The sequence below is a fragment of the Oryctolagus cuniculus genome, chromosome 18 (assembly GCF_051225735.1).
Source record: "Oryctolagus cuniculus isolate XC-2025 breed Fujian yellow rabbit chromosome 18, ASM5122573v1, whole genome shotgun sequence".
Lineage (NCBI taxonomy): Eukaryota > Metazoa > Chordata > Mammalia > Lagomorpha > Leporidae > Oryctolagus > Oryctolagus cuniculus.
Window position 1 is genome coordinate 13304560 of NC_142884.1, and position 71090 is coordinate 13375649.

Here is a 71090-nt window from a genome sequence, read left to right on the forward strand (position 1 = left end):
GAAATCCCCTAAAGAGAACAAGATGAGGATGTTCTCTATCAAACATTAAAATGGTAATTAGGGGTCAACGCTGTGGCACAGCGGGTAAAGCTACCACTTGCAGTGCCGGCTTCCCATATGGGTGCCGGTTCAAGTCCCTGCTGCTCCACTTCCGATCCAGCTCTCTATGGCCTGGGGAAGCAGCAGAAGATGACCCAAGTCCTTGGGCCCCTGCACCTGTGTGGGAGACCCGAAAGAAGCTCCTGGCTTCAGACTGGTGCAGCTCCAGCCATTGTGGCCAACTGGGGAGTGAACCAGCGGATGGAAGACCTCTCTACTTCTAACTCTCTCTCTCTCTCTCTCAATCTCCCTTCTCTCTCTCTGCCTCTCCTTCTCTGTGTGTAACTCTTTCAAATAAATCTATTTTTATTTTTCAAATAAATCTATTTTTTTTAAAAAAGTGCTTGCAGAAAATTCATAATAAAGAGAAAATTTTGTAGACAAACAAATGGGTAGGGGGGACACAATATATGTCAAAGAACAGATGTGAGAACTATAGAACACTTCTCAGGACTATGCAAAGCAGAAGACAACGGAGTGTAGAAAGGGAAAAAAAAGACAATTTTGTATCCAAAATTTCAAAATTGTATTCAAACATTTCAAAAATGAAGATGGAATGAAAAAAAAATTTTTTTGGACAGGCAGAGTGGACAGTGAGAGAGAGACAGAGAGAAAGGCCTTCCTTTTCCGTTGGTTCAGCCCCCAAATGGCCACTACGGCCGGCGCACTGTGCCAATCCAAAGCCAGGAGCCAGGTGCTTCTCCTGGTCTCCCATGGGGTGCAGGGCCCAAGCACTTGGGCCATCCTCCACTCACTCCCGGGCCACAGCAGAGAGCTGGACTGGAAGAGGGGCAACCGGGACAGAATCCAGCGCCCCAACCGGGACTAGAACCCGGTGTGCCGGCACCGCAGGGGGAGGATTGATTAAGTGAGCCGCGGTGCCAGCCATGAAAACTTCTTAAGACAAATGAAAGCTGAGAGAATTCATAGCAACAGACCAGTAGCATAATAGCAAAGGAAGCTCTTCAGGTGAAAGAATACACAGCACAGAAATTCACATCTCCATGGCAAATCAGTGATTTCCAGAGGCAGCTATAAATTGAGTTCTGAGAGAGAACGGGCTCTCTACAGCAAAAACAATAGCAATATAGTCTGGCTTTCTAACACGAGCAAAAGAAAAATGTTTGAAAGCAACTGCCTAAGAGTTTTGAGGAATAAATTTAGGGTGCATGATAGAAGTAGGATATGTTATGTAAAGATAGTGTGTGGAGGGCCAGTGCTGTGGCGCAGCGAGTTAAGCCGCCATCTGCAATGCCAGCATCCCATATGGGCGCTGGTTCAAATCCTGGATGCTCCACTTCCAATTCAGCTCTCTGCTAATGGGTTGGGAAAGCAGCAGAAGATGGTCTACATCCTTGGGCCCCCACACCCATATGGAAGAAGCCCCTGGCTCCTGGCTTCAGCCTGGCCCAGCCCTGACATTGTAGACATTTGGGGAATGAACCAGAGGATCTCTCTCTCTTTCAAGTAAATAAATCTTTTTTAAAAATAATTTGTGATTGAAGATGTATATTACAAATTCTATAGTAACTACTAAAACAATAAAGTAGAAATAGGCCAATTGTGTGCTGTGGCGCAGTGGGTTAACGCCCTGGCCTGAAGCGCTGGCATCCCATATGGGCACCGGTTCGAGTCCTGGCTGCTCCACTTCCAATCTAGCTCTCTGCTGTGGCCTAGGAAAGCGGTAGAAGATGGCCCAAGTCTTTGGGCCCCTGCACCCACATGGAAGACCCGGAAGAGGCTCCTGGCTCCTGGCTTCGGATTGGCACAGCTCTGGCCGTTGTGGCCAATTGGGAAGTGAATCATCCAATGGAAGACTTTCTCTCTCTCTCTGCCTCTCCTCTCTCTGTGTAACTCTGACTTTCAAATAAATAAATCTTTAAAAATAAAAATTTCAAGTTAATTAAAACTGTATAATGAGGAAAAGTAACAAAGAAAACTTAAAAATAGATTTATACCTGATCATATCAATAACTACATAAAATACAACATGACATAAACATACCACTTACCAGGTAGAAACTGTCAGGTTGGAGAAGCAAGCAAGAATGATGAAAATAAAGCTGACTGGGTGTCTTAATATGAGGCAAACATGAACAAAAAGAAAGCCGGATTGGTGATACTAAAAGCATGCAAAGTAGACATCAAAACAAGGAATATAAACAGGGAGAAGAGGGATAGTAAATAAATGATAAAGAGGAAATCTCTCTACCTCAAATTAAGTGTACATGCACAAAACAACAGAGCTTCTGGGTGGTAATAATGCCATCTTAAGTGTTAAAGTGACAATTTAATCATATAGATAGGATTAAGTAGTAAAGGGATCATATAAATAAGATCAAATGTCTGATAATAACAATCATAGAATTACAAAGGAGAGAATGTTCTAACATGGGAAGCAGTCCACGCAGCAGACTCAGAATGACAATCACTATAAATAGCACTCTGACCTCAAAATCAGCCCTTAAGGCATTCTGGTCTGGCTGAAAAGCTCATAAGAGCATTTCAGGCATGGAAAGCCAAGACACTCTGGAAAAAAAAAATACTACATGAAGGATCTTGGTGAGACCACAGTGGAAAGAAGTGGCCATCAAAGAAAGATGTACTTTTCTCTGAAAGGAGGCGAGATGCGTTATCAGGTAAAGCTAGCTGCTGCCTGCAGTGCTGACATTCCATATGGGCACTGGTTCCAGTCCTGGCTGCTCCACTTCCAATCCAGCTCTCTATGGCCTGGGAAAGCAGAAGGCTCAAATACTTGGGCTTCTGCACTCACATGGGAGACCCAGAAGCTCCTGGCTCCTTATTGGCACAATTCTGGCCATTTGGAGAATGAACCAGCAGATGGAAGACCTCTCTCTCTCTCTGCCTCTCTGTAACTGTTTCAAATAAAAAAGTCATCCTAAAAAAGATTCCTTTCTCTAGGGGATTACAAAATTACAGTTTAAAGAGGTGCTTTTAATTAGGTGACAAGTGCTACATTTTTGAAACTTGAAAGGGAGAGTTACAAAGAGGCAGGGAGGGGTCCGGCGCTGTGGCACAGTGGGTTAAAGCCCTGGCCTGAAGCACCAGTATCCCATATGGGTGCCAGTTCAAGTCCCGGCTGCTTCACTTCCAATCCAGCTCTCTGCTATGGCCTGAGAAAGCAGTAGAAGTCGTCCTTGGGCCCCTGCACCCACGTGGGAGACGTGGAAGAAGTTCCTGGCTCCTGGCTTCGGATCAGCATAGCTCTGGCTGTTGCGGCCATCTGGAGAGTCAACCAGTGGGTGGAAGATCCCTCTCTCTCTTCCTCTCCTCTCTTTGACTTTCAAATAAATAAAATAAATCTTAAAAAAAAAGAGGCAGACAGAGAGGAAGAGATAGTAAAGTCAGGTGCAAACCAGGAGCCTGGAATTTCATCCTGGTCTCCCATGTGGGTGCAGAGGCCCAAGGATTTGTTGGGACTCAAACCAGTGCTCAGACAGGGCTGAGTTGAACAGGCTGTACCATTTACTACAACTTGCAATTAATCCCACAAATCTAAATTTCCTCACACGAAACAAATGGATCAGATGAACTACGCATTATACATTGCTTTAGTCTGAGTACATCCTCCAGACCCCCTGGGTGGGGGTAATTAGGTGGTGGTTTTTTTTTTTAGAGATTTATGTATTTACTTGAAAGAGTTACAGAGAGAGAGAGAGAGAGAGAGAGAGAAAGAGAAGGAGAGGTGGAGGGTTGGGGGAGAGAGAGGCCTTCCATCTGCTGGTTCACTCCCCAGATGGCTGCAATGGCCGGAACTGAGCCAATCCAAAGCCAGGAGCCAGGAGCTTCTTCTAGGTCTCCCACATGGGTGCAGGGGCCCAAGGACTTGAACGACATCTTCTACTGCTTTCCCAGGCCACAGCAGAGAGCTAGATCAGAAGTGGACAGCCGGGACACAAACCAGCATCCATATGGGATGCCGGCCCTGCAGGCAACAGCTTTACCCACTAAGCCACAGTGCCGGCCCCAGTAGTGGGGGGTCTTAAAAAAGAAAAAAAAAAGATGGGGGGTTGCCAGTAAGAAGGATCCATGCCTTTCTCCAAGGACGGGGCAGGAGGGAATTCTTGCTCTCAAGGGACTGCATTAATTACAAGGGCACTATTCTAAAGAAGGGCCTGTGCTTCTTCCTCATGTACCAAACTTTTTTACTTTCTCCACCCCAAAGTGAAACAGCACAAGCACCTCACCAGTGCTGGCCACTGGTGTTGGACTTTTCAACCTCCACAGCCACAAACCAACACTCTTTCTAGGGGTGCAGTCAGTCCCAGGTGTTTTGTTACACTAACAGAAAAGACTCAGGAAGACGTACAGCTCCACACAGTCAGAACTTTCCATTAAAAATGTGATGCTATTTTCAAAAGTTGATTTACTTCTCAAATCTGGAAGGTGCAAGTGCTGAACTGAGATACACTTACCTGTATTATCATGCTTTTCACAGATGCGCTGGTTTCAGCAAAACTGAAATTTGCTTAGCTCAGGGTCTAGTAAACTACAAAGAGCCAGACGTTAAATGTTTTAGGCTTTGTGGGCCACATACAGTTTCCATAGCACATTTTTTCTTGTAACCATAAAAATGTAAAATCTCAGCTCTTGGGCTGTTCAAAAATGGGATACAGGTCAGATCTGGTCAGCAGCCTACAGTTTACTTATCCCTGGTTTAGTAACATAATATAAACAGAAATATAATAGCAACATCTACGTTGAAAATAAACACTGTACAATTCTCAATATGCTAGGCATAGGCTTTTTTCTCCTTATAATGGAACTAAGAAATGTTATCGTCAACATTGGAGATACAGGCATGTTGGCAGAGAGGTTAGGCATCTTTCCTGTGGTTATTCAACTAGCAAATGGCTGAAGTGAACAAGAAAGATTAGTTTCTCTTTGTAACCACTATTCTTAACTGATTTGCTAGTTTCTCCTAAAATGTCTTGGACCTTGTAGAAACACCACAGGGCATGGTCCATGATGGTGTGAGAATTTTGTCAAACTCCCTGAGAGGGTACAAGAGGAGAATGAGGCAAACGGAGGTGGCATTGTTGGCACCAGCAGAGCTCCCCGACTATACTTTCCAAGGAGCCAATCCTTCCTGTCGGCTAGACGTACTGGACTCCCGGCTTGTCACACGGACATGCTGATCTTCCCATTTTTCTATCAGGTGGTTTTCCTCATGAGCTACTGGGACACTGCATTTGGTTTAAGTGCCAGTGCCAGAGAATGAGGAAAATTGTTTGGAAGACCTTACAGTTCAAACATCATTGATGGCATTAGTTGTTTGATACATGAATATTGGGTCCTCCACAAATATGCTGTTTTGTAGTTGTGTACATATTCCCTGCTCTTAGGGAAACATACTTGTTTCATGCGAGGGACAAGGTATCTTTAATATACTCATGTGGTTTGTAAAAGTACTCATGTGTACCATGGGTATCAATATGCCATGTGAGCATGCACGTGGAAAAATGATTCAATCACATGACACCTGGAGTGTCTGCAGGTGTGAGATTCTATATAACTTTCCACTTTTATGAAGTGCTTTCAAAACGTTTAAATGGAAAAATATATGACGCAAAAGCCACATAATTTGGAAATAACTAGTAACATCTACCTGCATTTTTTTTAATTTAAAAATTTCTTTTGTGCTTTTTAAAGTCAATATATTCTTTTTTTTTATTATTTTTGACAGGCAGAGTGGACAGTGAGAGAGAGAGACAGAGACAAAGGTCTTCCTTTGCTGTTGGTTCACCCTCCAATGGCCACCATGGCCGGCACACCATGCTGATCCGATGGCAGGAGCCAGGTGCTTCTCCTGGTCTCCCATGGGGTGCAGGGCCCAAGCACTTGGGTCATCCTCCACTGCACTCCCGGGCCACAGCAGAGAGCTGGCCTGGAAAAGGGGCAACCGGGACAGAATCCGGCACCCCGACCAGGACTGGAACCCGGTGTGCCGGCACCGCAAGGTGGAGGATTAGCCTAGTGAGCCGCGGCGCTGACTTAAAGTCAATATATTCTTGACATCTTCCAATCTCAATTCCTACAAATTTACCTTCTCCCATGTGATGTTTCCATAGCATTCCAGTGTTAGCAAACCATCAAATACTTTGGCAATCTGGTTATTTCTACACTGGCCATTAAACAATGATGCAATGGACATACTTTATATTACATAAATATACTTACTTTTTATTTTTAAGATTTCATTCATTTATTTGAGAGGTAGAGTTACAGAGAGACAGAGAGGTCTTCCTTCCATTGTTTCACTCCCCAAATGGCCACAATGGCCAGAGCTGTGCCAATCCAAAGCCAGGAGCCAGGTGCTTTTTCCCGGTCTCCCATGTGGGTGCTGAGGACCAAGGACGTGAGCCATCTTATACTGCTTTCCCAGGCCATAGCAGAGACCTGGATCGGAAGAGGAGCAGCTGGGACTAGAAACGGCGCCCATATGGGAAGCCAGCACCACAGGTGGAGGATTAACCTACTGTGCTACTGTGCCGGCCTCCTATTTACTTCTGAAATTCAAAGATTCATCTCTATGGATCTATCCCTTAATTTTTAACCTTACATGCAATATAAAACAATATTATGAGTCCTTAGCTACATGAATTTTTAGTCAGCAATTTTATTCATTTTTCATAGCTTTCCAGATTTAGTAAAAATATTGATTGCTCTAAACATAAAAGGAATATTAGTGGAAAAATAATGCAACTCTCCCTAACCAAAATAAACACAAACTAAAAAAAAAAAAAAAACCCAATTAGTCAGTGTATGGAAAACATCCTTTCACATACTGTCTTTAGGAATTATTCACATTGAAATACAATTTCTATAATTGAATCTTACCAAGAGGGCCAATTTCTACTCCTCTCTCAAGTAAGAGTTCTATTCCTGTTTCTCTGGCTCCGTGTCACCACTTTAATGACTAGGGAAATTCTGAGTCTGCAGAATTTCCTTCCACTGTTAACAGGTGTACAGGGTTGATCGCCACATGGACTCCAGAAAGAAATGAAGATTTGCACTCTCACAAGTAGCGCATTTCTCACTGCTAAAGCTTTTGGCCAGAAAGTGTGGACTTTCTGGTGGTACGTAAGGCGTGAGCGGTGGCTGAAGGCCTTCCCACATGTATCACATCTGTGCAGTTTTTCTCCGGCGTGGAGCCTTTGATGGGCTTGAAGACGTGCACTCTGACTGAAGCCCCTACCGCACTCCTCACACGTAAAGAGTTTCTCCCTAGTGTGGACACTTAGATGGACTCGCAGACTGGAGGGGAGACTGAAGGCCTTCCCACACTCCTCACACTTGTGGGGTTTCTCTCCTGTGTGGACCCTTTGATGATGGCGAAGATTCAAGCTCCTACCAACCCACACTCCTCACATTTGTAGGGTTTTTCTCCAGTGTGGCCTCTCTGGTGGTGTATAGACTGCGAGCTGTACCGAAAGCCCTTCCCACACACGTCACATTTGTATGGCTTCTCCCCAGTGTGGACCCTCTGGTGAGACTGAAGCCCAGGGGACTGACTGAAGCCCTTGCCACACACACCACACGCGTACGGCTTCTCTCCAGTATGCACTCGCTGGTGTGCCCGGAAATCTGTGGCCTGACTGAAGCTCTTCGCACACTCCTCACATTTGTAGGGCTTCTCTCCCAGTGGACTCTCTGATGAGCGTGGAGGTTTGGTCTCCAACTGAAGCCCTTCCCACACTCCTCACATCAATACGGCTTTTCTCCAGTGTGGACTACCTGGTGCAGTTTCAGGTTGGAACTGTAACTGAAGTCCTTCCCACACACACCACATCTGTATGGTTTTTGCCCAGTGTGGACTCTCTGGTGGGTTTGAAGCTTTGAGGACTGACTAAAGCCCTTCCCACACGTTTCACATTTGAATCGCTTCTGCCCGGTGTGGACATTCTGATGGACTTGGAGATTGGAGGCCTGACTGAAGCCCTTCCCACACTCCTCACATTTGTAGGGCTTCTCTCCCGTGTGGACTCGGAAATGGATATGGAGATCTGTATTCCGGGTAAAGCCTTTCCCACACGCCTCACATCTGTAGGGTTTCTCTCCAGTGTGGACTCTCCGGTGGCATGTTAATGGCGAATTGTGACTGAAGCCCTTACCACACAAGTACATTTGTAGGGCTTCTCCCCAGTGTGGACTCTCTGATGAATGTGAAAGTGTGCAGCCTGAGTAAAGCCTCTTCCACACTCTTCACACTTATAGGGTTTCTCACCCCTGTGAACCCTCTGATGGACACGGAGGTTAACACTCCAGCCGAAGCCCTCACCGCACTCTTCCCATTTGTAGGGTTTTCCTCAGTGGGGACTCTCTGATGGCACTGAAAATTTGAACTCTGACTAAAGCATTTCCCACACTCCTCACACGTATACGGTTTCTCGCCAGTGTGAGTTCGGTCATGAATGACGAGCCCCGTGCTGCTACCGAATCCCTTGCCACAGCTGTCACAGCGGTAGCACCTCTCTCCTGTACCATGCGCCTGATGAGGGTGAGAAGAGTTCTCCCCGAGGCAACCAGCAGGTTCCCGACATTCATTTGGTCTCTCTCCTGAGTGAGTTCTCTGATGAATTTCCAGACGTGAACTCTGGCTGAAGCACTTCTCTCCGGGGTGAACACTCTGGCGAAGGGGATGCACTGAGCCGTAGCCGAACCCCTTTCCACACTCACGGCATGGGTGCGGTTTTTCTCCTACGGGCAGCTGCTGACTCGTGTCATCACTGATGCCAACTCTGCCACATTCCTTACCTTTGCAGGGTTTCCTCTGAGCGGCAGTGCTAATCTGCTCACTACACGAAGATTCCTCCATGAAGTCTCCACACACACGCAGGGCACTTGGCTTGTCACTCTGCTTACCTCTACTCTGATTCTGTGCTGCATTCCAACAACTATTCTGGCAAGAATCTTGAGTCCTCAAAACTGAACACCCTTGGTTTTCACTATTACTGGGGCTCTCTCCTTTACGACTCGTTGTATTATTCTCATTTCCAGAAACCTGCATGGAATCAACTTGTATTAACTGGAAACTCTTCCTCTGAAGACACCTGGTTAATTCACTTGCAACCTGCTTCCGGATCTGCCAACAGGATAACTCCTCATGTAAAAGGTATGTTACGGCCAATCTTCGAAGAGTCTCCAATTCGTTTTGATTCTTGCTACCTATCGAAAGTAAATATTCAGAGATGAGGACAGGTAAATACATATTCTTTCTTCAGAAATATCAGAATTTTACCCTAAGGCCAAAGGAGAATGCCTTATTAAGCCAGAAGGATGATCTTGTCCTTATAACATTATTTATCTTTCTCTCATGTTTCATGCAAGTGAAAGCAATGAATGGTGTCAACAGGCTTCTAATTCTAAAAGGTAAAAGTGACTCATTTAGAAAACCTACTGTTGGGGCCAGCACTGTGGTACAGTGGGTTAAAGCCCTGGCCTGCAGCGCTGACATCCCATATGGGCGCCCGTTCAAGTCCTGGCTGCTCCACTTCTGATCCAGCTCTCTGCTGTGGCCTGGGAAAGCAGTAGAAGATGGCCCAAGTCCTTGGGCCCCTGTACCTGCGTGGGAGGCCTGGAAGAAGCTTCTAGCTCCTGGCTTTGGATTGGCCCAGCTCCAGCCATTGTGGCCATTTGGGGAATGAACAGCAGATGGAAGACTTCTCCCTCCCTCCCTCCCTCCCTCCCTCCCTCTCTCTCTCTGCCTCTACTTCTCTGTGACTCTGCCTTTCCAATAAGTAAATAAATATATATATATATATAAAATTTCCACCCTTTCCTAGTCAGGACTATCCTCATGCCCACAGTATGTGAGTGTCTTTAGACTTCTGGAGCTGGTCAGTTTAAACTGCTAACTGCTGTATCCAGGTCACAGGATCATTCAGGTACGAGTGTCAGGGGAGTGAGAAAGTGGTATGTTGGCCGCATGGATGAAGCAGTTTCACCAGGAAGCAGCCAACCTGGTGTTGCTACGTGGGGACAGATGAACTGTAGTGCTGGCATGCAGGTGTTGACCACATTTAACAGTTCAGTTACACATTCTGGAAATTGGGAGTAGCTTTTATCTTCTGAGGTTAGGTTTGAATCTTTACCCATCAAAGTTATATAAGGAATCAGAATTATGTTCAACATTCACTGGAAAAGAATGTTCAAAAAAAATCCATGAACTACTCTAGTGTGTTGTAAACCTATGAGCTATTTCTAGAATTAAGAGGGACACGAAGGTCAGTTGTCTCCATTCTCTGCAAGCTGTTTTTAAGATTCATAAAAACAAGCCCTTTAACTTGGGCTGTCACCAATACACAATGTTTTAAAATATTATTTGTACACAGAGCAGGGTTATAAAATCCCAAAACATACTATGTTAAGTTAAAAAAGAAAATGTCACAGGATTGGGTAAAAAAAGGACTTGCTGGCCGGCACTGTGGCTCACTAGGCTAATCCTCTGCCTTGCGGCGCTGGCACACCGGGTTCTAGTCCCAGTCGGGGCGTCAGATTCTGTCCCGGTTGCCCCTCTTCCAGGCCAGCTCTCTGCTGTGGCCAGGGAGTGCAGTGGAGGATGGCCCAAGTGCTTGGGCCCTGCACCCCATGGGAGACCAGGAGAAGCACCTGGCTCCTGCCTTCAGATCAGCGCGGTGCGCCGGCCGCGGCGGCCATTGGAGGGTGAACCAACGGCAAAAGGAAGACCTTTTTCTCTGTCTCTCTCTCTCACTGTCCACTCTGCCTGTCAAAAAAAAAAAAAAAGTAAAATTAAAAAAAAAGGACTTGCTATATTATGCAAAAATAACAACACTAATGATCACAGGTCTCAGGGTTCTGTATGCAGGAAAATGAAACCCAGTGAAGTGAAGCGAGTGTAATGTTCCGGACACATCAAAAGTGATGCAGCTTGGTGACCTAGAAAGGCAGGCAGACATCAGAATAGATTGCATCCGTCAGATACAAAATGCAGGGCCCAGTCTGTCACATTAACAGACAATCGTCTCTGTTCTGTTTCTGCGGTGGGGGCCACGAATACCTAATTTTTACTTTAGTTTTTAAATGTGTAGAATGAGGTATATGCAATTAGAGAGAAAAGAGGGTAAAAAGTGAAGAAGTGAGAGGGCAGGGAAAAGCGAGGTGGGACAGTGCGGTGGCTGAGCAGTGAGACGCTGAGCCGTGCTATCACACCCTGCTGAGAGACGGCAGCACCTGGACGAGCGGGCAGTCGTGGACATGAGAAGCAGACCAGCTGCTACCTGAAACAGCCACATGGTCCTGCCCAGAGCGTCCCCTTCCTTGGGTCTCTGCTTCCTTCCTCCAAAGTCTTTCTTCTGCTTCCAACTGGGACACCATATCTTATTTGAAGGGAAGGTGCCCTATGAAAAGATTACATTTACATTTAAGGTGAACACACAACTAAAATACATCTTTGTCCAAGTCCTCAGAACCTATGTAATCCTCAGAACCTCTAAACTCATTTTTTTTTAAATTTTTTGACAGGCAGAGTGGACAGTGAGAGAGAGAGACAGAGAGAAAGGTCTTCCTTTTGCCGTTGGTTCACCCTCCAATGGCCGCCGCGGCCGGCGCGCTGCGGCCGGCGCACCGCGCTGATCTGAAGGCAGGAGCCAGGAGCCAGGTGCTTTTCCTGGTCTCCCATGGGGTGCAGGGCCCAAGCACCTGGGCCATCCTCCACTGCCTTCCTGGGCCACAGCAGAGAGCTGGCCTGGAAGAGGGGCAACCGGGACAGAATCCGGCGCCCCGACCGGGACTAGAACCCGGTGTGCCGGCGCCGCAAGGCGGAGGATTAGCCTAGTGAGCCGCGGCGCCGGCCTCTAAACTCATATTTTAAGAACTTTTTTGAACATGAACTAGTCAGACTAGGCCATGGCCTAGCTAATAGACAGATCAAATCAGCTGTAGCCACAGATAGATCAGACAGATGAGATTTAGCCAACATCTGTTTTTATCACACTTCTAACCCTGTCTCTCATACCACTCACTGAAGATGGTCAGTTTTTGCTGTAATGTCAGCAGTCTTTCATAACAAATTCTGATATTTTCTATCCTTATCTAAACTGAAATTGTTCAATTTCATGGAAATAATTGTCAATATAATGCACAAGGTTGATTTCACAACCCATCACGGGTCACAATTATAATATGAACAAAGTACTTATAAGAAAAAGTACAGAAGTTGCCCACTGATAGTCTATTTAAACAGGGTCTCTCAACTGTGGTCCTACAGGGAGTCTAGAGTGGGTGAACCTCTGCTATGGGAGCTGTCCTGTGCATGGCAGGAGGTTTAACGTCCCTGGCCGTTACCAACTATATTGCAATGGCACTCCTCCCCAAGTTATGACAATCAACTACCACATGTCCTTTAGGGACAAAATCACCCTTGGTTGAAAGCAAGTGATTTAAAAGGATAGCATTTTGCCTGAGCAGAAAGACCAGAAAAAACAATGCTTGTTTTCCCAGGGATTAGAAAACATTTTGTCAAGAGCAGGAGGCCATTCCCAAAGGTCCAAAGCCTTGAACCCCTGAGGACACAGAGGTGACTCCCAAGGGAGGTGACGTTCAGTGTCGGGGGCCGTCCTCACCCACTGCGACCAGGTTCCGGAAGTTCTCCAGCATCACAGCCCGGTACAGCTCCCTCTGGGTGAGGTCCAGCAGCCGCAGCTCCTCCCTGGTGAAGACCACGGCCACGTCCTTGAACGTCACCGCCTCCTACAACATAAAACACACCACCAGCCTCCAGAGGAGGGCAGTACCAAGAAGGATAATGAGGACGAAAAAACTTGGATTCCAGGCAGCCTTCTGTAACAGGTAGGTGGCTCAAGGCACCCACCATACCCACCTACTGTCACGTTCACAGCCAGTTAGGGCACCAGTTCTGGAGTCAGGCTGTTTGAGTTCAAATGCCAAAGCCCTGCCCTTGATTAAATAGAGCGCCTTGCACACATTCCTTAAGCGCTCGCTATCTCACCGGCTCTCCTCTGTGACAGCATCTGAATCGTAAGGTGGCTGACAGGATGAGGTGAGTGAAGAGGAGTGAAGCACTCAGAATGGTGTCTGGCACATCACAAGGCCTTAATCAACGTGAGCGATTTCCATCAAGATGATGATCGCTTTCACCCTATTTCACGACTGGTGGAACAGTATTCTTGGAATGACTTACCTTTACCCAACCCACGTAATATATCATTAATTACAGATTTTTATCCATAGTCAATATTGCAAAGATTCTTTTACAACTGTCTCAGGCAAAAAGCAGCAGGTACAAAGTCATAGGATATTCACTTTAAAAATTCTTGAATGATGGTAGACCTTCTTCTTATAAGGTTTAGCCAAATAACACTTCACAAAGGAGAGCCAAAGTTTTCTTTAGTCTCTAGACTCTCACTAAACAGAACTTAATTCCCTCTTGAGAAAAATCTTTTGGGGGCCAGCACTGTGGCATAGCAGATTAAACTGCTGCCTAAGACACCAGCATCCCATATGGACACCAGTTAGAGTCCTGGCAGCTCCACCTCTGATCCAGCTCCCTGCTATGGCCTGGGAAAAGCAGTAGAAAATGGCCCAAGTGCTTGGGCCTCTGCACCCAAGTGGGAGACCCAAGATGAAGCTTCTGGCTTCAGTCTGGCCCAGACCTGGCTTTTGAGGCCATTTGGGGAGCAAACCAGCAGATAAAGATCTCTCTTTCTCTCTCTGTAACTCTTTCAAATAAATAAATCTTAAAAAAAAGTCTTTTTGGGGCTGGTGCTGTGGCATAGTGGATACAGCCGCCACCTGCAGTGCTGCATCTAATATGGGCACCATTTCAAGTCCCAGCTGCTCCATTTCCAATCCTGCTCTCTGCTGTGGCCTGGGAGAGCAGTAGTAGATGGGCCAAGTGCTTGGGCCCTGCACCCACATGGGAGACCCGGAAGAAGCTCCTGGCTCCTGGCTTCAGATCGGCCTAGCTCTGGCCATCATGGCCATTTGGGCAGTGAACCAGCAAATGGAAGACTTCTCTCTCTATGCCTCTACCTCTCTGTAACTCTGTCTTTCAAATAAATAAATAAAAATCTTTTGGCAATCTAAATTAAATAAATAAATAGAAGCCCCAACATTTGCACACATCTAATTATTAGTTATGATCTTTTAAAAATAAATTTACTTTCATTTTTATGATATTCCTATTCCAATCGGACTTTCTGCATCTTCTCGTCTGAATAGAGATTTAAGCTCTTTGATCTTTGCCTCACGTTTAAGCACATCCCCCCAGTCAGCTATTGCCTTATCCCAAGACACTTCCTATTTTTGCTCTAGGGGCATGTAAAACACTCACAGCAGAGCTGTGCTGAGCACCGAGGTACCACAGCTGGTGAAGAAGAGACGGGCCCAGAGATGGGGACAGCAGAAGCGCTGGGGCTATCATTCTGAAAGGTCAAGGCAGACACAGCCATGGTACGCACGCAGACCTCTGAATGGGAACTTCCCTTGCCCTATCTTCCTTTTCCATTCCTGAAAGCAGAATGTCAGAAATCCCTAATCCAATAGAGGCTTCAGAGACCACAGGTTTGGCTACCTGTGAGGTGTTAATTATATGATGTATCCACTTCCATTTCTTCCTGTTTGAAGATAAATCACCTACATCCTCACACAGCACTCTGAAGAATAACGCAATGACAGATGGGGTGGTGAGGTGTTTATGGACCTTAAACTATATACATATTTTGTTAAAAAAATTAATACAGCAAAGAAACAGGTAACTAAAACAAATATACGTGCACGTTCAAAAAATACACAGCTCTCGTCCGTCTGATAAATCACACCATGTAATGCTTGAACGCCTGCTTACACAACCCCGAGGGTCCCTGCACCGTTTCTTAAAACAGTAAAATCTGAAAAGTCCGAGCAAGGAATCAGTTTTTTTTTTTAAAGGATATTGCAATTCAATAGAACAGGCTATAACCACTTAAAATGCAGGTGACACAGTTAAACAAGGAAAACATAATTCAAAGTTTCCCCTTCCTTTACTGCACACAAGCAGTTGCAGACGTCCAGGGAAGAGGCCATGGGAAAGGGAAGCGACGGCCATCGTCGTCACCGCTCCTTCTTCAAGACTGCTTTATAAACAGTACAGACCACAAAGCCAAACACACATGTACAGCTGCCCACGACACGCACTGAGAGACCTGTTGACTGTGACCAGCATCATGAAAGATGAGAAAAAAGGTGAACCTAATTTTTTAAAAACAGAACCACAGCTGCAGACACAGACAGATCTTACCTGAAATCTGGTCATTTCCTCCCGTTCCTCCTGGGGAACGTCGGCCTCCCGGGAGGGCATAACTGGGGAAGGACAGAAATCCACAGGACACGCACGTCAGAGCTGCCATTAGCCATGTGGGTCTTTCCAGAAATTACACAAGGTGCCCCTGCTTACAGAGGCAGCCACGCGCAGCCTGACAGCGGAGCGTGGACGGGATCCGGCTCCTACCTGTGCCGGCTCGGCGCTGTCAGGCAGTGAACAGCCTGCACGGCCAAGCGAGTCCTCCTGACACGCAGGTGTCCAGTCTTCAGAACGGGAAGAAAGGAGAGGCAGAGTAACACTGCGTGGATGAGGGGCCAGCACTGCGGCGTAGTGGCTAAGTCACCGCTGTGACAACAGCATCCCATATGGGCACCCTCTAATGTACTTGGCCCAAGTCCCTGGGCCCCTGCCCCACGTGGGAGATCTGGATGGAGCTCCAGGCTCCTGGCTTCGGCCTGGCCCAGCTCCAGCCATTGAGACCATTTGGGGAATGAAGCAGTGGGTAAGATATCTCCCTCTGTAACTTTCAAATCAATTAGTCTTTAAAAAAGACATATATGGAGGGGGCCGGCACTGTGGCGTAGCGGCTAAGGCTGCCACCTGCAGTGCCGGCATCCCATATGGGCACTAGTTCAAGTCTTGGCTGCTCCACTTCCGATCCAGCTCTCTGCAATGGCCTGGGAAGGCAGTGGAAGATGGCCCAAGTCCTTGGACCCCTGCACCCACATGGAGGACCCAGAGGAAGCTCCTGGCTCCTGGCTTTGGATCGGCACAGCTCCTGCTGTTGTGGCCAACTGGGGAGTGAACCAGCAGATGGAAGACCTCTCTCTCTGCCTCTCCTTCTCTGTGTAACTCTTTCAAATAAAATAAATAAATCATATGTGTGTGTGTGTGTGTGTGTATGCATGTGTGTATATACATATATACACACACACACATATGGAATGAAAAAAAACGAGGAACTGTAATGAAGAGCCTGGGTTCGATTCCTGAAAGTGACAGCACTTATATACCCTCAGGAATATCAAAAATCCCTGTGCCTCAATTCTATCAGTTATAAGCTAAGAGAAGGCCAGGGCCATTGCTGGCCCAACTCCTTGGGCCCCTGCACCCGCGTGGGAAACCTAGAAGAAGCTCCTGGCTCCAGATAGGCACAGCTTTGACTTTTGCAGCCAACTGGGGAATGAACCAGTGGACAGAAGACACCTCTCTCTCTCTCTCTGCCTCTCCTTCTCTCTGTGTGTAACTCCTCCAAATAAATAAATAAACCTTTAAAAAAAAAAAGAGAGAGAGAGAGAGAACTGCTGGGGGTGGCCCTGTGGCACCGGCATCCCATAATGGGTACCAGTTTGGATCCCAGCTGCTCCACTTCCAATCCAGATCCCTGCTAATGTACCTGAGAAGGCAGCGCAGGATGCCCCAAGCAAGCACTTGGGCCCTGCACCCACATGGGAGGCCCAGAACAAGCTCCTGGCTCCTGGCTCCAATCAGCCCAGCTCTGACTGCTGCAGCCATTTGGATGGAAGATCTCTGTTGCCCTTCCTCTCTCTCTCCTCTCTAACTCTGCTTTACAAATAAATAAATCTTTAAAGAGAGAGAGAACTATAAGGCTTTCCTACAACTGATAAAAGGCATGAGTTCACACATAGAAAATTCTCAACATAATAAACCAGAACAATAAATAGAATTAATATGAAGGGGCTTCAAGAGTGTTCATGGGAAATGTGCATTTTCTCTTAATTCTAGTTTTTCATGAACTTTTTGAAGCCTCCTGGGACTCTCCTCAACTGACAAATTGCAGTGACACTTGGGAATGCAAGAGGAAGTAAACACACCCAGAACTGAACAAGAACCACCTCAAACTCCCAGAAAGAAATACAGTTTACACCTCAAAGAAACGACATTAGATTGAGACAGTGTAACGTGGAGACCCGAACAATGGAGTATTACAGGAAAATGGAAGGAAGACGGCAGCTGTCAAGTCAAGCTTTCTGTGCTCAACGAAAAGATTTTTTTACATGACACGAGTTGTCTTTTAAAGCTTAAGATAAACACGTCTGTAGGCGCCCTGAAAACGGGCTGCGAGAAAACGCTGCAAAAACCCTGGGGAACAGAATAATCCTTGTTTAAAAAAAAAAAAAGTCCAAGATTTGTTTTTAATTAGTTATTTATTTATTTGAAAAGTAGAGAGAGGGGGAGGGAGAGAGAGAGGTCTTCCCTCCACTGGTTCACTCCCCAGAGGCCGCATGCGCCAATCCGAAGCCAGGTGCCTCCTCCGGGTCTCCCATGCAGGTGCAGGGGCCCAAGGACTTGGGCCACCTTCTACGCTTTCCCAGGCCACAGCAGAGAGCTGGATCGGAAGTGGAGCAGCCGGAAGTGGAGCAGCCGGGACTCGAACCGGCACCCACATGGGATGCCAGCACCGACTACCCGCTGCGCCTCGGCGCCCGCCCAATATTCAACTATGGAGCGACTGCGGCAAAGCCGCCCAAGCTTTTTCCGTCTCCTTTTCTCATCCTTAAAACCAGGCGTGCGGCAAGACTCGACTCCAACTCCACTCGGCCCGTGGAAGGACGCGTCGAATGGGAGCGCGAAGACGTCCTTGGCAGCAGCATCCTCCCCGGCCCACGCACGCGCGAGGGACCCCGCGAGGCGGCAGCGCGCACGGGGCCGCAGGCGGGCGCTGGGCAGAGGTCCGGCCCCGGCCTTGCGTCCAGCAGCGGACGGCGCCCCCGGGGCTACGCCGGAGCCACCCCCGACGCGCACTGTCCCGCTTCCAGCTGCAACCCCACGCGTCCCAACAGCTCTGCCGCGGCTTCCACGCGCGGGACGCGGCCGGCGGCCGGGGAGGCGGGGCAGGGAGAGGCCACCTTCCAAACGCCCGCCCGCCACCCACGGCCACCCCAGCCGGGTCGCGGGGGAGCTGACTCCCCTCCCGGACCGGAAGGATGGTGACGGCCTTCCTCCGCCGGGCGGAAGTGGCCGCGACGACACAGAACTCCATTTCCCAGAAGGCCGCAGGGCTGGGGGCGGCACCCACGCCGCGGCCTCCGCTCCGAGCGGCCGCCCATTGTTTCCGGACAGAGTCCTGGAATACATTTCCCCAAAACCCCTAAGAGGAGGAAGAGCCAGGTCCCGCCCTTGTAGAGGGAGAAAAAAGGAAGAGAAAAATCTCCCAAGTCTTGGAGCGCATGAACTACAATTCCCAGAATCCTTTTCGTGACTTCCTGTCATTGGCCGGAAGTCGTCTTCGGACACTCACGGAGATTAGCTTCTCATATGTCTAAGGAACAAACAAAAAGTCACAGCAAATGCGTGAGAATCTTAAAACATGGAGTGTTAAGGAACAGTGACCCTTTATTACTAGCAGTATCCACACCGCTACCGACACATGATAGTGACAGCTGTCGATTTGGTTTTTACGCTAACAGGATCAGCTGCTAGGGGAGACACATTTTAGATGCACAGGAATGGAAGTCTTGCCATCCACGACAATGCGGTCACGACGTTCAGTGAAGTGAACCGAGCACGGAACTCCGCGTGTCACGTGACCTGACTCATGTGGAGTCTGAGAAATAGAGAGTGGAGCAGCCGGGACTCGAACCGGCGCCCGTGCCCGGTGGCAATGCTAAGTCATCCTCCCAGGTTACCCCACAGTCAGCCCTTCTTTTTTTTTTTTTTTAATTTTATTTTTTGACAGGCAGAGTGGACAGTGAGAGAGAGACACAGAGAAAGGTCTTCCTTTGCCGTTGGTTCACTCTCCAATGGCCGCCGCGGCCGGCGCACTTCGGCCAGTCAGCCCTTCTAAAGGCCTGCGGTGAACATCTGAGGGCAGAACCTCGAGTGTCCCTCTCAGGATGGACGTCTGAGGAGGGTGCCTTTGGGCTGTCAGTGTCACCGCGAGGGGAGGAACGAGGAACTGTGTCCATTAGCTAAGGAAAAATCTGCGCTCAGGTAACTGATCCTCAGCCAATGCCGGAATCTGGGAGAGAACTGGCAGCCAGCGCGCGGTCAAGATGCCAGCATGATAGACTCCACTTCAAAGATGAGAAGGAGGCACGGTTAATTAACTGACAAACTCTGAGGCCCGCGCTGGGGCGCAGCGGGTGAAGCCGCCGCCTGCAGTGCCGGCATCCCATATGGGCCCCGGTTCGAGTCCCGGCTGCTCCACTTCCGATCCAGCTCTCTGCTGTGGCCTGGGATAGCAGTGGAGGATGGCCCAGGTCCTCGGGCCCCTGCACCCGCGTGGGAGACCTGGAGGAAGCCCCTGGCTGCTGGCCTCGGATCGGGGCAGCTCCAGCAGTGGCGATCCTCTGGGGACTGAACCGGCGGATGGATGAGCTCTCTGTAACTCTGCCTTTCAAATAAATAAATACACTATTTTAAAAATGAAAATAGAAAGCTACATGGCTAGGAAATGGCACGACTGACAAGTGGGTGGGGGAGCCCGAGACCCTCAAATCGGGTCACACAGTCTGCTCAGAACGGCCACCGGCACCGCGACTGCGCCCACCCTGTGCTCCGCAGCCGGCCGCCGCTTCCCCGCTCCGCTGCTCCCCGCCGCGGTGTCCAGAAGGCTTAGAGGACCCCGAGTAACACAGCCACCCGCTCAAACTCCCGACCAGGAGCCCCAGAACCGCTTCCCAGAATTCCCTGGCACAGCCGTCCTGAAGCGGAAGCGCCTCCGGGCTACGCAGACCCGGACTACATTTCCCAGAATTCCTAGAGTAGACACAGCCCCGCCCCCCGAGGGCGGGAGTACTCGGAAGTACCCGGAGCTTCAAAGTCTTTTTTTTTTTAAGCTTTATTTATTTATTTGATATGCTTATTTTATTTGTTTGATTTAAGATACATATTTAAAGAAATGTATTAAACTTTACCTAGAGGTTCAGCTATTGGCATGTAGCACACTCATATAATGAAATTTACAAATAGTAGTTGGGTTTCCCTCCAGGTTACATAAGTCTACACTCCCATGACATTTATCGCAACACCACACCGTTTCCAGGGGTAATCATCCTGTGTCTCTCTATTAAACATACAGTAGTATCTCACTGTCACAGATTCCTCTCACTTATGGTAAGATTCAGAATTTCCTCGAATGCTTGACAGCTCTTCTGTAAACTGTACTTCTGCCTTTCACCCGTCTTACTTTTCTCGTTCATTTGCACTGCATATTCTAATTATTAATACCTTAACGAGACACAACGCTATGTCCTATTCAGCACTGAACATTTTTGTAACAACTTTACTGAGATATAATTCACATACCGTATCAATCTAAAGTGCACAAAATGAATTTTAGAACCTTCACAGGGTTGTGCAGTCACCAGTACAATTTTAGGACATTTTCACCATCTCAAAAAGAAACTTGGTAACAATTAACAGTCACTTCCAATTTTCCCCTAACCTCCTAGCCTAAGCAATCCGTAATCTACTTATTGTAAAATTACCTATTCTGAACAACTTACGTGAGTGTAATTCTATAGTGTGTTGTCTTTTGAAGTGGATTTGTGCTGCAGAGCATAGTATTTCAAAGGTCCATCCCTGTTGGTGTAAGTATCAGTACTTCATTACTTTTTTATTGTTGAAAAATATGTCATTGTATGAAGATATCATGTCTTATTTCTCCATCAGTTGGTGGACATCTGGGTTTGCACTTTTTGGATGTTATGAACAATGTTGCTGTGGACATTTGTGCCCAAGTTTTTACGTAGACATATGTTTTATTTATCTTGGTTATAATCCAGGAGCGCAATGCTTGGTCATAGGGCAACCTGCTTCATTTGTTGAGCAACTGCCGGACGGTATGCCAAGGCATCTGCATCATTCGACATTTCTACCAATTTCTGAGAGATCCCATCTCTTCACCTCCTCACCCACCCTTCTGTTATCTTTGTTAGTGTAGCACATCTGGTAGACATAAGGTGGCTCTCTCATTACAGTTTTAAAAATATTTATTATAAATTAATTTATGATTTATTATAAATTATTGTATAAAATATAATTATATATTGTAAAATTAAATTAAATGACCCAAACAAAACACCACATACAGAAATTAAATCAAAAGCATTAAAAGATCCAAATTTAAGAGCTAAAACCATAAAACCCTTGGATGAAATCATAGGTGTAAGCCTTCATGACTTTGAAATGTGCAATGGTTTCTTACATGTGACTTAAAATGACAAGGAATAATAAAAACGAATGTACTGAACTTTGTGTCAAAATTTAAAACTTTTGTGCACCAATGGACACCATCAAGAACATGAAAAGATAAACAGAATGGGAGGATATATTTGTAAATAATATATCTGGGCTGGCGCCGCGGCTCACTAGGCTAATCCTCCCCCTTGTGGCGCCAGCACACCAGGTTCTAGTCCCGGTTGGGGTGCCGGATTCTGTCCCGGTTACCCCTCTTCCAGGCCAGCTCTCTGCTGTGGCCAGGGAGTACAGTGGAGGATGGCCCAAGTGCTTGGGCCCTGCACCCCATGGGAGACCAGGAGAAGCACCTGGCTCCTGGCTTCGGATCAGCGCGGTGCGCCAGCTGCAGCGGCCATTGGAGGGTGAACCCACGGAAAAGGAAGACCTTTCTTTCTGTCTCTCTCTCTCACTATACACTCTGCCTGTCAAAAAAAAAAAATATGTATATATATCTGATAAGGGACCTGTTCCTAGAATATAGAAAGAACTGACTCAGTTCAATAATAAAAGACAATTAAATAAGGGGCCAAAGGATCAGAAGAGAAATTTTTTGAAAGAGGATATATATGAATGGCTCAGAAACACATGGAAATATAGTCGACATCGTTAGTCATTAGGGAAATGCAAATCGAAACTATAATGTGGGGCCAGCACTGTGGCGTAGCAGGTAAAGCCACCGCCTGCAGTGCCAGCATCCCATATGGGCACCGGTTCGAGTCCCGGCTGCTCTACTTCCAATCCCGCTGTCTGCTGTGGCCTGGGAAAGCAGTAGAAGATGACCCAAGTCCTTGGGCCCCTGGCACCCTTGGGGGAGACCCAGATGCAGTTCCTGGCTCCTGGCTCAGACCTGGTTATAGCAGCCATTTGGGGAGTGACCCAATGGAAGAAGGAAGATCTGTCTCTCCCTCTCTCCCTATCAGTCTTTCAAATAAATAAATCTTTTTTAAAAAGTGGAAGCAAAATAAAAGTCCACTGACAGATTAATGGATAAAATAAATGTGCTATATATTTGCACTATAATATGCAGCCTTATAAAATGGAAATCCAAAGGGTGGGTGTTTGGCCTCATAGTTTTTGTTTGTTTGTTTGTTTTTTGTTTTTGTTGACAGGTAGAGTTATAGACAGTGAGAGACAGGGAGACAGGTCTTCCTTCCACTGGTTCACTCCCCAAATGACCGCAACAGCCGGCGCTGCGCCGATCCGAAGCCAGGAGCCAGGTACTTCTCCTGGTCTCCCACGGGGTGCAGGGCCCAAGCACTTGGGCCATCCTCCACTGCACTCCCGGACCACAGCAGAGAGCTGGACTGGAAGAGGGGCAACCGGGACAGAATCCGGCCCCCATATGGGATGCCAGTGCCACAGGCAGAGGATTAACCAAGTGAGCCATGGCGCCGGCCCCCCGGCCTTATAGTTAAGATGCCCGTATTCCATATCAGACTGCTTTGGCTCAGTGCCCGTTCTGGCTTCCAATTCCAGTTCCCTGCTGATGTGGACCCCAGGAGCTCGTGAGTGGAGTCCCTGCTGCCCACACAGGAGGCAAGTCCTCAGCTCTCAGCTTTGGCCCTGTTCAGTCCTGGCCACTGTGTGAACCAGCAAATGAGAGCATTCCCTGTGCCTTTTGAACAAATGTGTAAACCTTTTTGGAAAAAAAAAAAAAAGAAAGAAAAAGGAAACCTGATCCTGTGCTCTGCCATGGATGGAACTCAAGTTCACTATGCTAACTGAAGTATGTCAGCCCTAAGACAAATATTCCATAATTCCACTCGGATGAAGTATCTACAGTAGTCAAAATTGTAGAATGTAGCAAGGTGCTTCCCAAGGCAGGGGAGGGGGGAATAGCATCTGATGGGCATGGATTTTCAGTGTTGTGAAATGAAAAAATCCCAGAGATTTTACACAACATGGCTGTACTTAACACTACTGAACTGTATACTTTAAAACATTTAATGTGGGGCTGGCACTGTGCTTAGCAGGTAAAGCCACTGCCTGCAACGCTGGCATCCATATAGGCGCAGGTTCAAGTCCCAGCTGCTCCACTTCTGATCCTGCTCCCTGCTAATAAACCTGGGAAAGCAGTGGAGGATGGCCCAAGTGCTTGGGCCCCTGCACCCACATGGGAGACCCCTAGGAAGCTCCTGGCTCCTGGCTTCAGGTCAGCCCAGCCCCGGCTGCTGCAGCCATTTGGGGAGGGAACCAGCAGATGGAACATCTGTCTCTTCCCTCTGTCTCTGTAATTCTACCTTTCAAATAAATTAATCTTTAAAAAAATGTTTAATATGGCCGGCACCGCAGCTCAACAGGCTAATCCTCCGCCTGCGGCGCCGGCACACAGGGTTCTAGTCCCGGTTGGGGCGCTGGATTCTGTCCCGGTTGCTCCTCTTCCAGGCCAGCTCTCTGCTGTGGCCCGGGAGTGCAGTGGAGGATGGCCCAGGTGCTTGGGCCCTGCACCCCATGGGAGACCAGGAGAAGCACCTGGCTCCTGACTTCGGATCAACGCGGTGCTGAACCAACGGCAAAGGAAGACCTTTGTCTCTCTCTCTCACTGTCCACTCTGCCTGTCAAAAAAATAAATAAATAAATAAAAAATAGACTAAAGCAGGCGTCAGGGAGGTGGTTCTGTACAGATGCAGACAGTACATAAATATTTTAGGCTTTGCAGACCTCACAGTCTCTGTGGTCAGGTGCTCAATTCTGCCATCTTAACACAAAAGCACCCGCAGGCAATGCTGCAAGCAGCGGTCATGGCTACACTGCAATAAAACTGTGTTTGTAAAAACAACTGGTAGCCCGATTACATCCATGGGCCATCATCAATCCTTAGGTAAACCGTGAAAATATGGAAAAGCTGACGCTGCCCTGGGGGATGGTGGATAATAAGGATAGAGAACAAAGTGCTACGTGTCAGGGGCTAGCACAAGTGATTTGCTCCAACAACAGAACCACATGTGGAAGTGCAAGTGCGCAGGGAGCTCCTAGTCAAGTGTAAGATGATCCCGTGTCATTCTCTAAGACTCACTTATGGTCGGCACAGGGCGAATCACGAGCCCTGTGACCCTCAGGGTGGGGAGAGCGACTTTAATCTCTGCAGTCCCTCGGTGAGTGCCATCTGGTTTGGGTTTACTATTTCGGCACATATGAAGCAGTTACTGCCCACCGGTCCTTTCTTTTTCTTTTTTTAATATTTATTTATTTGACAGGTAGAGTTACAGACAGTGAGAGGGAGAGACAGAGAGGAAGGTCTTCCTTCCGTTGGTTCACCCCCCAAATGGCCGCTGCGGCCAGCGCTGTGCCAATCCGAAGCCAGGAGCCAGGCGCCTCCTCCTGGTCTCCCATGGGGTGCAGGGCCCAAGCACTTGGGCCAGCCTCCACTGCACTCCCGGGCCACAGCAGAGAGCTGGACTGGAAGAGAAGCAACCGGGACTAGAACCCAGCACCCATATGGGATTCCGGTGCTGAAGGTGGAGGATTAGCCAAGTGAGCCACGGCGCCGGCCCACCGGTCCTTTCTTAACAAAGCAGCCCTCATTCCACGGGTTAGTAAATCAATATGAGCACGCGGAGAATTGCCGAATATTTCTATTGCCAATACCGTACTGCAGAACTTGGGAAATAACCATGGGTTGGGTTCGAGGATGCATTCAGACCACTAGATACCAACCTGAGCAGAACCATGCACTAATTGTCCTCTGTAAACACTCCCGCTGGCCACAGTGAAATCTGAGATGCCAGGAGTTAACGCCAATTCGGTTCCAGAGTCCAGAAACCGCTCCAGGTGTCCACGTTTACCGAATGCACATCCACCAGAAAATCTGGCTGGAACTCACTTTGGGGAAGTCTAGGACGGTTTCCGACAGCGTAAATCAGTTTGGCCAGCATATCAGGGTGCTGCCTCCAGGGGACCCACCCTGCCCTGTGTTCAAGGCACTCTGAGCATGGGGACTGATATTATGGAATCAGCCGAGGGCTTTTCTACTTAAGTCAAACAGGCATTTACCATGCTCCTCCTCCATTGCCATCCCAGGACACCCTAAAGAGCACCCATATAAACCCCTCCTAGGGGCCCCTTTGGCTTTCCCACTCATTATGAGAAACACACTCAGTTTGTCCCCAGCGCTGACGAGCCCCCAGCTGACCCCTGATGCTCCAGGATACCAAAATCCCATCACCCTCACTGAATTCAGAGAGCCCAGTGTGATGCTATAATTTCCCTCTTTAATCCCTGGTCTGCAGAAAAGTCACTACACAGCCAAGACACCAATGCAGCCCTCACCAATCAATTTCTCAAATCCTTGGCCAAAAAAAGAGTACCCTCTGAAGCCGCCAAGACACACAGAGTGCTGGGCGAGCAGGTCTTACATGATAAATCCATTCCCGAATCCCAGCATTCCTATTGCTTTGTATAGTCTCCTAAAGCAGTTTTTGGTTGGGAGCAATTTTGCCCCTCCTCCCAGGGGACATCTGGCAAAGTCTGGGGACTTCTTTGCCTGTTGTTAATTGGTAGACTATGTTCTTACAGGTAAGGGGGAGTGGGGTGGGTCATTAGGTACAAACTATGACCATTAAAGGATAATAGACTAGCAAAATTGAAATTTTTACTATTTACATCTAGAGAAACCTGAGAAATATATACGGTCGCAGAGCTTAACTGGAAGTAACATAATGATGAATTAGCTGGATTTATTGCTGTGGGTACAATGGACAGTGATTCTAGACTCACTGTAGGCTCACACACTTTGGAATGCCTTCAACAACTCATTGAGTCACTGAAATACGGATGCAAAGTTGTTGCCTACCTTGAAGTTAAAATACCAAACTTTTTTTTTTTTGACAGGCAGAGTGGACAGTGAGAGAGAGAGACAGAGAGAAAGGTCTTCCTTTGCCGTTGGTTCACCCTCCAGTGGCAGCCGCGGCCGGCGCGCTGCAGCCGGCGCACCGCGCTGATCCGAAGGCAGGAGCCAGGTGCTTCTCCTGGTCTCCCATGGGGTGCAGGGCCCAAGTACTTGGGCCATCCTCCACTGCACTCCCCGGCCACAGCAGACAGCTGGCCTGGAAGAGGGGCAACCAGGATAGAATCCGGTGCCCTGACCAGGACTAGAACTCAGTGTGCCGGCGCCGCAAGGCAGAGGATTAGCCTAGCGAGCCGCAGCGCCGGCTAAAATACCAAACTTTTGGCGTAGTGGGTTAACCCATTGCCTGCAGCACCAGCATCCCCTATGGGCACCAGCTGCTCCACTTCTGATCCAGCTCCCTGCTAACGCGCCTGGGAAAGCAGCGGAGGACCACCCAACCGCTTGAGCCCCTGCACCCATGTGGAAGACCTGGAAGAAGCTCCTGGCTTCAGCTTGGGCCGGGGCCCAGCTCCAGCTGGGAGTGACCCAGCAGAGGTTCTCTTTCTGTAACTGTGCCTTTCAAATACATCTTAAAAGAAAACAAAACACATTTTCTAAGTATATTGAGAACGGCTCACGAACCTTGGCCCCGTGGCATGTCTGCACCACTCTCTCACTGAGGACGTCCGGTCCATGGTGGGCTGTTCAGCAGCACCCCCGACCCCCAGCCATTATTGAGCTCAGCTGTCACCATGCTGTTCCCACTCCAGTCACACCTTTCCCTCAGGGAATCTTTATGAAATCTTAAAGCTTGTTTTCCACCGTCCTCAGGCTTTGTCTTGCCCTGTTACTAGGTGAACACCTTTTCCATCATTCCCTTACCCCACATCTGAAGACGCGCTCAGCCGTTCATTGTGTAGGCCTCGCTACATTCCTGGACCGAGCACTGGAAAGGACAAGCCAGTCCCCCAGGATATCCGCTTACCCGGTGAGCAAGTCTGGCAAGAACTAGTAGGCATTAATTCTTACCATTGAAGTTACATGCAAATCTTCTAGGCCACATGATTTTATCCCAAATAAGCTTCAAATACATTGATTGCAAATAGAGTCACATTTATCAAAGGGTCTGTATCTCTAAACAAGCATACTTTTTGAAATAATTGATTTCCAGAGTTCTATTTCTTAAATTTTGGCCTTACATGCCACATGACATGATTCCTTAACTGTAAGAAACTAATGTGCTCTTGATACATTTTTTTATTTATCTTTAGTATTTTCGCTGTTAAAACCACTGTATTCTACTGTAAAATTGATGCTTACTGCGGTTTTTCAAATGCAGGTTAAATGTGGACACACGGCACCGATACTCCTTGTCGGGTTGTCACACATGGTCACAGGCACTATTACGCTCACAGACGCACATGACTTTAACTATAAAGGTACTTCAAAAACGTCATGGAAAATGGAACAAAGTTCCTAAAAAAGTTTATTTGGGTGCAAAAAATTTTTTGAAATCCATGCACATAAGGAAGGGGTCTTTGCAAAGCTCATAGAAAATGCATATTATCTAGAAACTGGATTTCAATTTTTTGCATCAAAATAAACTTTACTTTAAATTCCATCTCCCCATGAACATTTTAAAGTACCCTCATAAAAGAAACCATCACATTCTCTGTTCTGTCTGGACCATCTTTTTTTTTTTTTTTTTAAAGATTTATTTATTTATTTGAAAGAGTTACAGAGAGAGAGAAGGAGAGGCAGAGAGAGAAAAACAGAGAGGTCTTCCATCCGCTGGTTCACGCCCCAGATGGCTGCAACAGCCGGAGCTGTGCGGATCTGAAGCCAGGAGCCAGGAGCTTCTTCCGGGTCTCCCACGCGGGTGCTTTCCCAGGCCATAGCAGGGAACTGGATTGGAAGTGGATCAGCAGGGACTCGACCTGGCGCCCGTATGGGATGCCAACACTGCAGGCATCCACAGCACTACACCACAGCACAGGCCCCTTGACCATCATTTTGATGGATGTTGTTATAGGAGTATATAACTCTCTTCACACTTCTACAAAACTCAGTAACATGACTAATGTGTGACTCACCTTTCCTATTTAAATTTCCTAATGATAAATTCCTATTCTAGGATGTCCCAATCAGGAATGGGCACTTTGCATTCTGATACATACTGAACTTCTCTTGGAAATCTATTTTCATTCTCACTGCTAGGAAAAGATGTGAAAGTGAGTGATGCCCCAACAATTGATAGTTGATGAAATTCACCAAATTCTAGTAACTTGCTATTCGTTCTCTCACGGGAGAAAGGAAGGCTATGCACTAGGGAACTTGACAAAAGTAATCTACTGCATATAACCTCTACCTAAAACTATTGAAAGTAATACTAACGCTGTGGACAATAAGCTAAAGAGTAAGAAAACAATGATCAACATTGACTAAAAAATGCTCATAGGGCTGGCATTGTGGTGCCAGTTGGAGTCCCGATTGTTCCACTTCCAATCCAGCTCTCTGCCAAAGTCTCTGAAAAAGAAGAAGATGGCCCAAGTAACTGGTCCCCTGCCATCCATGTGGGAGGCCCAGATGGAGTTCCAGCCTCCTTCCTCCACCTGGCCCAGCCTCAGCTGTTGTGGCCACTTGGGGAGTGACCCAATGAACAGAAGCTCTGTCTTCCCTCTCTCTGTGGCTCTTTCAAATAATTAATAATCTTCGAAAATAAAACTTGTCACTAGTAATTCTGACACTTTACCTTGCCTTAACAGTGTTGAGAAAAATAATCAATTGTGTAGCACGTAAAATCCACAAAGTTCATTTTTCACTCCACACTGTCACAAAAGGTAACTAAATCTATACTGTATAAACCAACAAGTGCTAGAAAAAGTCCAAGGAGATAGGAACCAGTGTGATAGGAGGCTGGAGGGCCTTACCAAACTAGTATTGCAGCTTGCAGACTTGAGTGCCTTTCCACATTTCAATGCTGTCTCCGGGAATTCATTTTATGAAGGCTATGTTCAAGTTTCCTGTTCTGATTACAAATGTTCAATACCAATTTTCCCCTATTACACATTCTCCTCACTAACCTAACACCTATTGAGACCTAGTGAAGTATATGCAATGCTGCAGACTCAACAGTGAACAAGGCATCTGTTTCTATGGACTTAACATTCTAACAGACACTGATTTGGGCATCATGAACCTGTGGCAAAACATCTGCTAAAACCCCTCTCCCTCCCAAAACTTCTCTTCCTGGTAACTCTGGAGCAAGGCCAAGGTTCCCACGGAAGCTCATACTATGCCAGTAACGAGGGCTCTCCTCTGTGTACTCTTTGGGCCACTGGAATAGGAGGAGCTAGGGTTCAAACACTGGTTTTCATGAAACAATTTTCCTGTAAGATATGACGATTGGAAGAATTCACGTGACACTTGAGTCTCCAAAAAATCACTTTATAGAACTTTTTTCCTCTGTGGTTTCTCTGTCCTTCCCACCCCTATTGCTTTTGTAAGACTTATCACGAACGTGGATTCTGTGATGAATCGTAAGGTTGGACCTCCAGCTGAAGGTCTTCCCACACACGGCACAGCTGTACGGCTTCTCCCCCGTGTGCACTCTCTGATGTGACCGCAGCTGTGACGACCGACTGAAGACTTTGCCACACTCGCCGCACCTGTACGGCTTCTCCCCAGTGTGGACGCTCTGATGCAGCTGAAGGCTGGAGGCCTGACTGAAGGACTTGCCGCACTCCCCACACCTGTACGGCCTCTCTCCCGTGTGCACCCGCTGGTGCATGGCCAGATTCAGGCTCCACTTGAAGCCCTTGCCACACGCCTCGCACCTGTACGGCTTTTCTCCCGTGTGCACTTTCTGATGGGCTTGGAGGTGGGAACTCCGACCAAAGCCCTTCCCGCAGGCGTCGCATTTGAATGGTTTCTCGCCACTGTGCACCCTCTGATGGGCCAGAAGATTTGAGGCCTGCCAGAACACCTGCCCGCAGTCCTCACAGTGGTACAGTTTCTCCCCCGTGTGGATCCTGCAATGAATCTTCAGATCTGCCCTCCGACGGAAGCCCTTCCCACACTCGTCACACTTGTAGGGCTTCTCCCCAGTGTGGCCGAGCCGGTGAGTCTGAAGGCGTGAGTTCTGATTGAAGCCCTGCCCGCACTCCTCACACCTGTAAGGTTTCTCTACGCTGTGGGCCTTCTGGTGGATTTTAAGATACGAACTCTGCCGGAAGGCTTTCTGGCATATCTCACATTTATCAGGTTTCTCTCAGTGTGGACCACCAAGTGGACTTGGTCATGGATTTTCATCCTGAAGCTCTTGCCATGCGCGTCACACCTGTACGGCTTCTCCCCAGTGTGGACTCCTTGATGGGCCTGAAAACTTGAACTGTACATGAAGCCCTTGCCGCACACTTTGCACACGTACGGTTTCTCTCCCGTGTGGATTCTGCGGTGGGCCTGAAACTGCGAAGGCTGAATGAAGCTCTTGCCACATTCTGCGCACTTGTAGGGTTTTTCTCCCGTGTGGACCCTCTGGTGGATGTGCAGATTCGAGCTGCAGGTGCAGCGCCTCCCACACTCCGCGCATCCGTACGGCTTCTCTCCCGCGTGCACCGTGCAGTGGTTATCGAGCCCTGATCTCCGGCGGAAGTTCTTGCCACACAAGTCACACTGGAACGGCTTCTCCCCGGTGTGGATTCTCTGATGTTCCTGCAGGTGGGACGCGTGCACGAAGGCCCGCCCGCACTCCTTGCAAGTGTGAGGTTTCTCTCCCGTGTGCAGCTTGTGGTGCACGGTGAGCGTGGCTCTGCGGCTGAAGCCTTTCCCACACTCTGCGCATGTGCACGGTTTCTCCACGGTGTGGACTTTCTGGTGGGCTTGTAGACACAGCTCTGGCTGAACTCCTTACCACACTCGGCACACTTACAGCGTCTCTCACCCCTGTGGGCCCTCTGATGAACACGAAGAGCTGAACTCTAACGGAAGCTTTTCCCACACTCGGCACACGTATGAGACTTCTCTCCCAGGTGTGACTGTGCGTGGAGGACAAAGCTGGCGCCGTCAGAGAACTTCTTACGCTCATTATCCTGGAGAGATGTTTGTCCAGGGAGGGTCAAGCACAGTCCTGTCCCAACCTGGCAGGACGAATCACCTGGTTTGGGGAACCAAAGATGACGCAGCGCGGGGTCTTGGAGTCTGGTTGAGTCGCCTGCAGCGTGCTCCCAGATCTGCTCACGAGAGCGCTCTTCACGCAGCTCTGCTTCTGGGACCGTCCCCGTCTCACCGTGGGTCCGATCTGCTGCAGGGACAGAGAATTCAGAGGCTCGGCACAGTCTTCAGGACGTCACACTTAGGTAAAGCACCGACACCTAACGGACCTGAGAAGGTTCAATCTGTCTTCTTCACTGGGCGTCACGGTCTCCGATCTGCGTGTCCAGAGGTGCAGGAAGTGACCCACTGGCCACCCCCACTAGGCTTTACGATGGATTTCCATTTCATCTGAAAGGCAGAGACAAAGATCTTCCATTCACTGGGTCACTCCCCAGATGCCCAAAACAGCCAGGGTGAGCCAGGCTGAAGCCAGGAAGAGGATTCAATGGAATCGTCTCCCCCATGGGTGGCAAGGGCTTGGACCCAACTCCCTAAGCCAACACCTTCGGCCTCCCAGGGTGTGCATTAACAAGAAGCTGGAACAGGAAGCGGAGCTGGGACTCAAACTCAGGCGCCCCCACGTGGGACGCAGGCATTGCAGGCGCTGCGCCAAACACCCACCCCGTTCCATTAAGCTTCAATAGACCTGTGTGACACCAAGTCTCCTGCATGAGAGCAGTCAAAGACTTCATTTTAAAACATACAATACGCGGGGCAGGCGCCATGGCACAGCAGGTTAAAGCCCCCCGAGCTGCAGCGTCGGCATCCCATTTGGGTGCCATTTGAGTCCCCGCTGCTCCACTTCCAATCCAGCTCCCTGCTCATGCGCCTGAGAGAGCAGCAGAGGATGGCCCGGTACTACATGGGAAACCTGGATGGGATTCTGGGCTCCTGGCTTTGGCCCCGACAGCTCTGGCTGTTGCAGCTATTTGAGAGTGAACCAGTGGATGAAAGAGCGCTCTGTGTGTGTGTGTGTGTGTGTGCCTTACTCTCTGTCACTCTGCCTTTCAAATGAACAAGTAATCTATTAAGAGAGGACTTCTAGGGCAGGCCTTTGACCTAGCAATTATGCTGCAGTTAGGATAACTGCGTGGATGCCTGGTTCCAGCTCCAGCAAGGACTCCAACTCGCAGGGCAGCACCAGTGACAGCTCAAGTAATTGTGTTCTTGTTACCAATTCCATTGCGACCCCAGCTCCAGGCTTTGGCCCAGCCCAGCCCCCGTGCTGTGAACATTTAGGGAATGAACCAGTAGGTGGGAGTGTGCGCTTTCTCTCTCCCTCCCTCCTTCAGACATATAAATAATTTTCTCTGGAAAATTTTTTTAAAGGTTTTATTTATTTATTTGAGAGGTGGAGTTACAGAGAGGGGGAGAGACAGAGAGAGGTCTTCCATCCGCTGGTTTACTCCCCAAATGGCCACAGCTGCTGGAGCTGTGCTGATCTGAAGCCAGGAGCCAGGAGCTTCCTCTGGGCCTCCCACGCAGGTGCAGGGGCCCAAGGACTTGGGCCATCCTCTACTGTCTTCCCAGGCCACAGCAGAGAGCTGGATCGGAAGTGGTGCAGCTGGGACTTGAACCGGCACCCATATGGGATGCCGGCACCGCAGGTGGAGGCTTAGCCTAGTACCCCACAGCACCAGCCCCCGAAACGTTTTTGTGAACAGGCACCTCTTGCTTTGCTTCAGTGGACACCCGACAAGCAGCCTCTATGTAGCTCTGCCGTGGTCATTTCATCGGAAAGCGACTTCAACGTCTAGGCGACTGGGATGGCAATGTGTCGGGACCCCTAACACACACTAAAACACGCCTAGCAGGTGTGTAAGCAGAGGGGAACTGGAGTTCCGGCTCTTACAGGGCCTTTATGAGGACAAAAGGAACGGAAAGTTGAACTAGCAACACACATCATTCCACAACCTGACAGGAAGTCAGACCTCCAGGGGAAAAAAATGCAGAGCTGGAATTTAATCTTTTCCCACCTAGACGGAGTCCCGGAGCAGGAGGGGTCACAGCGTCAACTCCTAGAGCTGGCCCGAGGCGGCGACTCCCACGAGCAGGACTGTTCCCTGCCAGCCACCCGGGTGGGCTCTGCTCAGCCTCAGCTCAGCCTCGAGGCCTTCTTCATTGCCCGGTGAGTGATGGCGAGCCTGGTCCCCACCCAATTCTCCCAGGTAACTTCCGGCCCCTGGAACCTTTCCACCACCAGACGCGCCCTCTCATTGGCCGTCTGGAGTGCGCACGTCCTTCCCACCACGGTGCAGCGGCGACAAGGGACAGCACTTTGCATCTTGGACACGACCCCTGTCTTACACCTTCCTACCTATGAGCATGGCCCACAACAATACAACAGAGTTCAGCAATGGACAGATGGCTCCCAGGTGGACTTTCCCGTGAGGGCTGCAGCCAAGTCCCGGTGGGAAAACTTCTTTTCCAAGTCAGCTATTTGAAATATCAAAGGGACAGCGCATGGCAGGAAAACCCACAGAGGCGGGAAACAAAGGAGACAAAAATAAAAAAAATCAAAGATGGCAAAAAATACTTAGAGGGAAAAGAAAGGAGGGGGCGCCGCACATTGGCTCCTGCTGCAGCCTGGGACATGGAAGAACCGTTGTCTCACAACAGCTTCGCAAAGTCAAAGCTGAAACCCTGTCGTGAGGAGCGAATTCATTTAAAAGCTGGACACGAGCATTCAGAAATAAAAAGGGGCCAGGCGAGGAACTCTGCGAGCCGTACCCCTGCAGGAAAGGGGTCACGTGGAGCACGTACTGAAGCCACGCCGTGCGTCTAGGCGCCCGTGAAACCCTGCTTCTGCTCGTGGGAAAGGTGCGTTTCTTCATGTGGCCCACGCTCAAAAGACCTTGAGCCTTTGGTTCTAGAAGGTACCCACTGGGAGACACGTGGGAAAAATGCTAACAGGTGCGTAAGTCCCTCGTGGACGGCACTGTGGCTAACGGTTGTATTTAACAAGCTGACCCTTAAAAGTCTCTCAAAGGACGTGATGAGTTTGAAGCAGAAGTTTCTATTTTTCCCAGGTTATCATGTCAGTTAGTTACACAGAAAACAAAGTCTTTTATAAAAACGTAGGGAAAATCACATGAAATCTGTATATTGGCGATATCTGTAGGAAATAAAGGCACAACGTATTCCTGAATCGGAGAAAAAGGCAACATTCAGCCGCGAGACTTAAGTCCTCCCCTGCAGCACAGGGCTGGGAGGCCTGGACACAGGGACAGGGACAGGCGCTCCAGGCGGGAGACGCCTTCAGGGAACCGAGTCTGCTGCCTGGCCACGGCCTAACGCCCCGAGAATCGGCTTTTCCTTCTGTGGGGCTGCTACCAAGTCGGCACCAGAATCCTCGCTCAGAACGTAACCCTGTCCAGAAGTAAACAGACGCCCTACAGGGGACGCGGGAGAGCAACCGGGCAGGCGTTCTGCTCGGTGCTCACGACCACGGTGTACACGCACGCCAAGGTGGAGAGGCGGCCACCAGCGAACAAATCCTGCTCCACAACCCCATTCCCTCTGCCTCGCCTACACCCGCCAGCTACCTGCGGCAGCCCTGCAGGCGGCACACTCGCCCTTCCAGAACACACCGGTTTCCAGGGAGCTGCCACGGCCCGGGACCGCTCCAGGCCCTGAGGCTGGAACAACCAACAAGTGACACAGACACAGCTCCTCCACTCGTGGCCATCACGCCGCAGCGGGGAGAGAGAGGTGGTGAGCGAGCGAAAAAATCCAGGAGAGCCGACATGACGCAGGGCTGGGTGCGAGTGGCCATCTTTTCAATGAGGCGCTCAGAAAAGGTTTTTCTGATAAAAATAAAACTGCAGCGAGTTTTGAAGGAAGTGAAGGCAGCACTGGATGGTTTGAGCTGTTTTCCAGGCAGAGCGCAGGGGCCATACGGGCGCCAGGCGGAAGCGTCAGGCAGAAGAATTGCCCCTAAAGAACTCCCGTCCCCATTCGCAGGGCCTGAGGACGTCAGGCTAAAGGACCCAGGGGGCTCAAGGTTGCTGGTCAGCTGACCTGAAACGGAAGACTGTACGTCTGGATGGACGCAGAGTAGTGAAGAGGGATTGTGTGAGAGGGAGGCAGAGAGAAATCAAAGGCCAGCGTTGTAGCGCAGCGGGTTAAGCCGCCACCCGTGATGCTGCGTCTCATGTGGGTGCCAGTTCGAGCCCCGGCTGCCCCCATTCCGATCCAGCTCCCTGCTACGGCCTGGGAAAGCAGTAGAAGATGGCCCGAGTGCTTGGGCCCCTGCACCCGCGTGGGAGACCCGGATGAAGCTCCTGGCTCCTGACTTCAGCCTGGCCCAGACACCTGGGGAGTGAACCAGCGGAGGGAAGATCTCTGTGTCTGTCACTCTGCCTTTCAAATAAATAGTCTTTAAAAGGGGAGTGGGGTTGGGGCAAGAAGCCAGTGCAGCATAACAACAAACATTTCGCACCACATGGTGGCAGCAGTGGTGGAGAGAAGAGAAACAGGAACGTTTCTATGAGGACTCCTGCTGCTATATCTCACCTGATCCCCTTTCTCTTTGGGTTGCTGTCTTCACGTCCAGCCCTTTCCTGTTTTCTGAGTGGGATGGATCAGGTGTGAAGGGGTGACACCTGTGAACAGGCAAAGTCACATTTAAAACAAACTCACTAACGCTGCAACTTACTGGAAATCTGGGTTCCTACTGCATACAGACCACCAGGTCATTGAAAGCAGTATTTTTTGGGGCTGGCGCTGTGGCATAGCAGGTTAATGCCCTGGCCTGAAGCACTGGCATACCATATGGGCGCTGGTTCGAGTCCCAGCTGCTCCACTTCTGATCCAGCTCTCTGCTATGGCCTGGAAAAGCAGTAGAAGATGGCCCAGGTCCTTGGACCTCTACATTCACATGGGAGACCCGGAAGAAGCTCCTGGCTCCTGGCTTTGGATCAGCACACCTCAAGCGGTTGCGGCCAATTGATGAGTGAACCATCGGATGGGAAACCTCTCTCTGCCACTCCTCTCTTTGTGTAACTCTGACTTTCAAATAAATAAATCAATCTAAAAAAAAAAAAGGCAGTGTTTTTCATTCTTAAAGTGACACTGAGGAAACACTAGTATTTTAGGCCTGTGACACATATGTAAGTCTGGAGTATAAAACCCATCCCTGGGGCCAGCGCTGTAGCACGTAGGGGCCAGCGCTGTGGCACATAGGCTAAGCTTTCCATGTGGCGCTGGTTCTAGTCCCGGCTGCTTCTCTTCTGATCCAGCTCTCTGCTGTGGCCAGGGAGTGCAGTGGAGGATGGCCCAAGTGCTTGGGCCCTGCACCCATGGGAGACCAGGAGAAGCACCTGGCTCCTGCCATCGGATCAGCGCAGTGCGCCGGCCGCAATGCACCAGCTGCAGCAGCCATTGGAGGGTGAACAACGGCAAAGGAAGACCTTTCTCTCTGTCTCTCTCTCTCACTGTCCACTCTGCCTGTCAAAAAAAAAAAAAAAAAAAAAAGAAGAAGAAGAAGAAGAAGATGGGCCAGGTCCTTGGGCCCCTGTACCCACCTGGGAGACCTGGAGGAAGCTCCTGGCTCCTGGCTCCAGACTGGTTCAGCTCAGGCTGTTGGGGCCATCTGGGGAGTGAACCAGCTGATGGAAGACCTCTCTCTCTGTTGCTGCAGCTGGCCAGCGTTGGCTACAATGTGTTTCCTTCCTCCTGAGACACTCTGACACTTTCTATCCTGGTGCACTAAAATTTATCAGTAGGAGAGTCAAGTTCAAGACCTCCAGAGCCTTGACCCCTGGACACACAAGGTCACTGCACAGGGTGACACCGAGTGTCCGAGCGCGCCCGTCCTCACCCACGGACAGCAGGTTCCGGAAGTTCTCCAGCATCACCTCGCGGTACAGCGCCCTCTGCGCCGCGTCCAGCAGCCGCAGCTCCTCCTCGCTGAAGACCACGGCCACGTCCTGGAAGGTCACCGCCTCCTGCAGCAGAGACGGAACATCAGCAGAGATCTTAACCCCCGACAGCCATCACCGTGACCAAGAAGAGGAGGCTGGGCGGGGAGCTGGCCTAGGTCTGCAGGGACTTAATCCATCTGTGGACTTTCTCCTATCCTGTCTAAGCCTCGCAACCATCTTATCCTCAGCCTCGTGAAACCCACAGCCACGACAGCCGCCCTCGTATTCTCACTTCGTGCCCTTGCTGATTCTACTTAGAATGTGCTAGAACTGTGACGCATCCTGCCCGAGAAACAGGCAGCAATTCAGTCAGCAACACAGAGCACGTCACAGGGAGCTGGGTCGGCAGGGGACGAGCCGAGCCGGGAACCAGGCCCTCCGACAAGGATGCGGGTGTCGTGAGCAGCCACTTAACCAGGTGGCTCAGGTCTGTCCCTCGAGACGTTTTCAATCCAACTTACCAACGGCTCGCTGCCAATGGGACAAAGAGGTGACCCGTAAACCACACCAACACGGGCCTAAGGGGACGAGGAACCAGGATGGCGCTCTTCCTGTGTGAAAACCTCTCGCCGGGTCTGTGGCTGCGCCGTGCCTGGATGTTCGGCTGCAGGGCAGCCAGTGCAGCACAGGCCAGAAGCGTCATTCTTTTAAAAAAAAAAAAAGATTAATTTTATTTATTTGAAAGAGTTACACAGAGAGGCAGAGGCACAGAGAGAGAGGTCTTCCATCTGCTGGTTCACTCCCCGTATGGCTGCAACAGCCAGAGCTGCGCCGATCCGAAGCCAGGAGCCAGGAGCTTTTTCCAGGTCTCCTATGCAGGTGCAGGGGCCCCCAGGACTTGGGCCATCTTCCACTGCCTTCCCGGGCCACAGCAGAGAGCTGGATCGGAAGTGGAGCAGCTGGGTCTCAAACTGGCTCCCATATAGGATGCTGGTGCTGCAGGTGGCGGGTTTACTCGCTACGCCACAGTGCCGGCCCCTGGTTATTCTTTTCATAACTGATGTCTGGGAAAAGGTTATACCAGCAGGCTGCACCTCTGCAGCGTCACTTAACACAGTGATGTGCCTGTCACCTGTCTGTAGGGGGGAAGCAGCTAAGACTCCAGAGGCGCACAACTCAACAGGAACACGATGCAATCAAAAACGCGAACATTTCCACGTGAAATTTAAAATGTCACAATTGAAAATGAGCTACATGGGGTCTGTGTTGTGGCACGGGGGTTAAGCCACCACCTGTGCCACCAGCATCCCACATGGGCGCAGGTTCAAGTTCCCGGCTGCTGCACTTCCGACCCGGCTCCCTGCTTTGGTCCTGGGAAAGCAGCAGAAGACGGCCCAAGTGCTTGGGGCCCTGCACCCACTTAAGAGACCCTGGGTGGGGTTCCAGGTTCAAAGCTTTGGCCCGGCCCAGCCCCAGCCACTGAGGCTGTTTGGACAGTGAATCAGCAGATGGAAGATCTCTCTGTCTCTCCCTCTCTCTCTGTAATGCTACCTCTCAAATAAATAAATAAATCTCTTAATAATAAAATGAGATATATAAGGGTACCTCAAAAAGTTCATGGAAAACAGAATTAAGAGATAAGAATTTTGGTGCAAAAAAAATCTTTGCAATTATGCATAAAAATATAGTCACCAACGTACATGATGAAAAGAGCTTGAGAGACTTTCAAAACCTAGTTTGTGAGCGGGGGAGTAACGTGGGAAAATTGTTCATCCCCACTAACTTCTCTATTCTATAAAATATATAATAATCAGAGAGACAGAACCAAGCGCAGTCGAATCAGACGGGGAAAAGGCAGCCGCAGGTGCGCAGATTCTCTGCTATTTGCGGTCCTCCTTGGCCCTCAGTGTCACCACCCTTACCTCGAAGGCGGCCATTCCTCTCCCTCGTGCGGGGACCCGGGAGCGTCCGGACGTCCGCAGGGCCCGGGAAGGGGAACGCGGCCTAGGGACAGCCCCAGAAAGCGGGAAATGAGTCGCGCGAGGCCCCCGAGAGACGCTGCTCCCCGCACGGGCACCCGCGACTGCTCCTGGGAAGAACCCGCGGCCTCCTGGGCTCGCTCTGCAGGAGGCGCCTCCGCACACAGAATCCGCGCTCCCGGGGCTCACGCCCGCCTCCACGAACAAGGGAAAAGCAGTCCTCTCCACGGAGCCGCGTGGCATCAGGGAACTTGCTCGTGGGCCGTCACATTCTGAGGGGGACGCGCGCTCGTCCGCACCAGGGCCACCCCGTGCACCTGCGCCCCGGGCTCCCCGAGGCCCCCCTCGTCGGGTGGCTGTCCCGGGCCAAAGCCAAGTCCCTCCCTCCCCCTCCCTCCAAAACACTTTCCAGTCTCACGCCTGCTCAAGGTTGGGATTGCGCCTGCTCAAGGTTGGGATTGCACGGAGCTCCTGGGTTACACTTCCTGCAAGGCCCATTCGGAATTAACCCCGCATTCCCTACCTCTGGGCAGTCACAAGGGTACCTGCACTGGAGACTTTTTGCTTTAGGTCTTCTTGAGTCGTCCAACGAAAATGTCCCATGAACTCGGCTTCCTGACGTCCCAAGGCCCGCTTACGACAGCAGGATTTCAGGAGCAAGTTAGGGGAGCTGCATATATAAATATAACTGATTCACTTGAAAGTCGGTTACAGAGAGAGAGGTCTTCCATCCGCCACTCGCTCTAGAGGACAGCCGTCAAGGAGTTAACAGGAATGACCGCTGAGAGGCCAGCAGAGGACCGGAAGGAGGGCACTGTGTGATCTGACGGCCTGAGGCTGAAACTGACAGAGTGGGGAGGCCCCCAGGAGAGAGGGCAGCACCAGTCCCTTTTCTGGACCATGGGATGCCGTTGGTTGGCTTCTTAGGACAGACGACGGCCATCTGACGGGGCCAAAGGGGAAGCTGTGTTCGCATAGACAACTTAAATTTTTTCTGGTATTAGTATCAAATTGCAGAGAAAGACGTACGCATATTGCCGAATATCCCAAAGCAAATTGACTACTGAGGACGCTGACCTGGGAGTCAGTCTCTCGAAGCTTACGACCTGATGTGACAGCACTGAGTCCCTCAGGTGAGGGAGCATGTTTTATTATTAAGAGGTTTTCCCTTTGTATTTTTTTTTTGTTAAAGTATATTAATATAAAGTAAGAAAAATCTATCTAAAATATTTCCCCTTGAAAATAACTATTTTTTTCTCGCCATAAACATGCATCTCACTGTCGCGGGGGTGTGGATCCCGGCTACATTTACTCCAGGAGCTAAGTAGCTTGCATCAGTCTCAGGCCATGGCCCTACACCGCTAAAAACGGCAGCCCGGCCCGTCCCAGTTCAGCTCCCCCACTTTCCCCAGGCACCAGAGCGGCCTCATCAGGATCCCTTTCCTTTACTGACCCCTGTCTATCCCACATCCTCACCATCGGCACAGCAGGTTAAACCGCCAGTGGCAACGCCAGCATCCCATATCCAAGTGCTGCCTCAAGTCTCAGCCTCTGCAGTTCCAATCCAGCCAATGGTTCAAGCACTTGGGCCCCTGCTACTGGTGTGGCGATCAGGATGGAGTTACTGGTTCCTGGCTTTGGCCATTTAAAGAGTGAACAAACAAATGGAAGATATCTCTCTTTCTGCCTTTCAAATAAACAAATCTTTTAAAAATTAAATCTCAGGACCAGTGTTATGGTATAGTGGATTAAGTCACTGCCCGCCAACAGTGGCATCCTGTATGGACGCCAGTTCCAGTCCTGGCTGCTCCACTTCTGGTCCAGCTCCCTGCTGGTGTGCCTAGGGAAGCAGCAGAAGATGGTCCAAGTCTTTGGGTCCCTGCCATCCACATGGGAGACTTGGAAGAAGCTCCTGGCTTCAAACCAGCCCAGTTCCAGCCATTGTGGCCATTTGGGGAGTGAACCAGTAGGTGGAAGACCTCTCTGTCTCTCCCTCCCTCTCTCTCTAAACTCTGCCTTTCAAATAAATAAAAACTCTTTTTAAAAAATAAAGTCCCATGTTCCATATCCATTTTTTCTAACTTAATATAAAGTAGAAACTTTCTGTCAAAGTCAATTAAAAAAAATCTAACCTCTTCCAGTTGATGATTGTATGGTGTTACACTGAATGCATGAAGCACTGGCGCTGACCTGGAATTATCTGTAGCTAAGTGTTGTTTTCCTTTGAAACAGAAGCGGTGATATAAAATACTCCCCTTAGATGGAACAAAAGCTAATGACATGTGATTAGCGCGTCTATCTGCCTGATTCAGTCGGTAAGTAATGCTTGCTTGCGAGTTCCAGAAACTTGCCTTGAGAAAAGCAAGCAAAAGCTGCAAAGTGACCTGGCCCTTTCCTGTCAGCAGGGCCAGAGGATTGGATTTATGGTTGTTTGTTTGTTTGTTTGAAGATTTAATTTATTTGTGAGGTAGAATGACAGAGAGGGAGAGACAGGGAGAAAGATCTTCCATCTGCTGGTTCACTCCCCCAAACGGCCACAATGGCCAGAGGGGGACTGATCCGAAGCCAGGGCCAGGAGCTTCTTCCAGGTCCCCCATGTGAGTGCAGGGGCCTAAGCACTTGGGCCATCTTCTACTGCCCTTCCGAGCCATAGCAAGGAGCTGGACCAGAAGAGGAACAGCCAGGACTCGAATCGGCGCCTATATAGGATTCTGGCATTGCAGGCAGTGGCTTTACCCACTATGCCACAGTGCCGGCCCCATGGTTCACTCTTTTGTCAATTGCCTTAGTTACCCTGAACCTTCTTTCTTTTTTTTTCTTTTTCTTTTTTGACAGGCAGAGTGGACAGTGAGAGAGAGAGAGAGAGAGAGAGAGAGAGAGAAAGGTCTTCCTTTTCCGTTGGTTCATCCCCCAATGGCCGCAGCAGCTGGTGCGCTGTGGCCTGCGCACCGCGCTGATCCGAAGCCAGGAGCCAGGTGCTTCCTCCTGGTCTCCCATGCGGGTGCAGGGCCCAAGCACTTGGGCCATCCTCCACTGCCTTCCAGGGCCACAGCAGAGAGCTGGACTGGAAGAGGAGCAACCGGGACAGAATCCGGCGCCCCAGCCAAGACTAGAACTTGGGGTGCCAGTGCTGCAGGCAGAGGATTAGCCTATTGAGCTGCAGCGCCGGCCTTTTTTTTTTTTTTTTTTTTTAAGATTTATTTGAAAATCAGAGTTACACAGAGAGAGGAGAGGTCTTCCATCCGATGGTTCACTCCCCAGATGGCCGCAACGGCCAGAGCTGCGCCGATCTGAAGCCAGGAGCTTCTTCCAGGTCTCCCACACAGGTGCAGGGGCCCAAGGACTTGGGCCATCTTCTTCTTTTTTTTTTTTTTTACAGGCAGAGTGGACAGTGAGAGAGAGAGACAGAGAGAAAGGTCTTCCTTTGCCGTTGGTTCACCCTCCAATGGCCGCCGCGGCCGGCGCGCTGCGGCCGGCGCACCGCGCTGATCCGATGGCAGGAGCCAGGAGCCAGGTGCTTCTCCTGGTCTCCCATGGGGTGCAGGGCCCAAGCACCTGGGCCATCCTCCACTGCACTCCCTGGCCACAGCAGAGGGCTGGCCTGGAAGAGGGGCAACCGGGACAGAATCCGGCGCCCCGACCGGGACTAGAACCCGGTGTGCCGGCGCCGCTAGGCGGAGGATTAGCCTAGTGAGCCGCGGCGCCGGCCTTGGGCCATCTTTTACTGCTTTCCCAGGCCATAGCAGAGAGTTGGATCGGAAGTGGAGCAGCTGGGACTAGAACCGGTGCCCATATGGGATGCCGGCACTTCAGGCCAGGGCGTTAACCCGGTGTGCCACAGCGCTGGCCCCCTACCCTGAACTTTCAACCTGTAGTTCTTAAGGCATCTGCCAAAATGCAAGGCACTTGTCTCCTCTTATTTCTGGCCACTCGACAATGCCCAGATGGAACTCTCTTCTCCATTTAATGACATTTCCCCAATCTCCTATTTCTTTTCAACAGCACTAAATTCCTTTGTCATCTCCACTTGTTTGGACATATCGTCTCTTCACAGCTTCCCCATTAACAACCGACTCCATAGCAAACAGAGCAGGACAGGACAAAGTACAGACCTGCACACACAGTGCTCCTAGGGCTTCTTGCATCCCACACACTATGCATACATGGCCACTCAACATGTGGCCAAAAGGACCCGGGAACATCCCGTGGCCTTCACACTTGTAATAACTCCCCAGATGTACCACTTTGTCTGAGATCTTGGGCTAACCCAGGACTCCTGTCAGGAATCTATCCTGTACCATCTGCAGGACAATCACAAGTGACAGGTCAGACAACAGCCATTCAGTCAGGAACGAAGACCTCACCCCAAGTGATGACTTCAGCGCACCTGCAGCACCAGCCTTGACACCAACACCCCGAGACGTCCAATCTCACGCTCAGCTCTATCAAGCAAGATTCCAGTGCCCCTCAGCTCCGAGCTTCACACCTCGCTCCAGCTGCCCTTTCTCCTCGCTCGCCTTCCCCACTGCCATCTATACAGCCCTGCTTACACCTTTGTCACAGCCCAGACAGCGCTAACGTCATTGTAGACGTAACTGATGCTCCAACTCTCCTGCTCATTTAATATTTGCGAGTCCATTTTCTCCCCGCCCCCTACAAAATACTACATTCTGCAAGAAGCTAAAACTTATCGGTGGATCTTTAACTATGCCAAACCCTGATGAATGACAGTGCAAGCCCATAGGACCTACCGTTGCCTGTTACCTCCTCCACCTCATCAAGGAGCCCCCAATTAATTGATTTACCCTTGTCCCTTCTATTCCTGCAACATATCTTGCCATTTTGGTGTAAGTTAGGGCCAGCAAATTAACCAACTTATACCCACAGATGCCCCATAACTTATTTCCATTCCTTGAGTGAAACTATCCCTACACCAAAGCCTCAAATTCCACCACCACTCATGTTGTTGGGATGTAGATGTAATAAATGCTCTCAGACCAAGTCCCGACTCGACCCCAGTGATGACATCCCCTTGTCCAATAGTCCATGTCTGACTCTCCACTATTCCAGCAACCTGCTTTCTTCAGCTTCCTGGGTAGTATCTATTAAATAGTCACAGAATGTCACCCAAGGGATGAAAACGTCAACAGTGGGCCTGTTACCAGGCACACCAGCCTGGGTAACCACTTGTACAACTATTCCCATGCTTTTGGACGTATTTGATATACACATTAACCACTCACCATCCTTCTGGTCAACCAGCCAGCAGCTCCTCCATTTCCCCAGGTCCTCACTTGACTTCAACAGATCCTTTATTAATTTTCCTTTCACAAATCCCACACTCCTCCTAGCCTCTACCAACAACTGATATCAAATACAGCTATTAAAACAACGGGCCCTCACATGAATGCATGGATGCATGCCCTTCTCACACGGGGTCATCTATGATCGATTCTGAACTGGGCCTCGCTGCAACCTTGGGTATAACTGGCACACCTTTAGGTCTTTTCAGTCCTGAATCAGATGTAGCTCAGCCAAACGATGTCACAACTTCTAGCCGACGACATATACCAAACAGTCCAAGAGGTGACTCTTAATAAAAGAGTAGTTGCTGGCAGCTGGTAGCACTCTGCATTAGACTACCTACTGACATCTCAGCTGGACCCTTGAAGGACCCTCTGGCAGCACGGAGGTCAACTGAACAGGAAAGGTCACTGGCAGATCAAGCAACAGTCATTGGTATTACTAAAACAGGCCCCAGGCTTTCCTGAATCGCCGCTGATTTTTTTGTTTGCATCATCCTGCTTGGATATAAATTATATGGTCCCATGTTATCTTTCAGGAAGTTATAACTACTGGACTAATTATATTAGGTCAACCCTACCAATCTGGTCTCTCTCACCTACGAGCCTCGTGTCCTGTGAATATCCACCGTCTACTTCACGATCCTGATGAAATCACCCGCCAGCCCGCCGCGCCACGCCCCCTTGCCGCGTGCTGGCAGGACTCCTCCACATAGAATGTGTGGACATCTGCTCCCTCTGTTCTGGACCTTGCAGGGAACAGCGGTCCCCACCCCTCACCTTTCTCAGACCCCTCCAGGGGACTAATGTCATGACTTGTGACATCCAAACCTAACCTTGCAGAGTTTTCCCACATCATAGTGGAACTTAATGTAAAAGACATATAGGTTGGCAAGGAAAAATAAGCTTTTGTAGATAACATGAGAGTCTACATGAAAAAGCCCAAAGAATCTACAGAAAAGCTACTTGAAATATGAACTTTGGCAAGATTGTAGGATGACAAGGTCAACGTAAATCAATTGTATTTCCATATACTAGCAATGAACAATAGGAAATAAAAATTTGAAAAATAACACTATTTAATTAGCGCCAAAATACATGGAATATTTAGGCATAAATATAATAAAATATGCACAGGACCTATATGCTGAAAACTACAAGTTACTAATGAAAGGATTCTTAAAGAAATAGAGACATACCATGTCCATGGTTTAGAACATTCACTATTGTTAAGATGTCAATCCCAAACTCATTCAGATATTCAATACAATCCTAACAAAAATCCGAGCAAGCTTACTTTTAGAATCACAAAGCTGATTCTAAAAACTATGGAAAGGTAAATAAATTAGAAGAGCCAAAATAATTTTGAAAGAGAATGAGGTTGCAAGACTCAAAACCACCTGATTTCATTCTATTAAAGCTTTAAGAGTCATGGTTGTACAGTGAGCAGAGGCCAGAAAGACGCACAGATGTAATGCCAATGGATTTTTCACAAAGGTACAACAGAAACTTAATGTCAAAAGGACACATAATTTGATGCCCATAAGCAAAAAAGAGGACCTTAATAACTCAAATGGATAACTGTCTAAAATATAAAACCTCAAACTATAACATACTATTTAAAAAAAAAAAAAGAGCAAAATCTTGGTAATGTTGGATGAGGCAGACTTCTTATATCTGAAACCAAAGAATACTACCAATGGCAAAATATGAATTTCATTACAATTTTATGAGAAAAACATTAACAGGATAAAAACAAAAGCCATATACTTACAGGCGATAGAGTGTTTATCCATAACATAAAAATAACTCTTAAAAATCAAGAACAAGTGGGGCCAGCATTGCGGCACATCGGGCTAAGCTGCTGCATGTGACACCAGCATCCCATACTGGGGTGCTGGTTCAAGTCCTGGCTGCTCCGCTTCCAACCCAGCTCCCCACGAACGTGCCTGGGAAAGCAGCAGATGGTCCAAGGACCTCTCACCCATGTGGGAGACCCAGATGAAGGCCTGGTCCAACCCTGGCTGTTACAGGCATTTGGGGAGTGAACCAGCAGATAGAAGACTTCTCTCTCTGCCTCTCCTTCTCTCTGTGACTGTCTTTCAAATAAATAAAATAAATCTTTAAAAAAAAATAAAAAATACTTTCCCCATATAAGACAGCAATACTGTTAGGTATTTATGAAGGAAAAGTTTGTTGTTGTTTTTTTTTTTTTTTTTTTTTTGACAGGCAGAGTTAGACAGTGAGAGAGAGAGACAGAGAGAAAGGTCTTCCTTTTGCCATTGGTTCACCCGCCAAGTGACCACTATGGCTGGTGCCAATCCGAAGCCAGGAGCCAGGTCTTCTCCCGGTCTCCTATGGGGTGCAGGGCCCAAGCACTTGGGCCATCTTCCACTGCACACCCAGGCCACAGCAGAGAGCTGGCCTGGAAGAGGGGCCAACTGGGACAGAACCAGCGCCCCGACCGGGACTAGAACCCAGGGTGCTGGCGCCACAGGCGGAGGATTAGCCTAGTGAGCCGTGGCACCAGCTGAAAAGCTTGTTAATACACAAAACTGTATGCAACTGAATATAGCTGTTTTCTTCACAACCACTAAATCTGGATACCCAAATAACCTTCGAGTGGTGAGTGAGTCACCAAACCGTGGTGCGTCCACCCAGGAGAGCACTACTCAACAGAAAGGAACGACCGCGGGAACAGAGGAGTACACCTCAAAGGCATCGAGCCGAGAGAAGCCATAGTCAAGACTACATACTACAGGATTTCACTGACACGACATTCTGGAAAGGTAAACCACAGACAGGAAAACGGCCAGTGGTTGTCAAGTGGCAACGGGAAAGGCGCTGACTCCACAGGATAAAGGAACTCCAGGATGAGTCGCGCTGGCCCCCTTAACTGTCTTCACTACGGCAGTACGTGCTTGATGGCTGGCGTCTGCCCAAACTCTAAGGCTTTTACTGTGCACAAAATAGTCTCAATTAAAAAAAAAAAAAGAATGTTAAGCTTGTTGGCTTTTCATAAATAACTTCTAATTTCTTACTTTTGTGTGTGTGTGTGTGTGTGTGAACAGGCAGAGTTAGACAGTGAAAGAGAGACAGAGAGAAAGGTCTTCCTTCCATTGGTTCATCCCCCAAATGGCCGCCATGGCCAGCGCTGTGCCGATCTGAAGCCAGAAGCCAGGAGCCAGGTGCTTTTCCTGGTCTCCCATGGGGTGCAGGGCCCAAGCACCTGGGCCATCCTCCATGCACTCCCAGGCCACAGCAGAGAGCTGGCCTGGAAGAGGGGCAGCCGGGACAGAATCCGGGGTGCCGGTGTCACAGGTGGAGGATTAGCCTGGTGAGCCATGGCGCCGGCTGATAACTTCTAATTTCATTGAGGTACTTTAATACTGAGTTGATGTTGAAAACTGCCAAACATTTTCTCTGAATCTATTGCAGAAATCACATATTTGATCACAAAAACTCAGAGTACTTAATCAACCCACGTGAAGTTAAAGAACAGAAAATGGTCACAATTGTTGGCACTGATATGAGGAAATTTTAATAGAAATTTTGTGGACATTGATCTTGATTACGATGATGTAAGTGCATATATTTGTCAAAATTTAGGAAGGCATTAATGAGATTTATCCAGGGCATTACACTACTGCATGCAAATTATACTTCAATTAAGTACCGTCTGTGTACAAAAGTGCTGATCACAACCCACTGAACTGGCTTTTGGACCTGATGGACTGCAACCATCTGTCTGACAACTGTCAGTTCACAGGACCCACAGGGCTGGGGACACGAGCCTGTTATGTCAAACCCGGGTGTCCTTCCTCTCAGCCTCGCAGGACTGTTCTCAGGACAATCTTACAGAAACCTTTAGGGATAAACTGAACCAAAAAATAAGTGTTCTTTCTGCTCATTTAAACGCATACAATGTATTAGGCACTGCAAAGGCAGAGCAGATCTGGCACCGACCAAGTCCCCACCCTCTCGGAGCCCCTCTGCTAGGGAGCAGGTGCCGGCCTTCCCGTCAGTACTTCTGCTTCACTCCAGGTCAGACCCGTCTCTCCTGAGCCTCCCCTGGCTTACCCATTAAGGTCAAGAATCTGAATGATTCATCCGGCTCCACCCTCCCAAGGCTTCTCTGCTGTGGCATCTCCCGACCACCGTGATGTGCCCAGCTCTGGCTCACCTCTGACCCCTTTATGGATCAATGTTCTATCCCCTATGAGAGCGCTGACACTTGGAGGGTCTCAGCACCCGGGTGAGACACTTTGTGGAGCTTACTTCCTGGGTGCCCCCTCTGAAGGGAAGTCCTTGTCCCCCTCGCCATCAGCGTGCACTCGCTGATGAATGACGAGACTGGAGCTCCAGCTGAAGCCCCTCCCACACGCCTCGCATCGGTACGGCTTCTCTCCGGTGTGCACTCTCTGATGGGCTTGGAGGTAGGAGCTCCAGCTGAACACCTTCCCACACTCCTCGCACTTGTAGGGTTTCTCGCCAGTGTGGACCCTCTGGTGGGCTTGAAGGTAAGACCTCTGTCTGAAGCGCTTCCCGCACACATCACACCGGTACGGTTTTTCACCCGTGTGGACTCCACAGTGAGCCAGAAAGTTGGAGGCCCGACAGAAGCCCTTGCCACACTCCTCACACTGGTACGGCTTCTCCCCCGTGTGGCACCTCTGATGGGCCTGCAGCTGGGAGCCCACGCTGAAGCCCTTCCCACACTCCGCGCACTGGTAGGGCTTCTCGCCAGTGTGGACCCTCTGGTGCACCTGGAGGCTGGAGAACTGGCTGAAGGCCTTCCCACACTTCTCGCATTTGTAAGGCTTCTCCCCCGTGTGGATGCGACAGTGCACGTTCAGATCTGAGCTCCGGCTGAAGCCCTTCCCACAGGTGGCGCACTTGTACGGCTTCTCCCCGGTGTGGCCTCGCTGATGGGCCAGCAGATTGGAGGCCTGACTGAAGCCCTTCCCACACTCCTCGCATCTGTAGGGTTTCTCTCCCGTGTGGACTCTAAAATGAATGTTGAAGTCGGAGCTCCGGCTGAAGCCCTTCCCACACACGTCACACTGGTACGGCTTCTCCCCAGTGTGGCCTCGCTGATGGTCCAGCAGGTTCGAGGCCCGACAGAAGCCCTTGCCGCACTCCTCGCATCTGTAGGGCTTCTCCCCGGTGTGGCTGACCTGGTGGGCCTGGAGGTGGGAGCCCACGCTGAAGGCCTTCCCGCACTCGGCGCACTGGTAGGGCCTCTCGCCAGTGTGGGTCCTGCAGTGGATGTGCAGGTGTGAGCTGTAACTGAAGCCCTTGCCGCACGCGTCGCACCTGTACGGCTTCTCTCCGGTGTGGATGCGCTGATGGGCCTGCAGCCGGGATCGCCAGCTGAAGCCCTTGCCACACTCCTCACAGCTGTAAGGTTTAGTTCCAGCGTGGCCCCTCCGGCGGCCCTGAAGACACGAGTGCTGGCTGCGGCCCACCCCGCACGCCTCGCACGTGTGGAGTTTCTCCCCTGTGTGGATGGTCAGCGGAACCTGACAAGAGGACAGTTTTCCAGGATTCCTCCCACATTCCCCACATGTGGCTGGCTTCTCTCCGGTGGGGACTCGCTGCTGACGGCGACTTTGCAACCTCTGGCTTGCCCGCTCTCTGCTGTGGGCTCTCTGATGGGCCTGAAGACTTGAGTGCCGCCGGAAGGCGTCACCACACTTCTCACACGGATAGGGCTTCTCTCCGGCGTGGGCCCTCTGCCTGATTGGAAGACGACAGTGCCAGCTGAGTCCTTCCGCACGGTCCTCTGCTCCGGGAGGTTTCTCGCCAGCGTGGACTCTGTACTGAGCGTGAAGCTGTGAGCTCTGGTTCCAGCCTTCGCTGAACTCCCCGTCTTTATCAAGTGTGTCACGCGGGTTCTTCAACTCAGTGCCAGTTCTTTGAATGCTCGCCAGGGAGTCTTGACGCCCGGCCAACTCCACAGTGAACTGCTGCCAAGTTTGTGAACGGAAAACCTCTTCGCGTGGTAGATGCCTTAATCCTACTTCCATCTCATTTAGGTTCTTGCCTCCTGGAAGGATAAGAGAATTCGGATGGGACACGTCAGTGCTTTGTTCCGAGACGTCAGCACCGTGAACTGAGCCCCACAGCCCGAAGCTTGACTGAACCAGGGAAAGGCTGAGTTTTCTTCATCATCAGGCATCACCTTACCCGACCCGGATGCCCCCAGGAACCCGGAGCAGGTCTGCCAGGCTCGGCTCACCATGCATTAGTCCTGTGTTTTATTAATGAGCTACAAATAGGAAATGCGGTGGCCACAGAGAAAGAAGTACGCGTCCTTGCAAACCTTGACCAAGCCGCACCTACCTAAAAGCCTTGTCTTCTTCAGCCGCAGCAGGTGTCTGACACACAGCGTCCATGTTATTCTGCCCACTTCATGGACACCTGAACCAAGGTGAAAGCCCTACAGACAGATGTCCACAGGCAGTGGTGAGAACCTCTACCCTGGATTATTTCACTGCAAGTTGACTTCAATGTTGGGAAGCCTGGAGGCACTGGACTGGTTGCAAAGACATACATTTGGAGGGGAAACCCCTTATCACCAGCTGCCTCCAGTTCCGAGTGTGAGCAGTACGTCCTTTCTCTCCTGCAGGGCTGTGTCCTCCAGCTTTATAGTCATAACATCCATTATTTCAAAGCCTGTGGCAGTTAAAGCCTACAGCCTTCACAGAACAGAGTAAGATGGATGGCCGGCGCTGTGGCACAGTGGGTAAACACCCTGGCCTGCACTGCCGGCATCCCATATGGGCGCCAGTTCGAGACCCAGCTGCTCCACTTCCGATCCAGCTCTCTGCTATGGCCTGGGAATGCAGTAGAAGATGGCCCAAGTCCTTGGGCCCCTGCACCCACATGGGAGACCGGGAAGAAGCTCCTGGCTCCTGGCTTCGGATCAGCACAGCTCCGGCAGCTCTGGCTGTTGCGGCCAATTGGGGAGTGAACCAGCGGATAGAAGACGGACCTGTCTCTCTCTCTCTCTGTCTCTCTCTCTCTCTGCCTATGCCTATGCCTATGCCTCTCTGTAGCTCTGCCTTTCCAAATAAATAAATAAATCTCTTTTTTTTTTTAAAAAAAGTGCTTGGGCCAGCAGATGGAAGACTTCTCTCTCTCTCTCTCTGCCTCTCCTCTCTCTGTGTAACTCTGATTTTCAAATAAATAAATAAATCTTTTTTTTTTTTTAAAGAGTAAGACGGAAAGCTGATCTTTAGCTACAAGCAGGAGCCTGTGAGGAGGCACACAGAGCAGTGGTCAAGACTCCCAGGGCCGGGCTGGCATGGCGGCACAGCACGCTAAGGCACACCCATGATGCAGGCATCCCCTGTGGGCGCCAGTTCGTGCCCTGGCTCTCCACTTGTGATCCAACTGCCTGCTCACAGCCTGGGAGAAGCACAGAGGGTGGCCCAGTACTTGGGCCCTGGCCACCCATATGGAAGACCCAGAGGAAGCTCCTGGCTGCTGGCTTCGGCCTGGCCCAGCGCTGGCTGCTGCAGTCATCTGGGGAGTGACCCAGCGGATGGAAGAGATCAGCTTAGATTCATTCATAGAACACACACTTGGGACTGGCACTGTGGCGCAGTGGATTAAGCCACCACCTGGGATGTCATCATCCCATATGAGCGCCAATTTAAGTCCCAGCTGCTCTGCTTCCGATCCCACTCCCTGCTAAGCACCTGGGAAAGAGCAGCAGATGGTCAAAGTGCTTGGGGGGGCAGCGCTATGGCGTCGGGGGTAAAGCCACCCCTGCTATGCAGGCATCCCATATAGGCGCCGGTTTGAGACCCGGCTGCTCCACTTCTGATCCAGCTCTCTGCTGTGGCCTGGGAAAGCAGCAGAAATTGGCCCAAGTCCTTGGGCCCCTGTACCCACACGGGAGACCTGGAAGAAGCTCCTGGCTCCTGGCTTTGGATCGGCGCACCTCCGGCCATTGCATGGGGAGTGAACCAGCGGATGGAAGACGGACCTCTCTCTCTCTCTGCCTCTGCCTCTCTGTAGCTTTGCCTTTCCAAATAAATAAATAAATAAATCTCCTTAAAAAAAAATGCTTGGGTGCCTGAGCTCACGCGGGAGACCCAGATGGAGTTCAGGCTCCTGGCTTTGGCCTGGTCCAGTTCCAGCCATTGCAGTCATTTGTGGAAGGAACCAATGGATGGAAGATCTCTCTCCCTCTCTCTCTGTACCTCTGCCTTTCAAATAAATAGATCTTAACACACACACACAGTTAAACACACTTTAACTAGGGGACTACCAGAGCAATTCCAATGATCAGAGAGTTGGAGTCTAGTTCAAGCGCTCGGAAGCCCTGCGCTTCTAAGGGCAGAACACGGCAGGGAGTGGACGTTCTGCCAGAGCGCGCCCGTCCTCACCCACGGACAGCAGGTTCCGGAAGTTCTCCAGCATCACAGCCCGGTACAGCGCCCTCTGCGCCGCGTCCAGCAGCCGCAGCTCCTCCTTGGTGAAGACCACGGCCACGTCCTGGAAGGTCACCGCCTCCTGCAACACCAAGCGCACACAACCTCAACCTTGAGCCACAGTCTGCTGGAGGAACGACCACACTGAGAAGACGCACGGGGCGTGGGTGCAGTCTCGGGCCAGACTCTCGCTGCACTCACAGCTCGGTCACACTGCAGGCTCCTTCCTCTCGTGATACACACCGGCCCGTCTATCTAACATTTTCCTGGGATAAGAAATTATCCACTTCTTGGACAATTTCCAAGAAGAGCAAATTCCTGTCAAAGCACAGACGACGTCAAGACTGTGACGCACAATGGCGATTTTCTTGTCCACTCTTCGCCTATCTTTGTCTTCCTCCCAGAGAATACAAGAGGACTTCAGAGGCAATGAGTATCATGAACAAACTATGCTTGTGCACCGACACCAAATGTTTTTGTACCAAAATAAACTTATCTTGGAGCTGGTGCCGTGGCACAGCAGGTTAAGCCGCCACCTGTAGCGCCAGCAACCCATATGAGCACCAGATCAGGTGCCGGCTGCTCCACTTCCCATCCTGCTCCCTGCTAAAGCACCCGGGGAAGCAGCGGAAGGTGGCCGAAGTGCCTGGGCCCCTGCACCCACGTGGGAGACCTGGAGCACGTTCTAAGCTCCTGGTTCATGGCTTCGGGCTGGCCCAGCCCCAGCTGTTGTGGCCATTCAGGGAGTGAACCAGTGGATGGAAGATCTCTCTCTCTGTCTCTCCTCTCTCTGAAACTCTTTCAAATAAATTAATTATTTTTAAAATAAATAAATAATAAACTTACATTTTACTTCTATGAACTTTTTGAAGCACCCTCATGTACATATCACTGATTCTTCATACCATAAAAACTTTAAATATAATCAATTTTAAAAAAAATCTTGGGTAATCTGATTGGTAAAAAACCAAACAACTTACTTTGGTTCCTTGTACGTATTTGATAGTTAATAAGATCACATTTTTATATATTTTCTAGCCACCTTTGTTTTGTCTTAGGCACCTTTTTATTATCACTTTGCTCATATGTCAACTATAGTTTTACCTGATGACTGTAAAACTTCTCCTAAAGACCTTGAAGGAATGTAGACATTTTCACCACAACCTGCTATTGTTCTTCACAGCCGTATTCTCACCCTTGGCACTCCCGACACCTGGCGCCCGCTCGTCTGTGCCGAGGGTGCCTGGTGCGCTGTGGAATGTGTGGCTGCACCCCCAGCTTTCGCCCACGAGATGCTGATGCTCCCAACCGGGGGCAGGCGTGGCCTGGAAGGGGACGATCACCCACGACGAAGAATCGCTGGGCTTCCCTGCTCACTTCTCACATGCAGCCAGGCTAATTCCCACGCCCCACGAGTGACGGTGACCGCAGAGACGGGGCCACTGAAGAGTGACCAGATGGGGCAGCGCCATCGGCCACATCTTCCACCTAGGACAAGCGAAGCACCGCACAGCGAGGGCTGATGCCTTTCCCCCCTCCCCTCTTTATCCAAGCAAAAAGCCTGGCAGTGTTTTGGAATCAGCTGATCTGGTTTTCAGGAATTTTCTGGAGGCATATAATACTGACTCCGGAATGCGTGTAAAGCCAAGGACCGCCCCTTACGGGGGCCTGAGGAGTAATGCAGTAAGAAGAGTGCCTGGAAAGCCCTCTCATGCTACAGGACCATAATAAATCATTCCCTCAATAAATAAGCAAGTACAATAAACGCAGAAACATGTGTCAGTAAGGAATGACATACAGGGGATGTGAAAATACCTAGTGTGTTCTCTGACCAGTCACATCGTGTTGTGCCATGCCACATTCCAACAGTTCCACAGATAAAGTATCAAAAGTATTTTTTCAATGCAGTATTCGTAAAACATTTAGAACAACAGAATTCCTTTAAACTCCTTTTTAGGGAAGATGGATGCATGTTTATAACTATTACTAGAATATTCCTTAAGGGGGCTGGCGCTGTGGTGCAGCGGGTTAATGCCCTGGCCTGAAGCGCCGGCATCCCATATGGGCGCCGGTTCTAGTTCCCGCTGCTCCACTTCCAATCCAGCTCTCTGCTGTGGCCTGGGAAAGCAGTAGAAGATGGCCCAAGTCCTTGGGCCCCTGCATGCACGTGGGCGATCCAGAAGAAGCTCCTGGCTCCTGGCTTCAGATCAGCTCAGCTCTGGCCGTTGTGGCCATCTGGGAAGTGAACCAGCAGATGGAAGACCCCTCTCTCTCTCTCTCTCTGCGTAACTCTGACTTTCAAATATATAAATAAATAAATCTTTAAAAAATTCCTTAAAATAATGAAAATTCAAAACTCCATGAATGGCCATGAAAGGGGTAAAGTACCTTACACACCCACACAACAAAGTTCACCAATTCAAGGGACTATGAGGCAGCCATGGAAAATGAAGGGCGAGCAGTATTAATCGGAAGAGCTGTAGCTTGAGACTGTTACGTTACAAACACCCAGTCAGGAATACAGATGAGGAAGAGAACCGCTGTTTTATAAGGCAAATGGTAGGGAAATGGGAGATTTTTGCTCACTCTTACTGATTTTTCTGCCCCATTTACTTACCGACTTATAAAGTGATTGGAATAAAACAACACAAGCTAAACCACACTAACATAAAATGTGGCAAGCAGCTGACACAGCAGAGGTTCTGCAACACCCACATTCTCCCCGATCCTCCTAAGAGAGACAACTTGCGTGTCACCGTCGAGCAAGCAGAGCGTAACTGAAAACCAAGGCAGAGGGGCCCACACCCACCTTGAGTTTGGTCATTCTGGCGGCCTCCTCGGGGCAGGGCTGAGTCTGAGCACGGCCTCACGGGGGAGAAGTGCAGAGCAGTGCGAGTCCAGTCCGGGGTGCTGGGGGTCCAACAGGGACAGCGCCCCCTCCTTGTGGTGGCTCGATGGGCGCAGCGGAGGGTGGATCCAGACACCACTCCCCACCCCCACGGTTCCTGGCAGTGAATGAGCCGCCGAGCCACACACTCGTTCTGGACATACGACTCCTGATTCTAGACAGCAAAAACAGACCCAGGTTAAGAGCAACGGCTGGGGCCACTGCCCAGGTTCATGGCCTTGCTAGTAATCAGCTGTGAAATCCTGGCTAAGCTAGTCACGTCCACACGGCTCAATTTCTTTCATCCATAAAATAGATATTAACAATGAGAGAACTGACAACGTCACAGGATCATGGAAGAATTAAAGAGCACGGACAAAGCTCAAAGCACACTTGCCGGGCACGATATTTCCTCTTGGATGCTAACCAGTAGGTGATACTCAGTACCACAAAGCCCGTCCTCATGCGTGGAGAACTAACGGAGTCTTCGGAGGGTATCAGTCTATCACAGGAAGTCTCACTGAGCCTCTGCGACACCTGTCATCGCTCAGCTGGTCATCCTTAATTTGGCGCCTTTGCAATAATATTTAAGATTCCACAGGTGACTAGGTTTTGGGGACAGTAAAACGTAACACGTAAAGTGCATGGTTTTAACCATTTTTAATGACGAGCACAGCCCAGGAGGTACATCCACGCCGCTGTGCAACCATCGCACCGTCCACCTCCACAACCCTGCCTCACTGCAAACAGAACGCTGCACGCCTCCTGCCCCAGGCCCTGGGAACCACTCGTCTACGCATGTGGCGGGATCTTGAAAGACACAGACCTGGCAAAATTTACTTTGTTGATTCCAGGGCCCTAAAAAGACTGTCACGGAGATAAGAAAAGCGAATAAGAACTGGTAACTCTGCAAGATTTATTTAACCATAATCTTGGTCATCAGTATGTCACTGAAGTTAACCATGTATAGCAATCATAACAAAAACAACAAGAGCGACCCTGTTTCACGGGACTTAAACACCAGGTGCACGTAGGGGCCCCCGGAGCGCTCGGCATGCGCTGCTTCCCAGGGAACCCCGCACATACCTGTGAGGAAGCCACCGCTCCGCCGGCTGTGACGCTGGTCCAGGCACACCAACCTCTACGCCTACATTCAACACAAGAGAGAAGACGTCACCAGATGGCTACTGGGGGGATAAGTGGACGGACGTGCGCAGTGCCATCGGCACAGGGTTTGGCATCCGAGGACGTGCACAGCAAACGAGGAAGACAGCAGCTGTTGTACCCATCTAACAGGCGAGGAAGCTGAGGCGTGGCGGGATCAATAGGAAGGAGCAGTGCCTGAATCTGGCCCCCAGACAGACCGACTCCCAAGATCCTGGCTCTGTTGTATTTGTTTGTTTTTGTTTAGAGACAGAGAGAGAAATCCCATCCACTGCTTAATTCCTCATCGCCTGCACTCGTCAGGACCGGGCCAGGCTGAAAACAGGGGCCAGGAATTCAACCCAGGTTCCCACTCGGTGGGAAGAACCCAACAACCCAAACCAGCACCGCTGCCTCCTAGGAACACATCAGAAGGAGGACGGGAGCAGCAACAGAACCAGGCCTCAACCCCAGGCCCTCAGACACGGGGTGCAGGGGCCCTAACTGGCGTCTTCGCCTCAGGCCAGCTCACCCCTGTCCTTGCTGCTTCTAAAAACAAAAACTGGCAAATGGGAGTCTCTGTCGCAGGGAAGGAGAGATCGCAGCTTGCGAGCCGAGCCGGGGGCGGAAGAGACGGCGAGAGGACCCTGGAGCAAAGGACCTGCCTGGGGTGAAGACAACAGAGTGTGAGCAGGGCAGGCTCTGAGCCGACCTGCAGCATTCGCGCGCCGGCATCTGCCACCTGCTGGCACTCGGTGCCTCAAAGTCCCCTACAAACTGCAGATAACAGAACAACACCAGTGTCGTAAAAACGCTAGCTGTTCTCAGTAACAGGAAATACGTAACATATCAGCTGTCCCCCTACCGCATGGCTGCTAGACATGAGCTGGGCCAGAAGCCCCCCTACCTCAGCGGTGGGGGCCGAGTGCTTACGGCCTCTCAACACCCACAAGCTGAGGCCGTGACGTGATGGCGTCAGGAGGACCATGTCCTCAGGAGGGGACCAGAGTCCTTCCAGGAACAGTTAACACCCGGCGGGGGCTGGATTATGCTCCTCCCAGAACTGAGGGTGAAGCTCCAACCTCGGTACCTGAGAAGGTGACCGGACTCAGTGCCTGAAGGAGGCCTCAGAGAGAAACCAAAGCTGCTGGCACCTTGGCCTTGGCCTCCAGTACCCGAGAAAACACCCTCCCGTGCAAGCCCTCGTCTGTAGCGCTTCGTTACAGCAGCCCTAGCGAATGAGTATGTTCTCCCTTTCCTTGGTCTCTGTCCAGAAACAATTTACAAGCACCGATTTTAGTCCCACTGACTCAACATCTGAGTTTGCCTAAAAAAAAAAAAAAAAAAAAAAAACTCGAAGAAAAAAATGCATGTGGAGCGTGGGGGATAAGCCCAAGATTAGCAAGGATCCAGGTAGGGTAACTCTTCCATGACATTGTCATAGCATACATCAAAACAGGTTTGGAAGTTTCCAGAGTAAAGAAATAGAAAGCAAAAACTTGGGGCCGGCGCCGCGGCTCACTAGGCTAATCCTCCGCCTTGAGGTGCCGGCACACCGGGTTCTAGTCCCGGTTGGGGCGCCGGATTCTGTCCCGGTTGCCCCTCTTCCAGGCCAGCTCTCTGCTGTGGCCCGGGAGTGCAGTGGAGGATGGCCCAAGTGCTTGGGCCCTGCACCCCATGGGAGACCAGGAGAAGCACCTGGCTCCTGGCTTCGGATTAGCATAGCTCCGACTGTAACAGCCATTTGGGGGGGTGAACCAATGGCAAAGGAAGACCTTTCTTTCTCTGTCTCTCCCTCTAACTCTGCCTGTCAAAAAAAGCAAAAACCCATTATCAGGGGCCACTGCTGTGGCGTAGCAGGTAAAGCTGCCACCTGCAGTGCCAGCATCCCATATGGGCACCAGTTCTAGTCCCGGCTGCTCCTCTTCCAATCCAGCTCCCTGCTGTGGCCTGGGAAAGCAGATGGCCCAAGTCCTTGGGCCCCTGCACCCACGTGGGAGACCCAGAAGAAGCTCCTGGCTTCGGATCAGCACAGCTCCAGCTGTTGCGGTCAACTGGGGAGTGAACCAGCGGATGGAAGATCTCTCTCTCTCTCTCGCTCGCTCTCTCTCTCTCTGCCTCTCCTTCTCTGTGTAACTCTGACTTTCAAATAAATAATCTTTAAAAAAAAAACCATTACGAGTAGTGTGTAACAATTTCATAAAATATAAAACGCTTAAAAAACTGCTAAGCAGAAATGAACTTAAATTCTAATACTTATCTATATCCTAGTATAACAGATAATTCTTAAGGTTTTCATGATATTTCGCATTTTCCAGAATCTTCTACAATAAGCATATTTTTATGATCAGAAGTATATATATATATATATATATTGTTTAAAAATAAAGTTAAAAGAGAAATGTTACAAAATTTTATAAAGAAACGCAAGCTCAGGAATCAGCTTTCTTTAAAACCCTCTACAATAGAACTTCATCCACCCTCCCTAACTTGACTCCTCTGCAGCCGGGTTTCCTACGGTCGCATATTCGCACGGACGGCTTTCCTATTTGATTTCCTAATTCCAACGCTGGCATCCCAAACAGTGGGACCACGGATAGCCAAAGACCACGGATAGCCCCACCGTTACGACCAGCGCTGTGACACCGGGCACCCAACCCGGCGCAGGCTCTCTGCCTCCACTTCCCCAACAGCCACCCGCACCCGGGGTCTTTGTGCAAAGTTAAGTGCGCACATTTTTGCGCCTTGGAAATAACACTTGGCGCTCAGTCGGTGCTTAACCGCTCACAGTTTCCCAACCATTCAACAAAACGCACAGGAGCCCGGGGCTCGCTCCCTCCTCCTCTCTTTGGCCCTCTTTCAACAACCGGGGCTGGAGGGGGACAGGAGGCTGAGACAGACCCCCGGGACCCCCGCCCCGGCTGCGAGGCCAGCAGCAGCCCAGGAGCGAGCCCCCTTTCCTGCAGGGATCGGGCGGCAGAGTCGGGGACACGGCCCGGGGCCACAGCAGGTGTCACGGTCACAGCCACCGCTCGCCGCGCGCCCGCGGTGTCCCGCGCACTGAGCGCGCACCGCGCGGGTCCAAGGCGGCCGGGGAGGCAGCGGAGGCCAGCGCCCCGCCGCCAGGAAGGGACCGAGCGCGGGGAAGCCGGGGGCAGGCGGGCCGGGCGGGGCGCGGCGGGGTCCGGGTCCACCTCCAGCACCCGGACCCCAGCACAGGGATGGTAAGCGGCCGCCCGGACCCTCAAGCCCAGCCCTGGCCGACGGCCGCGGCTTCTCTTCCCGGGGACGAGGGTGCGGGCGCCCCTGTCATCCCACCACCAGGCCATAAACGCTAAAGGAGGGCTCGGGGTCCCGGGGTCCACTCACCGCCCTGAACGGAACCAAGGCCGCAATCTCAACCTGCACAGCGGAAGTGCTCCGGGCGACGCAGGAGCTCGGAACTACACTTCCCAGAATCCCCGAGAACGGAAGTCGCGGCCTGAAGCAGATTTCCCAGAATCCCCGAGGGCAGTTGGTTTCCGGTTCCCTCTGGGAAACGTGCCGAGCGCTGGGTTAGACCGTATTTCCCAATTTGACACAACCGCGCGTTCCAGCTTCCAGGCGCAGGAGTCCCCGGACAGCGCGTCCCCGGACCCCTGGCCAGCCCTCGGTTTTTGGATTAGCAGGCGCAGTCTGAATGGTTCTTGAACGACCCAGCCTGCGGTTTTCCTTTTTCCATTGTAGCCTTTTACGTGTTAAAACTTGGAAGAGGGAGAGGAAATAAGTCTAAAGGAGTGCTACCTGTGAGCTAAAAATAGATACAAAAGCGGCCGCTGAGCACGTCCACCAAGGCCGTTTTAGTGTAGAGACCCGGACTCGCCTGGGACCGAGAAGCGCAGCCATCAGCAGACCATCAGAGAGGCGGAAGTCTGGGTTTTACTTCCGCGTTGGCAGAGAATTGCAGTACGGAATAGTCTTCCCTATATGACATCTCGGGGGAGAGTGTTTTAGTTCCGTGTGAAGCATCACACCACCTACATACAGCTCTCACAACCAGGAGACCACCAGGTGACTTAGTCGAAGACCCCTGGGAACGCGGGAGGCTGCATTATCACGAGTGTTTAGTGAGGGTGAAGGGAGGACTCCAGTCATAGAACCAGCAAAAAACACAGAAGCTATGGACACGCGTCTCTCCTAGGCAGAAAGTATTCTCCCAACTTTATGAGAAAAATATCTTTTTAAAATGGAAGTTGACAACAAAGCGCCGACTGTGAATATTTGAAAATGCCCAGTTGGGTAATCTGAAATCCTGGGTAAGCCCTCTCTCTAGATGGGAGAGAGAGAGAAGGGGAAAGAACGAATAGTATTTGTTAAGGTAGAAGATGAATAACATTTTTAAGATTTAAAGTCAGTGACCTGCGGTTAGTTTGCTCAGAGTTCTATTGAAAATCTGAAGAGGGTGTAGCCGTAGGTATGCCCTCCACCTACAGCGCCAGCTCGAGTCCCGGCTGCTCCACTTCCGACCCAGTTCTCTGCTAATGCGCCTGGGAAAGCACGTCTCTCTCTGCTTCTGCCTCTCGCTTTTTGTAACTCTTTCAAATAAATAAATAAATCTTTCTTAAAAATCTGAAGAATGTTGTTTGAGTTTAGGCTTTTGAAACAATGCAGTTATTAATAGGATTTGATTTAGATCTAACTTTCTTATTTTTTCTGTCTCTTTTGGTTGCTATGTTACTTCTTTTTGTGGACTCTGAGTACGTTGAGCTAGCATTATGGCTCCATATAAAATAGAGAAGATTTGGGGCCAGGGCTATGGCGCAGCAGGTTAAAGCCATGGCCTGCAACTCCACATCTCCCATGTGAGTGCTGGTTCAAGATCCACCTGCTCCACTTCCAAAACAGCTCCAGGCTAAAGCTCCTGGGAAAGCAATGGAAGATGACTCAAGTGCTTGGGCCCCTGTAACCATGTGGGAGAAGCTCCTGGATCCTGGCTTCTGCAGCCATCTGGGGGAGTGAACCAGCAGATGGAAGATCATTCTGTCTGTCCTTCTCTCTCTGTAACTCTGCCTTTCAAGTAAATAAATCCTTTTTTAAAAATGCAGAAGACTTGCAACAGTCTAGGAATGCTGAGGTTTGAATGTGATTTGGCACTGAAACACAGAGGTTAAATCCTACAGGCTTATGTTAACGGTAATAAGAGGGTGGAAACTTAATCCACTTATGGCAGGTAGAGATGGGGCCTTTGGGAGGCAGATTGAATTGGGTCATGAGGGTGGAGCCCCATGATCAAATGCTGGTGGCTTTATAAGACACACAGACACATAAAGACATGCACACTCCCGGTCTCTTGCCACATGATGCTATGTGACACTTTGGGATTCTGCCAGCAAGAACACCATCACCAAAATTGGAACCAATGGGGCCTACACAACCTTGGATCCTAAGCCTCCAGAACCATAAGGCAAAACAAACCTCTTTGCTTTATCAACTTAGGCTGCCTCAAGTATTCTGCCTCCCATGTTGGAGCACCTGTCCCAGCTGCTCTGCTTCCAATCCAGCTACCTGCTAATGTGCCTGGGAAAGATGGCCCAAGCAGGTGGGCCCCTGCACCCATGTGGTCAATCTGGATGTAGTTCCTGACTCTTGGTTTCGGCATGGTCCAGCACTGGTCATTGCAGCCATTTGGGGAGTGAACCAGCAGGTAGAAGATTCAGTCTGTGTGTGTGTGTATATGTGTGTGTGTGTGTGTGTGTCCCTTACGCTCTTTGTGTAACTCTTTCAAATACATATTTTTTAAAAAAGACAAAGATTTGGGGCAGATGCTATGGCACAGTGGGTTAATGCCCTAGCCTGAAGCACCAGCATCCCATTTGGGCACCAGTTTGAGATCCAGCTGCTCCACTTTCGATCCAGCTCTCTGCTGTGGCCTGGGAAAGCAGTAGAAGATGGCCCAAGTCCTTGGGCCCCTGCACCCACATTGGAGACCCAGAAGAAGCTCCTGGCTCCTGGCTTCAGATCGGCACAGCGCCGGCCGTGGCAGCCATTTGTGGAGTGAACCAGTGGATGGAAGACATTTCAATCTGTCTCTACCTCTCTCTGTAACTCTGTCTTTCAAATAAATAAAATAAATCTTTTAAAAAAACTGTATATATGAAATTTGTTCCTTCTTTGTAATTACATTTTGTAAATAAATATTAAATCATAAAAAATTGCATGACAGTACTTTATAATTTTCTAACCTTTTTATTTCTAGTGAATATACTTTTCAGCTTACCAGTAGTTTTAATATAGAACCCTCTACTCTACTCCCAATATAGAATAATAGCATTTGCTTTTTTCTTATTTTCTTTCAGGATTCAATTTTTCAAATAAGACTAGCAAGTTATCTTCAGAAAAAAAGCAGCTATGAAATAAATTCATAACATCAGAAGACACTGAAAAGAAGTAAGACATTCAATCTTATAGGGTTTATTTTCAGAATTATCCGCAATGCAAAATCAAATTTGGGAGACAACAGGGACCTAAAATAAGATGTTTTGGTCAAATTGTACTTAGAAAAAAAGTTTGTCTTCCTCCATGTGAGAGAATTAACACGAGAGAGAAGTCACTCAAGTGTAAGGAACACAGTAAGGACTTCTGAGAGGAGACACATAGCACTGCATATCAGAGAGACCCGACTCGGGGGAGCCCCTACAAACACAGAGAACGTGCAAAGGCCTTTGTAGTTCTCCAGAACTTTATTAGACATCAGGAAAATTCCCGCTGATTTGAAATCCGATGAATGTAATGGAGGTGAGGAGGCCTTTAGACTTTATTACAGCTTGCTCAACATCAGAGAACTCATAGTGGTGTGAAGCCCTTTAATGTCATCAACGTGGGAAGGCCTTTCGGTATCCTTCTCACTTTATTGAACATGAGAAAACTCATGTTGGTTTGAAACAATATGAGTGTAAGGAATGTGCAAACATTTGGACAACATTCAAGTCTTTATCAACATAAGAAAATTGACTCCGGTGAGCAACCAAGTAAATGTATAGAATGTGCAAAGGCCTTTGTTTGTAGCTATCAGCTTATTGAACATCAAAGGAGTCATACTGGTGAGAACGTATGGAGTGTGCAAAGGCCTTTAGCTGGGGCTCAAGCCTTCTTAAACAAAAGAATGTATACTAATGAGAAATTCTGATTACAAAAATGGTGGAAAGGCCTTTTGTACAGGCGCTCAACTTACACAGCACCAGAGAATTCATACTGGTTGAAAACCACTTGAATGTAAAGAATGTGGGAAGACTTCTAAGCTTCATTCCTACCTTTCCCAACATCAGATAATTCATAGGGATTTTTAAAAGATGTATGTATTTGTTTATTTGAAAGTCAGAGTTACACAGAGAGAGAAGGGGTGGCAGTGATAGAGATCTTCCATCCGCTGGTTCTCTCCCCAGTTGGCTGCAATGGCTGGAGCTGCACCGATCTGGAGCCAGGAACCAGGAGCTTCCTCCAGGTCTCCCATCCGGGTGCAGGGGCCCAAGGACTTGGGCCATCTTCTGCTGCTCTCCCAGGTCATAGCAAAGAGCTGCATTGGTAAATGGAGCATCCGGGACTCAACCGGTGCCCATATGGGATGCCAGCACTGCAGTCCATGGCTTCACCTGCTATGCCACTGCACCAGCCCCAATTCATCGTGATTTAAGACCATATGAATGCAAGCAGTATAGAAAAGCTTTGAGTCCTGCTGGAAAACACACCAGTCAGTTCACGCTGGGGAGAAACCCTGTGAATGTAAGGAATGTGCAAAAACCTTTAGGCTTAATTCTCAACTAGATTATCATCAGAAAAGTCACACTAGTTTAAAAACCCTATATATGTAAAAAATTTTTAAAAAGGCATTTTGTTCTTTCTTGGGACTTTCTCAATATAAGAGAATTCATACTGGTGAAAAGCCCTCTTGGGCCATGTATGGATGTCATGAACGTATGAATGTAAGGAAAGTGGTCAGGCGTTTAATCACAGTGATTGATTTACCCAACATCAGAGAACTCATACTGGTGTGAAGCCACCCAAATGCAAGGAACGTGGGAAGGCCTTTAATCATTGCTGGCAACTTACTCAACATCAAAGATTCCACAATGGTTAGAAACTCTTACGGGAATGCATAGGAAAGTCGTTAACCATGGTATATTCTTTACCATTACCACTGTTCCACAAATGGATTATGTTATGGTTACCATAAAATATAAGCCCTTGCCAGGACATCTGGCACATGTAGTAAGTAGCTGCTTGCTAAATCTATTATTTTTATGGCAATCAGAATTACTAAAAGTACATTCATGGGAAATAAGGCCCCATGAGTATGATGGTATTTAAAACATTCATTTCATATGCTTTCTGGACAAAATACTGTACAATATATTAAACGAGAATATTTTAGTTCAGAATTGACCCCCCTGAAGACTAATGGTGGAAAAACATACCATGTCTTTATTGAATATTCAGAGTATAAGCTGTGGGAAATGAGAGCGTGATTTGAGGAAATCTTTTCAAGATAAATTCTGTAACGTACACCGTACAATCCACATTCCCTACCATACAAAGGAAGCAGAAGTTAACAACGGGGTAGCGAGAAGACAGATGTTGACTTGGAAAAGTTTGCCTCATGTGTATAAAAGTTTTCAGACTAGCAGTTTACCAAAAAGGCAACCGTTTTCAGTGGTGCAGTGATGGCTTGTATGCTCTCCATCTGGCTACAGTATACCTCATGTCATAAGTCAGCGTACTCTGAAATGTTCTTAGAAAGTAGAATTTAAAAATAAGGATTTTTTGGTGCAAAAAGTTTTAAAATTTACTTTTTTCCATTATATTTAATTATATATATTTTTTCTATGAATTTTTCAAAGATCGTTTGTACCTACGTATGTCCTTACAGACTCAAACACATATACACATTCAGGTTTCATGTGTATTTATATATCCAGACAGATATATCAAACTTTTTCCTATTTACATATGAAATACATATACTGGTTTTGCTATTTTTGTGTGAATATTTTGGGCATCATTTCGCTTCTAGAAAGTCAACATACAACTGCTAGGATTAAAGACAGTCTACATGGCTACTAAACCAATGTCACCTAAAGAAATAGCAGTAACCCCATACTACAATATTCAGTCCATTTGCAAATTTCTGCAATGGCCTAAACTTGCAGGGGTTGGGAAAATCTGGCCTGCAAGTTAATTTGGTCTGGCCCTGCCAAGGCAACCGTTGGCGGGACTTGAATTTCAATAAATCTACAACAGGCTAATTTTTAAGTTCATGATTTTGTATGGCCTGCGAGTGATGTTATAGATATCCAAATGGCCCTTGGCAGGAAAAAAGTTCCCATTCCCTGAAAGAGTTTCTTTTAGCATTCACTGGCTTTTTTTTTTAAGCCAAGAATGAAATGAAGCTTATATATTGCATATGATTATGGCTTATTGAATCTCTTTTGGTCGAGAACCGACCAACCATCCAACATTTTGTGACCATTGTTTTTTGAAGATTTAGGAGAGCTGACCTACATAATGTTGCACCACCTGTATTTGTTCTCTTGTTTCTCAAGGTACACTTGTCTCTCCTCTCTATTTACTGTGAATTGGAGGTGATGTGTGGAGGCCACACCAGGTTTCATGTTAAACAGTTTTGACAAGATTACTTCATAGATAATATTGTACACTTCATACTGTAAAATATCAGGGGGCGTACATGTGAATCTGTGCTTGATCTCTTGACCCATGTTAGCCCCAGAATTCTCCATTGGATTGACACACTTTTTATTTGTAAGTAGTAAGTAACCCATGGAATGTCACATTGGCACTGCAATTAAGTATGTAAACACTCATTTCTCAGAACGTATTCCTGCCATTTAGCTGTCCTAGGCATAGAGAAGGAGGAGAGGAGAAACAGGGAGAACTAAATTCACAGTCTCTGTGGTGTACTACTAGGCATTGTGATAATTCAGATTAAAAAGGCTCTAGCTGTGATGGTGGAAATATGCTAAAATATTTTTCATATATTAAATAGAATTATTAAGTAGAATCAGACAGGAAATGGTGACCAATTAGTTGTGAGGGACAGTGGTTCAAGTCCTGGCTGCTGCACTTCCAATCCAGCTGTCTGATGTGGCCTGGGAAAGCTGTAGAAGATGGCCCAAGTCCTTGGGTCCCTGCACCCATGTGGGAGACCCAGGAGGAGCTCTTGGCTCCTGGCTTCGGTTCGGCACAGCTCCAGCTGTTGTGGCCACTTGGGGAGTGAGCCAGCAGATAGGAGACCTCTCTGTCTACCTCTCCCTGTCTCTGTCTGTAACTCCATCTCTCAAATAAATAAATAAAATCTATCTTTTTTTTTTAAAGATGTGAGGGATGAAAAGTTCTAGAAATATTTTCAAACACTTGCTGTATCGCCATAAGCCCCCATTCAGTTACCTAATTTCAACCTACACAATCTTTCATACCAGCACTGGTGTCTGGGAAGCGGGGACCAAGTCTTCTAACTGACCCCATTGCTCATCTCTCCTACACTAGAAAACCATCACTTGAGGATTTGTTCATGCAGCCACTCGGGATAACGATTGTATTTCCTTTATTTGATCTATGGGTCTTCAATTTTAGCCATCTGGAGGTGACTGAAGCTGTGTGGCAATGTGCGGAGCCTTCCTTAAACGACACCTCATTCGTGCCCTTTGCTCCCTGCCTTCCTTCTGCTGCCTGGATCTGGATCAGATGGCATAGACTAGAACTGCGAAGCAGATCCGTAATGCCAGGCTTAAATCACCAACTTCCAAAGTATTATGTGACCGAGATAAGTGTCCCTTGTTGAACCACTTTGTTCTAGGCCTTTTTAAAAAGATTTATTTATTTATTTGAAAGATTTACACAGAGAGAGAAGGAGAGGTAGAGAAAGAGAGAAAGAGAGGTCTTCCATCCACTGGTTCACTCCCCAACTGGCCACAATGGTTGGAGTTGTGCCAGTCCGAAGCCAGGAGCCAGGAGCTTCTTCTGAGTCTCCCACGTGGGTGCAGGGGCCCAAGGACTTGGGCCACCTTCTACTGCTTTCCCAGGCCACAGCAGAGAGCTGGATCGGAAGTGGAGCAGCTGGGACTCGGACTGGTGCCCATATGGGATGCTGGCGCTGCCAGCGCCGGCCCCTGGACTGCCTTTGGATTCAAGTCCCAACAATCCTGATTTCAGCTTCCTGCTAAGATTGAGAGGCAGGTGATGGCGTAGAGAGTTGGGCCCCTGCCAGCCACGTGGGAGACAGACTGAGATTCCAGCTCCCAGCTTCAGCCTGGCCCACCCCGGCTGTTGCAGGCATTGGGGAGTAAAGCATTGGATGAGGGACAGTGCTCCCTTTCTCTGCCTTTCAAGTCAATTACATGAATTCCAACATCTTATGCTAACAGATAATTGATTAATGACTGATTAAGGTAGTAGCCTGGTTTGATTACGAGGTCTGAAGACAGAAGCTCTGGGAAGTGACTGGAGGGGACTGGGTTGTGTTGTTACGGTGGAGCCCATGACTGAATCATGTTGGCATTACAAGGAGAGAACACACAGAAGACAGACGAAGAGCGTGCCCCTGTCTCTTGGTTTGCCGTGTGATTATCACTTGGCCATCCTCCAAACGGTTCAACCAGTGGTGTCACCCAGTCTTGGGCTATGAACCTTCGAACTATAAGCTGAAATAAGCCTTCCTTCCTAAATCTCTTCTTGGACATTTTATTTACTATAATGAAAAGCTGACTAATAAATTCAGTAAAAAGACAGTCATAATGCATTCTCACTAAGCCAAGTAAAGCAGCCTGAGGTGGCCCATTATAGACACCAGTGAAATCTGTGAAATCACATGGTGAATGGCGACTTCTACATCAGCTAATGTGACTGACTAGACGAACTGAACAATCCTACAAAATATGTAGAGATTTTCTTTAAAATAGACATTGCCCTTCCAGAGGCTGGCATTCTGTCAGATGAATATATAAATGATTATTTAAAAATATGGAAATCTGGGCTAGTGCTGTGGCGTAGCAGATTAAGCCACCACCTTGCAGTGCCGGCATCCCATGTGGGCGTCAGTTCAAGTCCCGGCTGCTCCACTTCCGATCCAGCTCTCTGCTACGGCCTGGGAAAGCAGTAGAAGATGGCCCACGTCCTTGGGCCCCTGCACCTGCATGGGAGACCTGGAAGAAGCTCCTGGCTTCAGATGGGCACAGCTCCAGCTGTTGCAGCTATCTGGGAAGTGAACCAGAGGATGGAAGACCTTTCTCTCTGCCTCTGCCTCTCTGTAACTCTGCCTTTCAAAAAAAAATAAATATTTTTTTTTTAAATAAGAAAATCTACAAGGGTGCAAAGTTGAATTGTCACTAATGACGGAACACCCTGAGATGTTCCCAGAATGTACCGAGAGTGGTAAGTGATCCAGAAGCTCCCACGAGAAACAGACAAATCCATGCAAACAGTGGGAAGGAGATACTAACACATCTCTCATTAAGCGATTATGCAAATGGGCAAAACTCCATGATGATGAACGTGTTTATCTAATGAGTATATTTTTTAAAACTGCAGTTAATGTGCACTGAACACATTCTCTTGTACACATTTTTAATCATTTCCTAGGCATAAAGCAGTCCACATGAATTTCAAAGGATTGCAATAACAGAGCATGTTTGTGACTAAAATTCAATGAATTAGTACCAAGAAGATAAATGTTAAATTTTGTATAATAAGATGAGGCAATACAATTCTAAAAGTCCCTAAATTTTAAAAAGTCATATTGAATTTTAAATATATATACTTATGCACAAAATACTTAAATATGTGTATATACTTGTATACAAAGACAAATGGAAATTTTATAAATGTCTTTGTGGGATGCTACTAGAGCTATATCTGTAGAAATCTACAAATACCTAATTTAGAAAAGAGGGGCTAAATTAATAAATTAAGCCATTATCTCTAGAAATATTTTTTTTTATTTGACAGGTAGAGTTACAGACAGTGAGAGAGAGACACAGAGAGAAAGGTCTTCCTTCCATTGGTTCACTCCCCAAATGGCTGCCACGGCCGGCGCTGCACTGATCTGAAGCCGGGAGCCAGGTACTTCCTCCTGGTCTCCCACGCGGGTGCAGGGGCCCAAGGACTTGGGCCATCCTCCACTGCCTTCCTGGGCCACAGCAGAGAGCTGGACTGGAAGAGGAGCAGCCAGGACTAAAACCCTGTGCCCACATGGGATGCCGGTGCCGCAGGCAGAGGATTAACCAAGTGAGCCATGGCGACGGTCCCTAGAAATCTTAAACATAGCAAATGATGTCCAAAATAAATTAAAAGGAGCGAAACATACCTAAGACCAGAAATTAATGGAATACAAAGCAAATACACAAAATGCAAGACCAGGAAAGCCAGAAGCTGGTTCATTAAAAAGAAATAATATTGATAATTTTTGGCAACACTGACATAAATAGAAGGAATTAATAATGTGAAGGAAAGGATGTAATACTGCATGTTCTTGAAACTAAAAAAAAAATAGTACTTACAGCCAATGTATTGGAGGATTAGATAAAATGGGAAAATGGTAAAAAATAGAAAATGAGAATATTTCTATTAGCATAAACATAAATTTAAAATGTTTTAAATTTTGCACACAAATTCCACTCAGAATTAGGTCTACCAAATATTTAAGGCAGGGATTATTTATATTTTATGCAATTTCTCCCAAAGAATAGGAAAAGCAAATAATCTCTAACATTTTATTAGGCTAAAGGGATCCTGATTCAAAAGCTGAAAAAATAGTAAGAGAAAAGTAAATTATAAGTCAGTCTCAATATGAAAAAAACCCTATAAAACTAATGGGGAAATGTAACCAAGTTGGGT

General features: G+C 49.0%; 3 protein-coding genes across 5 annotated transcripts; all 3 read right to left on the reverse strand.

The window, feature by feature from the left end:
* Nucleotides 1–6350: 6350 nt before the first annotated feature.
* Nucleotides 6351–19036, reverse strand: LOC100352883 (zinc finger protein 227). The gene is made up of 3 exons (XM_070062134.2): nt 15380–19036; nt 12705–12831; nt 6351–9288 (listed from the first exon to the last, which is right to left on the reverse strand). Exons 1-3 carry the CDS (start codon nt 15437–15439, stop codon nt 8231–8233), a joined length of 1245 nt encoding a protein of 414 aa, XP_069918235.2. The 5' UTR covers nt 15440–19036; the 3' UTR covers nt 6351–8230.
* A 10825-nt stretch (nt 19037–29861) lies between these two features.
* LOC100352369 (uncharacterized) lies at nt 29862–39390 on the reverse strand. The gene is given in 7 exon segments (XM_070063498.1): nt 29862–30707; nt 30710–31324; nt 31327–31737; nt 36105–36193; nt 37401–37537; nt 37975–38031; nt 39376–39390. Coding segments are annotated over 7 exon segments (2154 nt in total). The 3' UTR covers nt 29862–29877.
* Nucleotides 39391–48253: 8863 nt separating this feature from the next.
* On the reverse strand, nt 48254–61336 carry ZNF45 (zinc finger protein 45). 3 transcript variants are annotated; one of them, XM_070062132.2, is made up of 5 exons: nt 60993–61336; nt 57153–57213; nt 55989–56241; nt 53135–53261; nt 48254–50784 (listed from the first exon to the last, which is right to left on the reverse strand). In XM_070062132.2, exons 3-5 carry the CDS (start codon nt 56001–56003, stop codon nt 49010–49012), a joined length of 1917 nt encoding a protein of 638 aa, XP_069918233.2. In that variant the 5' UTR covers nt 56004–56241; nt 57153–57213; nt 60993–61336; the 3' UTR covers nt 48254–49009. The 3 variants fall into 3 exon arrangements, with proteins under 3 accessions (XP_069918233.2, XP_008249497.5, XP_069918234.2); XM_008251275.5 differs by lacking the exon at nt 60993–61336 and adding an exon at nt 60579–60935; XM_070062133.2 differs by lacking the exons at nt 53135–53261; nt 55989–56241; nt 57153–57213; nt 60993–61336 and adding an exon at nt 51081–51168.
* Between the last annotated feature and the right edge of the window lie 9754 nt (nt 61337–71090).

Coding starts and splice junctions, on each gene's coding strand:
- ZNF45 (XM_070062132.2), bottom strand. Junction 50,785..53,134: donor CCGGAACCTGCTGTCCGTGG/GTGAGGACGGGC, acceptor TTATCCTTCCAG/GAGGCAAGAACCTAAATGAG.
- LOC100352883 (XM_070062134.2), bottom strand. CDS start 15,439: ATGCCCTCCCGGGAGGCCGACGTTCCCCAGGAGGAACGGGAGGAAATG. Junction 12,832..15,379: donor AGGAAATGACCAGATTTCAG/GTAAGATCTGTC, acceptor TTTATGTTGTAG/GAGGCGGTGACGTTCAAGGA. Junction 9,289..12,704: donor CCGGAACCTGGTCGCAGTGG/GTGAGGACGGCC, acceptor TACTTTCGATAG/GTAGCAAGAATCAAAACGAA.